We start from the raw sequence: 71,229 nt of genomic DNA, 5'->3' as shown, positions 1-71,229 counted from the left end.
GGCCGACCACAACCGCCTGTCACCGTGTTTTATCCTGCGGCCGTTCCCGTGGTGCAACGTCGGGACGGGCCCCAGAGTTACATTAGCCCACGTGCGAGGCTGCCGGCTTGCGCCCTGGTTTTCGGCAGGTCCAGGTTGAAGCTGTGACTCCCGGAGCTGCTGAGCCGCCTCCCAGGTTAACGGGAACGGTGGTGCCACAGGCTTCTAAGGCTCAAGCCCTACTTTCCAAAGTGCCATTTAATATATATATGTATGTATTCTTTTTGTTGTTTTAGGGAACGCTGGTGGTGCTATTTGTCATCCACCATATCGGCACCCCCAGCCTTCCCTCGTGTTCAGCTGGAGTCAGGGTGGCGGAGAAGAAACGTTACCAGGCGCGGGTGGGTGTTTGGTTCCCTCTTGGACTTCGGAGCGGGGCATCGCGGAGCTGCAGAGCCGGGCTCGAGGGGACTCTCCCACCACCCAGCGTGTCGTCCCCTCCCCAAACGCCTGTCGGGGCGGTGCGAGCGGGCAGCACGTGCACGTGCAGCACGCATCTCCTACAACATCGCGGTCACCACAAACGCTGGAACTTACCGACCCGTAGAGCTCGCCTCGCTCGTTCATGCCGAGGTAGAGGCCGGAGTCCACCCCGCGGATGCTCACCAGCCCCACGGCCAGGCTGATGAACTCCAGAATCCCTGCAAGGAGAAAGGGATGCGGTCGCAGGGGGTCACGGCGCTGGCTGGCCGCCCCCCTGCAGTCCCCCAGCCGGGTGGGGGCTTCCCCTTGTCCCGGAGGAACTGGCTTTCCTAAGGGGAAGGGGACTGATAGGCTTTGTTGTTCTGCGGTTTTATTACCACCACCAAAGAGAACAGAAATTTGTGCCTGGCCCCCCCCTAAACATTTTAGGAGGTCCCGTTAGGACGCCAGGTTGTATTCTTCACCCAAAGACAAGTGATGTTTTGTCCCCACTTGGCCTCAATACGATGAGACAGTCCCACACATTTTGGGGCGATGAGCTCCATAAAGGTAAGCAAAACGCGCCGGCACAGCGTTCGTGGGGGCCGCCTCGCCCCCGGCACACCGGCGGGGCACCAGCCGCCCCTAAATGCACCCAAGCACCGGGGGGAAAATCCAGCTTCAAACAAAGGCAGGTAGAAATGCGCCCGCGCGGCCCCGCGCGTGCGAGGAAACGCTCCTTCCCCAGCGCCCCGCGCGGCCGCCGCGGGCTCCGGCAGCACGGCTTTGTACCGTGGCGTCCTCCTCGCCCGACCTCCGGCGGCACTCGGGGGCCGCGCGCCGCGGACAACTGCGCTGAAACAGCGGTACGGCGGCAACCTGAACCCACCGAGACCAGGAGACGGGGCGAAGGCCGAGAAGCCGCTGGTGGACGTCCATGCTGGCCTTAGCGGGCTGCAGCGGCCGGGCAGGCCCGCACCTCGGACAGCCGCTCTCCCCAGAGCCACTGCGGCCGGCTGAGGGGTGCTCTTCCCAATTGCAGCGGGGTGTTTTTGTGGTAAAACACCTTTATTTGATTTATTTCCCCAGGACTTGCCTCTTTTTTCGTGCTTTGGTTACCCACTCTGTCTGTTCTCCGAGTCTTTCTGGACGATGTTTGGCGAGATTTGACAAAGACCCCGGCTGGATCATCTAACACCAGAAGAGGGAGCAGCCCCCGGAGCGGCGCCCGCCTCGCCGCGATCCCCCCGCCTGCGCCTGCCTCCCCCTCGCAGCTACCGGCACGAGCCGGGGCGCGGGACCAGCGCCATGCGTCGCCTGAACGTCAGCGAACCCAAAGCTTCGGCTAAAAACCTCAACAGCTGCTTGGTAACAGGTGCCTAGAGCCTGAACGTCAAAGTCCACAGGAAAACTCTCTCTGGAGGTTTCGTTAGCTCCTCTAAGAGCCTCCGTTACAGATGTGTAGCAGACCTGCACCCGAGAAGAGCTGCATTTGCTCCCTTTATTAGTCTCCAGGACAAACGTGAGGCCTTTTCCCCCTTCGCTGACATGTAAGAGTAGCATCGTCGGGGTCACTTGTTTCATGCTGGTGTGAGATGGGCACGAGGCAGGAAAGGAGCGATTCCTCCTGGCAGTGATTTTCTCGGTGACTTTATCTCAGCATCACCTCAGCAGGATCCTTCTTGTTGGGGTGCTAGCGCCAGTCCAGCCCCCTCTCGATTTTGGGTCCCCTGCATTTCTTCGACACGGCAGACGCACCGAGAACAGCTACGCCTTTGAAAGCGCGTCCTTTCCCCCCGCGGCTGCTCCGCCGGAGCTGCTGGTTCGGCGAGCGCGTGTGGGCGCTTCCCTGGGGTGAGCACGAGCCGCCTTCCCAAAGGCCTGGAGGGCTTCGCCAAATCTCGAGTTGAGTCTTCTCTAGGAAAAACAAGCCGCATGCTGTCATTCTTGTAGAAATCTGTGTTTTTGTAAGCATAAAGTATCACATTCCAGACAGCAGGTGCGATTTAGGGAAGCTCCGGTCCTCGACCGACGACAGGGAATGGCTACTGTGACCGCGCAGGCCTTCTGGAGAAAGGCTCCGCTCCCCTCCTCGTTCCCCAGGGGCGCATCCCTGGGGAGGCGCCTTGCTGGGAGGCCCCCTCCCGCCGCCCTCGCCGCCAGGACCTCGCCGCTCTCTTCTGCGTCGCCGCGGCTTCCGTCGCTATTTTCCTCTCCGGAGGACTTGGGTGTCTCGCGCATCGTGCGACTTTTGGGATGGCCGTGCACGGGATGGTGCAGGTGCTGTCCATCTTCTCCTGAGCCCTTCCAGCTTTCGGAGGCAGGGATGGAAGGTCCCGTCCCAGCCCACGTCCCACGTGGGGCTTGACGTGTGCCTCTGCCGCCGTGTCGCGAGACCCGTCCATGGAGCGCGTTAGTTACCTGCTTACCAGGAAGCACTTTGCAGCGTGTGGGCTTGCTCACCCGAACCACCAGATCGGATTTCTAAACATTGCCCCGGGTGCCCCTAGCTTGGAACCGGTGCCCTGGAGGACCTCGTCCATCGCCGTATCCCTCACCGCAGCTTCGCGCCTCCCCAGAGCGGCGCAGCCTGCCTGGTCCTGTAACGCGTCACCCCTCCCTGCCTGCTGCATGCAAAATTTCAGAATGCATCGATACACGACATCCTAACACAAACCACACCAGCAACCCTGGAACTGAAACGCTCATGGCTACCGAATGCAGATGGTGGACGCTTTGTGCCAACACGTTATTACTCCGAGTCTCCGCCGAAGCTCGGTTTAGCCCAACTTCATCTGGGCGCGAGGACTCCAGCCTAAGCCTCTGGAGCTTTGTCCCGCAATTACAACAAATAACTATTTATTTTACGCTACCTCTGGGAAAACCCCGAAGCAGAAAACTATAACATTTTATATCTGCAGTCTGGTCTAGTTTACGTAGCTGGATGCTGACTGCTAAAACACTTAGGGAATGCTAATGTTTCGCTTTATTGAACGCACCGTGTGACTAAGTCTTAGCCGGGCAAAACTCATGAAAAGCCTTAGTCTGTTTAACGCCTATTTCCAACAATTTAGTCTGTTTAATGTGTATTTCCAAAGTTTGCTTGGAAATACGTTTATTTTACTTAATCTTTAAAAAAAGGAAAACCAGAACTGAGATAAGTGCTGCCCGTTGAAACTCTTTACTGGCATAGAGGTACATAAAAAGGACTGTTAGAAGCACTACGTGGCAGATGTTAAACTGCGAACCGTACGGGTGCAATGGGTTTGCTTTCGGTTTCCTCCGACACGGGACCCCACGGCGTATCGCAGCACGAAAGGGAGACGACGAGGGTCTTTCGGGAGGTAACCGAGGAACGCTTGCCCCAGGAGCCTACGAGTGCCTCGCTCCCACCGGAGGGTTACGGCTCTCTGGCCGATTGAGGCAGGGACACGCTGCACGCACACCTGGTGCGTACAGAAAGCACAGGACACAGAGGGGTTTTTCCCCCATTTTCCCAAACCCCTGCCTTAAAATAACAGTTCAGGAACTTCTGCGCTGCTGCTATCAGGAAGGACCGCGTGCAGACGACTAAAGGCAGGAGAGAATTCCTTCCAGCGAGGGGTTAAACCGCTTGAGAACTACACAAAGTCCTGAGCGCACTTCTCGCAGCCGGCTGACAGCAGAGCCGGGGTCCCCGGCAGGGACCTGAGCCCCCGTGGCACCTGCGCCAGGCGCCGGAGCAGCGGCAACGCGGCCGAGCCGCGCTCGCACTCGCTGCACGTCTTCGCCTGCGGCTTGGGATGCGTTTTGTGAAGCTTACACGGAGCCTCACTAGAGATGCCCGCTCTGGGGTGACACCCGTACAGGCTCTGGGGTCTTCCAGCCTCATCCCGGACGGCCAGGCAAATCCGCAGCGTCCCGCCCGGCGTCGCAGCCTCTCCTTCCTTGCTGCGGTGGCCCCCGCGGCCCCCCCGGCTCCCCCCGGCTCTGCGGCAGCCCCCGAGCCCCAGGCCGCGGCCCCGACACCGCCGCAGCCCCCGAGCGCTGCCTGCGCGGGCGACGCTCCTCCGGCGAAACGCGTGCGAGGAGGGGAGGGCGCGTTAGCTCGCGAAATCTGCAGGGGCCGAAGAAGAAGCAGCAGCAGCAGGAGGAAAAAGGCAGGAATTTCCTCTTCCGACTGGCTCTCCTGTGCCTCCTCGCTGCCGCCTCGCCGGCCCCGTCCCGGCCCCCCGGCCCGCCCCGGGGCTGCGGCGCCTCTCCGTGCACCTGCAGCCGGGCACGGCGGGAGCCGCCGGGCAAAGCGCCGCGGCGCCGGCAGCGAGCGCGGCCGCCCGGGAGCCGCGCGGGGCGGCCCGGGGGCACCTGCGGCGGCGGCGGCGGCCCGGGGGCCCCGGGGGCACCGGCGGGGCCTTACCGAAGCGGCTGTGGTCCTGGCGGGTGCCGTGCACCGTGCCGTTGGGGAAGATCTCCAGGTGGAAGCCGGTGCGGCAGTAGAGCTGCCGCCGCCGCAGGATGCCCTTGAGGTGAGCGAAGTCGGTGGGGGAGCCGCGCTGCAGGCGGCCCTCGATCTGCCCCAGCCGCTCCGTGAGGAAGCCGGGCGAGTCGGCGAGCGGCAGCGCGCCCAGGGCCGGCGCCACGCCGTGCAGCTCGGGCTCCAGCGCCCCCAGGAAGCCGCCCACCTCGGCCATGGGGCCGCCGCGCCCGCCGCGGCCCCTCACAGCGCCGGCCCCGGCCCCGGCCCCGGCCGCCCGGCCCCGGTCCCGGCCCCGGCCCCGGCCCCGGCGCCGCCCCCGCGCCGCGCCGCGCCCCGCATGGCTGGATGCGGCCCGCCGGGGCGCCGCGCCTTATATACGCGCGCACTCCCCTCGCCCTGACAGAGCGGGTATTTAAATGCAGGCCACACCTCGCTGGCATCCCCCTCGGCTGCTGCCTGTCTTTTTTTTTCTCTCTCCCCCCCCCCGCCCGCCCCTTCTTCTCTGATCCGTTTGGCTTCTTTTTTTTTTTTTTTTGAAGGGAAAAAAAAAGGCTGCACTCCCTCTTTTATTATGAAAAAAAAGGCAGGAAAAAGCTACACATTGCAGTGAGGCAGAACAGCTTTTGGCAGGTCGCTGCGAAGCTGCTGATGAAATCACGGAGCAGCCCCGCGCACGCAGCCCGCTCCGCTCCGCGCTGCTCCGCGCGGCCCCCCGCCCCGCCAACAGCCGCCGCGCAAAAATAACACGCACCGAGCCGCCTTGAGAAGCGCGGTTTTTCCTTTTTTTCCGGCTGAATACGTTAACAAACACACGCACAGCCCCAGCTGCCAGCGCTCTGCTTGAAAAGCGATCCCGCAGGTTTTACTGCGCGGCTTTACGAGCCGCCGGGGAGGGGACGGCGCGGAAGGAGTTTCCAAGCGCGCTGCGGGCCCCGCTCCCACCTTCTGCGCGCTGGGAGCAGGTGTTTCCGCGCCCCCTGCCCGGCGACACCGTACCGCGGCGGCAGCTGCGGGCGCGCTGCAGGCGGGCGGCGGCAGGCGGGGGCACCGCGCCGCGAAGGACGGAGAGCGAAAACCCGGAGAGCGCAGGGCCGGCGCGCAGCGGGCGGCGCCGGCGCTGCCCGGCAGGCGCCGCTGTTGCTCGCGCCGTGGCGGCCCGTGGCGCTGCCCCCCCCCCCCCCCCCCCGCTCTCCCCGCGCGGCCACCGGCGGCCGCCCCGCAGCGCGGTGCCCCCCCCCCACCACCGTGGGTCTCCCCCTCAGCGGGTCTCCCTCCCCCGCGGGTATCCCCCTCAGCGGGTCTCCCTCCCCGGTAGATGTCACCTCCGCAGGTCTCCCCCCCCCCGCAGTCTCCCCCCGCGGTGGTCTCTCTCCCCGCTGGATATCCCCTCGTGGTCTCCCCCTCAGCGGGTCCCCCCCCCAGCAGTCTCCCCCTCCGAGCACAGTCCCCCACAAGTGTGCAGCCGGGCCTGGTGCTCAAGGGCAGGGGGGTGGTGGTGATGGTGGTGGTGGTGGTGGTGGTGGTGGTGGTGGTGGTGGTGATGGTGATGGTGATGGTGGTGGTGGTGGTGATGGTGATGGTGGCGGTGGTGGTGTTCGTGGGTTTTCTTGCCAGCGCGGCGGCTGTGAAGGGGGAGTGTGTGGTGCAGGGCTTCACAGGTGAAGCGCAGCCCTGGGTTGAACACGCACGCCGCTCCCGAGGTGGTGAGGTCTCCAGGAGCGCGGGGGGGGCGGCTGTTGATCTCCTTGTGTGCGGCTGTACCACCGTCCGGAGGGTTCAGCCCCCTGCAGCAACGGCTGCGCCTTTATTTCCATGGCGTCAGTGTGAAGGTCTGCTGGGATGACCAAAGAGAATAAAGCGCGCCTGATGATGCTGACAGGCGACCAAAGAGCGGAGCTGCTGCAAAGGGCGCAGTCCTGTACGTGCTGTGGGGAGCAGGCCGCGTAACGGGAGCGGCCCCCGGTCCCGTCGCAGCCGCGAGGTCGCTCGCTGGGAGGGCAGCTCCTCCTCAGGTAACCGCGACTTCGGGCCCTGCGTCCACAGAGGCCAGCGTTTCGCCTTGCCTCTGCAGGCGTCTGGCGGTAGATCCCTGCGGTGCTAAAAGTGAGAGGCAAAAGCAGCTTCTTCACCACAGGACCGGCCAAACTCTGCCGAAGGCTTCTGCCGGCGGCCTTAACGGGCTCGGGATCACGGTGTCCTTAACCCACATCCATACGAGCACTTAGAGGAGCTCTTAGGAAACTGAAGGAGGTAACAGGGTTCAATTGCATTACGTCAAAATCCGAGATAAAGTAAAAGACACAAACCTCCGTGCTTAACTGATGTATGACAAAGGCAGAGAAACCCCCCGTCCCAGCTGACGCTCCTCGCTCCGCGCTCACGGTTATGGTCAGCTATTGAAGTGGCCGCGATGCATCGTCTCGGGAAGCGGTTCAGGCGAGTACAGCGTGTCCTGTTAAGGCACGACGGGGTGCAGAAAAGGTAGCTTTCTCTCTTTTTTTTTCCCTTAATTTCCTGGCTTATTTATGTTTTTACTAAGCTGAGGAAAAAGCAGAGAGAGTTGCTTCCTATATTGTTTGAAGAAAAAAAAGTATGCATTTTAAATACTATTAAAGCTAGAATAACTCCTTCGAAAGAAGAAACACATTCAGCTGCTTTCCTGAGCACTACCTATAATATAACTCTGTACTCATTAATTTCTTAAAAGAGGGGAGAAAATTGTACACAATTTGTGTCATTCCCATACACTGTAGGAGTATACGTTTAGCAAGGTAGTGAAAGTACTAATGGCATTTATTTGCAATGTAATTACTATTCATGGAGAGCAGCCACATTTGATATCTTGCCTACTGGCTATAAAATCAAAGGAAGAGCAGGACTGGGGTCAAAGCAATAAATTAATTAGAAAAGAGTAGGATGGACAAATGCAATGAGCACATCTAGATGCTGCATATCCTCTGCCTAGGGCAATTCCATTTGATAAAAAAAAGATCAAGACACAGTTAAAAAACAAATCTGAAGGAGCAATAGCCATAAATTAAAAATTAGACATGTGAAAAGTATCTGAGGATAAAGAAACAACAGAGCTTTGAATTTTAATAAATAATACTTTTGCTTCGCTAACACGTCCCATCCCAAGATCTCAAAACAATTTCTCTACACTAATGAATTAAGACTCATGACCAAGGTCACCAGGCACCTACATTTTCCCAGACAGTGTCTTTTTTTCCCTCAGAGGTGGTGTTCAAAGGCTGTTGATGTCTGTGTTCGTGTGGGTTTTTGGCTGCAGAGCAGCCCTGCTGGAGCAGTAGCTCTGACCAGGCTTCGTATAGCCAGAAAGCAGACAGGTCCGCCGTGCGTGTGCGGGGAGCCCTTCTGCCTTTTGTTGTGTGCGGCCGTCGGTGCCGCACATGCGTGCAGGGCCTGAGGTTTCCCGGAGGATAAATAGGGCAGCCCCCTTGCGAGGGGGTAAAGGAGCAAGTTTTCTTGGGAGGGGGGGCAGAGGACAGGTTATTGATTTTGGTTTTGATTGTTTTTACTTTAAGCTACTATTATTAAATATCTTTTGTAGCACTGCTTTCCAGGCCCTAGGCCCAGCCCTGTTCATGCCCGGTGCCGCGTCAACCCTGACCCAAGGAACCGTGCTCATCTCTCTAGTGGAAGGATTTCTCATGGAAGGTGGCATGAATGAAGGCAACAGGATTTGAGTCAGTATATAGAAGTATGTATGTATTTTGTATTAAGTTTAGAAGTGGTGGCAGAATGAAGGTTAGGCTCTGAGGATAAACCTCCACACTTGCCTGCCTGGATCTTTGGATCAGGTGCATAGATAAATGGCATGATTTTCGGAAGGGAAACCCACCCTCTCCAGTTACCATTTATTTCAGTGTCGGACATGGATCTACTGGCTTTAGTCCCGATATGGATTAACAGGTAGGAAGAAGAATCCTTCTGAGTCACGACATCCCTAGCAGGAGAGAATTCCCCTAATTAAGACATCTCATAGTTATTAAGGGAACAAGCTATGTACGAGCTTGTACAAATAGAGTTTTGTTGACCATCATGTACTCAGTTCTGCCTTGATTCTGCCCCCTTTGAAAATTACAGGTGCTTATTCCCCTGAAAAAGTAGGTTCTTGTCATGGCTTAGCGCAGGTTTGAGGCCTGACTCACATTATTCAGACTAATATATCTCCAAGTACCAATTGCTGAATCAGAAAGGGAGAAGGATTCTTTACTGCAGGAGAGTGGTGCATATTACAGTAGTCTCCGTTTATAACTTTTTTCTCAGTATTAATGTTAGAATTACAGGACTACTGAAGCGTTAGGCCTTCTGTGTTAGGACAGGTTGTTGTCTGTTCCGGGGGAACCTACCCGTGTAGTTGTACACCAGAGCACCTTCCCATGTGGCCACTGATTGCTGTACAGTTTTCTCACCACAGTGCTTATATTTTGTGTGTACCTTTTGCATTGTAGTTTATGCTGCAATTTCGTGTCAAGACAGCAGCATTTCATTCTAGCTGTTAAACCCGGGGGAGTGATAGAAGTTAGAAAAAGGTTAAAATCCTGGTTAAAATCTCTTCCTCTTCTGTGTTTTTTTTCTTTCTTTTTAAACCATGCTTTGGGAAACAATTAAGAAAACGGTGGTAAGTAATCTGTTACAGCAGGCTTCTCATCTGATTCGTAGGCTCATAGCTGCTAAAGAGTTGGGGATGCCGAGTTAGCAGCAAGTCACTTCTTCCTCTGCTTTCACTGCTGAAGAAGGAGAAGATAAGGAGTCCATTAGAGTTGCAATGTGCACTCAGGATGCTGGAGTCTGTAAGGAACAAAATCTTGAAGGACGGTTTCACTCTCTTGTGTTCAAGGCTAACCATGACTCCAAGTTACATCCTAGACCTAAACCGAGACTGGAAGCTTTAATCTGTGCTTTAAAGCACCTGTGCCATGTGGCCATATTCAACAAACTTGACCTACAGTTACTTTAGTACTGCTGCAGAGTTTCTTCAGCTAAGAAGCTCTCGCTCACCTGGATGTAAGTCCGTGTGTAGGTTACAGCTGAAATTTGGAGCTAGTTCTTTCCAGCTGGATTTGTCTCTAGTGCTGTAATGTAGTTAGGTAATAAAAAGGATGCTAACATCGTAACTCATCTGTAGAAAGGAAAGACTCAGACCATACCCCGAGGAAACGCAGAAGTCAGTTCTAGTCCTACTCAATAAAAAATGCTGTTCTTTATTACGTTATTCTTATAAGTGTGCGCCTTTTAATTATTTCAGTCTTTTATAGAATTATCCCGTATGTGTTTATATCTGTGTCAGTTAGCATTGGTCATTATATAAAAATGAATCAGAGCAAAGGTCCGTCTAGCTCCGTGTCCTGCTTCTGATAATGGCTGATAACTTGTGTATGGAAAGGGTATAGAAAACAGGACGAGTATAGAGTGATACTTCCTTTGATAAACCCTCCCAGCTTCCAGTGGTTTCTGGTTTAGGGGCCTTCCTGAGCTGGAGGCTGCAGCTGTATCATTGTTTTTGGTACTTCTTGACGGACCTTTTTCCATAAAATCATCTAATCGTTTTTTGAAACCCACTTGTATTTTTGGCTGCCACAACATCCCGTGGCAGTGAGTTCCACAACATCATGAGGTATTGTATGAAAATGAACTTCCTCTTGTTTGCTTTTAAACCTGCTTGCTGCCTGCCAGTTTGAGTTGGTGCCCTGTTTTTTGTGTTAAGACTACCACTTACCACTGAATAATCATTACTGTTTACCTTCTCCGTGCTGTAACGACTTGTCTAGGTCTTCATTGTTATTCTTGTTTTCCAGGACGAAAGGCCCTGGTTTGCTTATGTTTTCCCTGTGCTAAGGCTGTCCAGCATCTCTCACGCAGCTTGGTACAATGTTGTTCTTGCCCTTTCTGTAGCTTTATCTTTCCACAGTTACTGGAACCGTGCTCAGTATTGAAGAGATGGGCATACTGTGGATTTGCACAGAGGGATAATGACATTTTCTGCCTTATTCTCATTCCTCTCCTAAAAATTCCTGGTGGGATATTTTCTCCCGGCTGCTGAACCTGTGTTGATCTTCTCAGAGAACTATCCACATCTCTAAGATTTCCTTCCTGAGTGGTAATAGCTGATTTAAAGTACAGTGAGGATGGCTTTTCCCTCATACATTATTTTTCATCAACTTTGAATTAAATTTACCCTTTTAACACACGCTCTCAGAATAAATTTTAGATTAGTTTCTGGGAATGACACTGTAACACCAGCAACCTATCTACAGCATTTCCAGGTCATCTGTGGGATATAGAACAGCAGTGGTCACATCACAAACCCCATTTAGACTCCATTGGGATGCCCCCTACGTCACTTGTGTTGGACAGCTATTTCTCTTGGTTATTAACTTTTCAGGGATTATTATGTCACTTTTTCTGTCTTTCATTCTTCCTAGAGCAAAGCTCATTTATGAGCTGGGTTTCCTACGATAGTTAATAGCCTGGCAGTTTCCCACGTGGTACCTGTGGGGATTGTCAGTTAATCCTCATACCAGTTTGTTATTTTCACCTGTGCTGCTGCCTCCGATTCATTCTCCCTGCAAAAGGGCTCTAGTTTTCTGTATTAAACATAGATACAACGATTCATTGAGGTTTCCTGCTATCATCTGATCACCTGAGAGCATTTTTTTAAATACCTCAGTCAACTCTTGGTGCTGTGAACTGCTGAGGCTGAGGCACAGATTTACACATTGGAACAGAGTTCTGCGTTTTTGTGTGGTCAGGTTGCTCTGGGAATTTTGGCCCAGTAGTTGAACTTCTCTGTGTCTCTCTTTCTCTTCGAGGATAATGATACTTTTTCTCTCACTGGAGAACTAAAACTGAAATGTGTTAGTGTGTGAGGTGGAGTTAGAAAGTTTGAGCTGGAAGTTATTCTGGAAATGGATGGATGGATAGTATTATTACTGGACAACCTAAAATAAAGAACAGAGGAATGGAAAAGGGGGGGAAAAAAGAAAAGACTATTCCTAATTATGCTTAAAGATCACAGTTGTGGTGTTTGTGATGACCCTGAAGCTTTTCAGCTTAACTCTGCTAATGGTTCATGCAAGTAACATTACTCAAGTTCATTTGTATAGTACTGGGCTATATGTTTATGAGGGGACACACACTAAAAAGATGTTTAAAAATATAAATATCCTGATTTGCTAATTGTTCAGTAATTATTCTTTTCTGTATATAAATTCTCTATACCTTACTGTGTTTGTTGTTTCCTGTAATGAATTGGTTATTTAAAATAAAATATTATGCTCATGTTGTCAAAAAAGCAGCCAGGTGCTTTGCAAGCTTGAGTAGGTAAATGATAAATTATATGAGACTCCCAGGATCAAGCAATCAACTACCCCACAAATCATATTGACTCATGATTTTATCTCTGTGAAGAAAGGAATTAACTGGTTATATAAACCCATCTGAAGGCATTTTTTTGATGAGTTCTACAAGCAGCCAAAGGACAGGATGGAGATATTCAGTAGAGAGCCCAGTCTTGTTTGTATCTCATTGACTCCCACTGAAGTGTGCATTAACCTCCTTCAGGATGAGATATGTTTATTTTCAGGATGGTTACTTGAGCTTTTTCATAACATGAGTTTAGTTAAGATTTGTCATGAGAAATTAGGAGTTAATAGGATCCAGTTTCTGTAGCATTGATCTCAAATGAATGCAGTATATAGTAATTACAGTTCACGTAGATTGAGTGTTATGTGAGATCTCAAAATGTTTATTTTACAGCATCCTTTGCTATGTTTGGTATTGCATTGCTGTAGCCTTTCTGCAGATGGGAACATGTAGGAATGCAAAAAGTAGGTGATTTGTTCAAGGACGTGAGAATATGTCTTCAGTTAACTGACATCTTACTAGCACTTGTGTTTGTTAGCTTTGCCTTGGTCTGAGTAGTTATCCGGATTGTGCTGCTTATGAACTGCTAGCAATCCTCGAGGCCGTGTCCCGCAAGAAAGTTGTCCTAAGGATGTGTAGGGCCCTGAGCAACAAGCGTGAGCAATCTGTGGATGCGCGGCCGGCCAGAATGCTGTGACCACTGCAGCGCATGTCCAGCCAGAGCAGCCAGCTGGCTGCAAAGCCTTTCTCGGACTGGGGGTCCTGTAAGTCAGAGACAACTCCATCATGTGCCTTTTTGTGGTGTGCCTCCCTGGTGCTTCTGTCTCAGTTAATTGTGATAGCATTCATCTGTCCTAAGTGCAGGAGCGGGGAGAGGCACAAAGGCTTAGTCTGCGTCCTTTCTGACCAGTGGGTCCAGCAGCAGCCCACGTGAAAGCCTTGCTTTGGCGTTGAGACCTGGTGGTTCTGGCCCTGGGTGCTATAGCTTGGTTTGCAGCATCACCAGCCTCCGAGCTTTGCCTGTGGATGGGAAGCAGAATTCAGGAAAACACCAAGAGCCAGCGCTGACTGCAGTGAGGACAGAAACACAGAGCTGAGCACAGCCGAGACTAGACCTTGCAAGTCCAGATTCTCAGACTCTGCTTAATAGCACAGGGTATTTATGACCTTGATAGAATTAGGGAAGAAAGGAGAGGAGCATCTTCTCACACAGTAGCCTAGAAGTGTTGGGAAATCCTTTTGCTGAGGTTTTCTAAAAGTTTAGAAACTTATTATATATCTTCCTCAGCGATAAATGTGTCAGAATGTGAAAATTAAAATACCCTTCTCAGAAACTGGGAGGCATCAGTGTGTTAAATGCTATGACGCTCTTGCTGATAGTGGGGCTATTCTTTATTTTAGCCTCAGTCTGGTTCTTCCATTAGAGAAAAGATAATCAAAAGCAAAAATGAAAGTAAAAAATAACATTTCTACAGCTTTCTTTGCAAATAAACAGAACCCTTAAGTCCAGGCTGGATAAGAACACAGTGGCTACCAACTGGAGTAACTCAGCTTAGGCTTGATAGAAGGAAATGATAGGTCTCAAGTATATGCTACCTCACAGGAAGATTGTAATGAAATCCAGCCAGCTTCAAGGGAAAAACAAAGCCTATTGATTTTATTCCAAGGGAAGAAAGAGAAACAGAACAGATGCACGGAGTCTTCTGTCCACTTATTGCAGTCTGCAGTCACGACTCAGACACAGATAATGGCTCAGCCTTCTTTTCTTCTTGTGCTTCCTTCTGTAGAAATGCCCTGGCTTAGACACCAAAAAGATTCAATTTGGGGTAGTAGAGAGAAGGGGGAACAAGGACCTCACACAAGAACTGACCTAAACGCCGAGGAGGTTTGTATAATCTAATTTACAATAAAATGGTATTTACCATGTTATCAGACAAAGCTTAGCAGTGTTAAGTTAAACAGCATATAATGTGATTAGTGGGGGAGTCATGCCCATGATGTCATACATATTCTCTGAACTCTTGCAATGGGCAGATAATGTCTGAGGCATTTATTCTCTTGTGACACATTAAAAAAAAAAGCTCCGTAAAGGTTTGCGGGGGGATGTGTGCACGCTCGACAAGGTGCACGCACCCGCACCCCGAGCCGCAGCAGAGCAGCCAGCTCCGCAGCCAGCCTCTCCGCCCGGACCCGCGGTCGCGCCTGTTAGCGCAGTGCGGTGCGGTGGTTAAAACAGGCCTTCGGGAATCGCTGCGAAGCTGCGAGTTCTGTTCTCGACGCTGCCACAGGCTTGGGTTTTGACCGCTGAATCTTTCTTTGCCTCTGGTTACTCCATTTTTAACGGTGAGAATGAGGAGAGGTCGTCCGCCGCGTCTGCAGCATGCGCTGCGCGAGGAGCTGTGTGCTGATGGAAACCACTGGCATCTGCTCATTATGCAGAACAAATACAGCTAGACCACAAAGAGCTTTGCTGTAGATAAGAGCAAGCAACTTCACAGTTAGTAATGGCCCATTCATAGGAAATTAAATCTTTATCTTTCTGTCTCTCTGAGGCATGTAAAATGGTAGTAAGAATTTTGGCTAGACTAATTAATCTGGTAAGCAATCCAAATCACAGTTATAGGTTGACATCAAAGACAATCTAGCCCGTTTTTATTTTAAAACGTATCTTAGTTTAAAAGAGCTCTTGGTAAAGGTGTCTGAATCAGGCAAAGCTCCCCTTAAACTTTAAAATTATTGTTCTGTGTGTGAAAGGCCAGATTCTGGAGTAATTCCATTGGAGGGAAGTATTTTACTCCCCATTTCCACCGGAGACAATGAGCTCAGAATCCAGTCCACATTACTCGATGCATAGTGGGGTTTAATATAAGCACAAAGATCGCATAAACCTTCTTTCTGTCATGGTGTGAAGGCAGTATAAATTGTTTAACTCTAGTGTGGAGATGAACTAGATAGTATTCCTGTTTCAAGTGATGCATAGAATGAATATGGGCTACACTTAAATTCAGATGGGAGTTGCAGATGTGGAGAATGAGATGGGGCCCACAGACAGAGCTGAAAATGCTTGAAGAAAAGCGACGGGCAGGAAGGAACAAGTGCGATTGGAAACCATGGCTCGTGCAGTGTCAGCTCTGTGTTGCGTGTCAAAATCGACAGCACCGCTGGTGTGGTATGCATCTTTTATCACAACAAACAGTCCTTTGTCTTGGCTGCAACACTGGTGTATGTTTATGGCATTAGCATGGGTTTGGTGAGAAATGCGTACGTTGATTTTATTTGACTGCAGAGGGATGCCATCAGGAATAAATCTCTGCTGTTCAGAAAGGGGAAGCCAAACTTTTGTCTCTGTGGCTGATGAATCAGGAGCAAGGGCCAAGTGCAATATGCACCGAACGCAGTGGAGCACTGGCCAGTTTGATCAGACATGTGGGATGCACTAATAACAGCCGCGAACGAAAGCGAAGCCTGCAGGTAGTCACCTTCTAAATAATCAAGGCTGACAGTTTTACTACAGTAGCACAGTTTAACACTTTGTAGGTATGTGCTACGTCATAGGTGCTGCTTATATTAAATAGTCTTGGAGCATTACACAGCTTATTTAGAGGAGAATTTTTATTTCAGGCATTTTTACATTTGTTAATGTTTTTTTCCACTCGTTACAGTCATTACAAATGGAATATCTTATTGTTGCAGACAGTACTGCCAGTGGATGACTCTGAATGATGTACCAGAAAGACATTTTAAATGACCTACAGTAAACTCGCGAAGGACTGGGCATCCCAGACATATTCTCCAACGCAGAACATTTCCAGGAATGAGTGTTTCTGACACCCGTTATTAGAACCATGTACAAATAGTTATCTGATAGCTGGGCAAGCAGAGAAGCTGTGTGAGGACTGACTGCACTCAGTACCGTGAGTCCCGAGAGCTGGACCGTGTTGTGGACATGCTCCATCATCGTGGTGAGACATCCTGTCCTGTGCCTCAGTTTACCCATCTGCAAAAGGGTGGGGAGCGATGCTTGCATAGCATCTGGCCTAGTGTTTTGAGATGGCTAATGGCAGATGCTAATTAAGGACATAGACAGTCCTTAAAGTAAAAAAGCTTAACAAACTGGAGCCTGAATATCTCAATGAACAAAATGCCTTGCTCCCAGCTCTCACAGGAAGCAAGTTAATTGGTAGGCCAATAACTATAATGAGGCAGAACCTGGGGTTTTGCATGTGTATAGTGAGATCCTCCCCTTGGGGCCAAACTCCTGTTCCACATTATGAAAGCAGTAAAAGGTCCCCTCAGCAGGTGCTGCATAAAGGCAATGCAGCTTTGCCTTTGCAGTGCTGGAATTGCCGAGCTATTGCTTTCCTGAGTCTCCAAATGAATTCCCCAACCCAATGCGGAACAGCTGTGTGATAGATACAGCCTTGAGAAAGGGGGTGGCAAAAGAACACAGCAAATGGGGATTTAATCAAATAGCACAGAGCTGCAAAATAACATCAGCATGTTTTTACTCAGCTTTCCCTTGGGTAAGACAGACCCTTTAGTAAGGTGGTTTAGAGAAGGGAGAGGTAATGTGCGATCATATGCTATTTAGGGCCACATTGTTTAGTTGGAGGAAGTAAATAGCCCTGACTGGGTTCATTAATGCAATGAATAACAGTATCGTTTACCTAGAATGATGCCTGAGAACTTTACATCCTGAAAAAAAGAGTTTTCTTTTTTTTTTTTTAACTGCCTATGCAGTGCTACTGCCTCTGCAGGGTTAATAAAGGAATGCTTTACCAAAGCACCTAGATTTTAGCCATTCAAGCCAGGAAGTGAATTAGAAGCTGCAATGGTGTGGGACAGGTCTGAGAGGGTGGAAGCAATTTTCAAGTAGAATTTAATTAGGGCAGGGAAGCGTTTCTCTTCCTTCATGGGTGATTGTGGAAACGGTTGCTTTCTTCCTTATTGAAGCCTTCTGAGGCATAGTTGGCGCAAAAGATGCAACTCTCAAGTGTGACATAATTATAGGAAGGACCGCAAATGGTGAGAGCTATAATTTTATAGTTGCCCTTAAAACAGATGCTTTTAGCAATACTTTTATTCAGTACTTTTTGAAAGGGAAATTTATCAGATGTCAAGTCTATCTGTATGAGTTTCCTCAGTGTTTCTTCAGAGCTTTTTGGAGGTCCATCTACCTTGTCAAATACTGACTATGCCTGTTTGAGCTGAATGATTTCTTAGTTGTAAGTGTTATGTTTGAATATAAAACAGACAGGAAAAAAGATGAAATGAAGGAAAAGTTTGTGTTAAATACAATACAGCTAGCTAACTACCGTGGCAGGATAATCCCTTAGAAAAGTTGACACTGTTACAAAGCTATTTTTTTTTCTGCTTTCTATGTCATAAAATGTACTTGAAATCCTTTTGTGTGTGTGTGTGTGTACTTTACAAAGTGATCAGAAGCTAAACAGCAACATCTGTCAGAGAAGATAAATGACCCACCAGCAAATCATCTTAGTTAAAAGGAAGACAAAAATCTATGGAGTAGGGGAATGGGTTTTAAATTGGCTATTTCACTAAACTCTGCCTTAATGAAGGGCTAATCTTTGGGCTCCTGCAAAACAAATGAGAGCATCTAGTTAGACCGAACGGAAACCAGTCATTGAAAAGGCTTTTTCCTTATGAACCTAATTGAAAGCAAAATAATTCCTTTGGTGGCTGTCTTCGTTTAACAATATCTTTCCCTTTTCCTTATTTATATACAGTAAAATAAGGATGCTGTTAATTGCAAACATGTTTGCCTTTTTGCAGATTGACAACTGCGTACGCTTGGGTGAACCTGGCTGGAGCACTCGCAAATAAGGCGCAAAGATCTGCAGCACAAGTTCTTCAGAGCTTGTCTGAGAAGATCCTCATCTGGAAGGCAATCAGGTAACCTCCACATAAAAATCCTTTTCTGTGTATTGGGGCATATTGGGGCACTTGTGTGTGCAGAGTTAAGTGAAGTGTGGGCCACTGTGGAAATCAGCTAAATTTACACACACAAAAATCTGATCTTGGATTTTGAGGATATTTTATTCATTAAGTCAGCTTCTCTTCTTTTGACTCGTTCTTCTTTCCTTATAATAATGACAAAGGAAATTTCTTTTTCTGAAAACTTAAGGAATGGCAGAAAAAGCACTGGACACTTGATTGCTATAGAAGCAGGATTGTGCCTTTAAGGCAGAAGGAAGGAATGTGTCAGTCAGGGCCCTCTAAAACATGGACTTATCTTGATTATAGTATTAGCTTGGTAGTAGATGATGATCTCATCACTGTGGAAGATTACATGAAATATCAACTTGGCTGGCCTTAAAACAGCTCTATTCTCAGTTGCATTTTCAATTGCCGCAGCTGACATGGGGTTCTGTAATTAGGAGAGATGGCCATAAAGATGTTTTGCAAAATTTGGCCTATGTATGAGTTCAAGTAAACAAATTCAGGGATAGATTAAAAGCATGACTTGCTCTGATGTTTTCTCTTTGACTTTTTTTTATTTTAAGAATTTCAAGAGCAAGCAAAACTAACTCTCCAGGCCAAACTTGAACAGCCTTAAATTCAGAGTACTTACAATTTATATCAAAACCTGGGGAAGGAGATAACCTGTCTGATGAAAACTCACTGAGGCCAGTGTAGGCTATAACGTGATTTATTTTCTACCTGTAAGGAATGGTATGTTTAAAGAGACCGAGTGCATGAGACAGTTTTGAGCAGCAGATGTTCTGGGTGCTGTAATCATGGGGATGTGGAAACATTTGTTTTGGGAGCACATGATAAGCTGTGCTTGTGCCTTCAGCTGTATGTTTGCTCCTGAAGCCTAGAAGCCAGATGGTATCTTTCTTGAGCGAATGAACATTAGCTGTAATTTGTTCTTGGATATTTTGGGAGAATCTGGTTTGCTTTGAATTTATATCCTTCCAAGTACACTTCAGCACTGAAAATGGTGTTTCGAAAAGAACTACCTCAATTTTCTACTGTGAAATTAAGTCATAGACTAACTACACAAGACAGAAAGAGGTCCTATTGGTGCTGGAATTGTCAGTCTGGCAGACAAAAACTTACCTGGAAAGTAGTTATTAATGTTTTACATCATCATCATCTAAAACACTTCCTAAAATAAGGAAGAATAGAAAAAGTATTTCTCTGCTAACTCACATGGAGGCCTGGCATGTGCATTATGTATTTGTTTTCTCAAGCTTAAATTCAGAGATCACACCAATCCTGGCCCACAGGGGGGAATGATAAAAGATACTTGGGCAACAGTGGACAGAGTTTTCTCAGGCACTGACTCTAAGTGTGACCTCCTCAGAACCTGTCTTGTGTGGAGAAGGACATTTAGATTCCCTCAGCTCACATGGGGCGAGGGTAGAGGAAGTCCAGACGCATCCAGAAAGGTGTGGGTTCCTCTGCATCCCAGTTAATTTGAAGAAGGACCTCTCCACGTGCTGTCACACGTGTACTGGAGGAGGGCATAAGGGTCGCTGTCCCTAATACCCATCGTGCAATATTTGCCTATTCCCCTGTCACTTCTTCTTCCCTCAGACTCCACTACGTACTTATTACCCTAACCGTTTATCTCCCCCTTGCTCTAAACCTGGTTTCATTCCTCTTGATCCACTTTCCTACTCGGTGGCTTAATGTTCTCTCCTTCCGCCTGTGGTGTTTGCATGCATGAGCCTGCTCTCAAAAATAGTTTATGCTCCCACTGCATTTTCTGCTGTGCTCAGGAAAAAAAAAGCCCTTTGACAGAGGAAAATTCTAACAAGTGCTGTTGTTCCCTTCGACCCGTCTCCTTTCAGATTTCTGCCAAAGCTTGGACTCGCATCCTGACTGGGCATAGGGCAGGTTCAATAGCTACTGCACATCCCTTTGAACTACCCACCTCATGTGAACACTTTCAGGCTAGAAAGCCTCTCAGCTATTCACTCTGTGCATATACAGCGTAATCCATTTGGCTCCTGAACATTAGACTTTATGCCCAAACTCAGAGCCAAACTCTTTTTTTTTTTTAATGCTGTTTTCAGTTTGGCTTCTGCAGCGTGGTAGTAGGTGCCATGCGCTAAATGAAGTAAATGTCGAGTGATGGAGGCCATTTGGGCATGATTGGAGCCATGGTTTGATCCCTAGGTCTGTGCAAATAAAACTTCAGTAGACTCTGCCAAGCCTAAGGAAAAAACGTTTTATTTCTAGGGATATATCGCAGGAACTTACTGTTCAGATGACCCCGCATTTGGAACAGAGGCACTGCTCTGAATGGCAGCGTATTGTAGCAGATCTTAGGGCAGTTTGTGTAAACATACGGATTTTTCAAAAGCCTGGAAGAACTGATCTTTAAGCAGAAATGGGTTCTCAGCCTTACTATAGCAGAGGTCAGGTTCCATTGCATTTTTGTATTTCTCTCTGATTCTTTACCAGAAAACTCAGCAGAGGATCTGAATTTAGATGTTATCTGAAGACTGAATAGGGAAGACAGTGGACTTTCTCTGCTGTAAAGAGCAAAACTTAGGCTTAGAAGGAATGAGTCATGGGCTTTCTGTTTTATAGGCAATGAACTGACCTGAAAGATGGAGCTGTACTCTTTTCTAACTCACCCTTGTATAAGGTGCACAACAGGCAGGCTCTAGTTAATAGAATTAAAGTTATAAAGAAAAAAGTGTGTAATGAAACAAGGTAGGATGCAGTCCTGAATCTCTGTTTTTCCAGATAATCCTGGAAAGGAGTGGGAAAAAAGACAAACCACGAAGAAAAGAAAAAAATTAATGCCGAGCTTTCCAATAGCGTGCAGCGGGCGTTGGCTCAGAACCATGGTTCCTTTGACTTGTCTTTTAATGTTCTGAAATTTCCGTCTATGCTGTTCTCAGTAAAGATGCCTATGAGTATTGGGAGCCTGAAGCTAAGAGAAGTTCTCTCTGCTGCAAACTGCGGTGGCTATCGTGAGGCACAATGACAGGTGTGAGATTGTGATGAAGCACTTAACTCCCCTGCAGCTCTGCAAAGTCTGACAGCTTTTTGGGATGAAATAGAGTTGTGCATTAAGGACCTCAAATTCTTTCCAAGGAATCTCACAGATAGTTGAGAGTGAAGACATTGAGTCATTTCTTGGGAGAGGATTTTGTTTTTATATCCTCAATGCAGGGTGTTGCCATAATATTAATCATTATTATGGATAGAAACAAATATATTCAGGCTGCAGTTTTGACCCAATCTGTTTTTCTGATTTTCTGCATTGGTATTTGCTAGTGTGAATTGTATTTCATGTTTTTTTTTTCTTTTTCTCTCAGTAACAGTATTTATAATTATGCCAAGTGGGAACAACAGGAAACAGCATGACCCAACTGTACAAGCAAGCCAGTTTTCTGAATTTTTGAATTATAAAGGAAAGTGTTTTTTTCTAAATAATCTGGTGTTAATGTAACTTCAACAACTTAAAATATGAATGCTATCCCACACTGCAGATAGAACAGGCCTTCTACACAAAGAAGGCCATTTGTTCCCTCTACTCTACCTTCATCGTGGAATTGTGATCTCTGAGAGTTCAGTCTAGATGAAAACACATATACTGCCCCAGGTTATTTCTTTTAGAATTTGAATTTTCTTAAGCTTTAGAAATACAAGTTAGTCCTCAAGAGCTTGGGGGCCAAATTGTATTTGAATATGTGGTTAACATGCATTAAACTTCATTTTCCTCCCATGTTATCTCCTGTCAGATCTCTTCTGTGTTCTCTTTCCTGCCAGCCTGTCTCGTAGGCTGTTGTTCTCCCACTCCTATCTCAATGCCAATCCCTTTTTTCACTCTACTTTCCTAAGCTATCCCTTCTCTTGTTCAGAAACCTTCTTAAAGCTCACATCTTCAGCCACATTCAGAAGCAATAAGCTCCAGTAAGCTAAAATAACACATCCATTTCTCCCTCTGGTCTTTCTCATCTGTCTTATTCTCTGTCTTGGTTTTTACACTGCCAACGTTTTGGGTCTGGCATTATCTACGTGTTGTTTGCTGCACAGAACCTCACTGCTTTACATGTAGTAACCTCTAAGTATTGGCATGTTCTTAGTGATCAGTACTTTGTATTTATCAAGCAAGATGTGTTGAGGGATGCAGTGTTTAGGTCTGAATTGGATCTAGGATAATGTTTTAAGGCTCAGGACTGAAATGGAGGTGTGCTTGAGATTTGACAGAATTATGCTCACCAACAAGATTTTGGCCCTGAAATAGAAGGTCAATGTTTGGCCAGTCGCCCCACCACTTGGGATTAATGGAGTTATTCCAGGTTGTTATCAGCTTTACTGGACTTTTAGTCCTTTTACAGTGTCAAATATAGGAGGAAGAGGCTTTTTAATTCTAGTTTGGAAACAATTAGTTTTTGGGAAATTTGGGGAGAACATGAAAAGGAAGAATATACTTCCTACAATACATCTCTCCCAGCTCTGAAACTTCTGTCTGTATTGCCCTAGAATGATTTAGAGGCTTCAGTTTCTGGCTCTGAGCTCCAGATACTTCAGGTGCTTTTTACCTTCTCCCTCACCTTTAAGTAAAATGATACGACATTTTCCCATCATATCTCCACAGTTTGCCTGCTTTCTTCGACTGTTTCCTTCTAGCTAACTTGCCACCAAAATGAAGTTAGACCTACAAAGGAGACATTAAATCAGAAATGTCTCTACACTGATAGCAAATGTCTGCAATAAGGCTAATGAGCCACAAGACCTGATTTTTCACCTATCCTGGTGTTATGCTGATGTCATTTAATTGATTTCAATGGATTACTCTGGTCAACGTGGTGTCAGGCTCAGAGGTATAGTAAGTACTTGCATATTGCTTAACATCAAAGCATTACCTCTCAGTACAGACACCCTCCCTCATCCCTGGCAGAGAGAAAGTGCAACTTCCTCGTAATCTCTCCTGCTCCCTAAACCTAACAGTGTAAAAGGATTTTGATCAGACACTGTCAAATATGAGACCCGTCTCCAAAAAAAAAAAAAAAAAAAAAAAAAAAGTGAGTTGCTGAGGCCAGAAATATTCATCTAATTTTTTTTTTAATGATCCTGTAAGAGGTGGGGAAGGGTGTTTTCCCCCCCCCCCCCCCCTCCCACTGTGTGCTTGTGTTGCCAATTCTACCATGCATCCTAGGTGGACTGAACTGGAATTGCTTTGCAGCATCTCTGTCTGTTTGCGAAGAGTTGCTACTGCTATCTAAGCCCTGGGATAAGGAGCCGATCTCAGACCCTGTCTGTGCTGAACTGCTAAGAAGAGGAAGAGAAGAGGCAGAAGCCTCCGGCATTTATAGATTGGTAAGGATTATTGTGGGAGTGGGATCAGGGACCGAAGAGGACCTCAAATGTTGTTTTGGGACGAACAAAATGATGCGAGGAATACAGCATTGGTCGTGAAGATTTCAGAAATAGTCTGAATAGTGAAGCTCCTTGAAAACTGTGTCTACCTCCGTCCCTTAGTGCGTCAAGCCTGTGCGATGATCTGCAATGGCATCAGAGAATTAATTGTATGTAGCAAAAACTATAAGGATGGAGGCCTCACCTTTGCGGGAACTAAGTACAGAACGTCTTGCTAGAGAGTTAGCAGTAGAAGAGTCTTGTATGTGGACAAAGTATCAATAACTGCATAAAACTGCACACAGATTTGGAAGGTCTGGTCCTTTGCAGATAGAAAAGGCTTTGGTGGATGTAAGGGTTTGTCCTCATTGCTTCTTTCAGGAGTACAGGTACTACTTTTATTCTAAGGATGGCTTAGCACCCCTACTTGAGATGGTGACTGTTACTCATTTTGTGCTCTAAATACACCTGGACTTTAGCAGAAGTGTAGACAAAGTCATCTTCACATTGGAGAACTGTTAGTTTTTTAGGACCAAACTCCTGCAAGGTCTTTGCCTGTTTCTTGTAGTTCAAGCTTACATTGTAATTTTTTGTTTCTTAAAGTGGGGGGCGTGGGTGGGCTGAGTTTTGTGTAATTAAATCCTGAAGCATCTTGTTCTTCACTTTAGGGATAGAATTGTCCAGCAAATGTTATACTGGCCTAAGCGAATGTGCTTTTCTTGAGCTATTGAGACTGTCTTAATTTTTCATTAGCTTTTTCTTTTTCTAGTTTTCCTTTTTTTGGTCTCTGCTAATCAAATTAGAATTTAATACTTGCATCAAATTCTAAACTCTGATGTTCAAAGTGGATTTGTGATTGGACTGAAATAATTCATCCTGTCCATGCTGAAACCATCTAATCTACCTGCAGGTTGTATTCATGCCCTTTGTAGTGCAACATTTCTGTCACCCAAGCAAGAAAAATAGACCTTCACATGCTTGGCTGATCTGTGTAAGCCACCGTTTAGTGAATAGGCCCTTTGGTGTGTCATGTTTTTTTCTGCTTGTTTGATAAACTTGAGACCTAGTTACTTTGAAGATTGGGCATTATCTACCTGGTCTGGGAACAGTTCCATGAAAACTGAGATTGGATCTCTGGGCTGCTGACAAGCTAATTCTGGACATTATTGCGAGCCCCAAGGTCAGTGTGCCTTTCAACAGCAGAATAGAATTTCTCATGCATTCAGCTCTCCTCTTAAACAGGGCGCTCTCAGCCTGAGTTCCACTTTCTTAATGGTATGAGAGTTCAAGCTCATATACTGTAGAGAAGTTTAAAAAATATTGAGATAGGAAAGGAAGAAGACCTTACTTCAGACACTAGAGAGGTGATAAAGTGATAGTGGGGTTCTTTGCCCTGGTGAGCCTCCATCCATTCTCTTGGTTGGGAAAAAAACAAAAAAAAAACCCCAAATTCTTGCTGTGTTATAGTAACCTTGGAGAGAAAGAACTGGTGAGCAGATGTTTACTGGGAGACAAATAGAAGGGGTTTCTTGGGTGATTTTTGTTTTGTTATTTACAGGCACCACCACGCCAAGCCCGTTCGTTGGCCGCTTCAGCAGGGAGGCGGAGGAGTGGAAAGGCTGAGGGTGCTGAGCACCGTTCCTCCGGGGCAGCCCCACGGTGTTGTGGTGAGGCCAGAGGTGAGGCTGGCAGGACCGGGTCGATCTGTGGGTCCTGCAGCTCTCGCAGGGCTCTGGGGAGCATCCGCTCCTAGAACTCATGCCTGGCAATTGCGTGCTGTTAGGGGACAGTGCTGCTATCAGAAAGGACTATTGGGTGGCTTCTGCTGTCCTCTCAAAACATGTTTCTCTCTTTCGTTATTGGCAATTAGTCTTGATTAAGCATCTAGACATAGAGTAGAACCGTGGCGCATGTTGACTTAATATACAGAAATCTCATTTTGCAAACAGAAAACCTTGGAAAGATGGTATCTCAATACAAATAATAAATCATAAGTAATATATTCTAGCTTCCAGTGTCAAATGGTTAATTCTGTTACCTGTGGACTGTCGTCTCTTGCTGTGATTTACCGATTCTTTATTACTGAGTTTCTGCAAAGAAGCTGTTGGGCTTCCTATCGCTTTTGAATCCGTAACAAGGCAGTCTCCTCGCAGAGTGTCGGAAGAGCCAGGCGTGCACCTCCTACCCTATGAGATCAGTGTCTCTCCGCAGGTGTTGGGTGGTGCCAGAAGAGAGGGCCCACCTCTTTCTGGGGAAGTCAGCCAGGAGTCCTGTTGCTTTCACACTACAATCTCCTGTGTGTCTCTCACCAACAAATAACCTCAAGGGTTTGAATACATTCACAGCTCGTTGGAACTGAGCAGAACAATAAAAAGACCAGCAGTTAGAAGCGCTTCAGTTTTCAAGTGATAGGGTAACAAACATAAACACAGTAACACTTAATGCAGGAAATTTAAGGGTATAGAGTCTCCAGTGTGTTAATTTCCAGGCAATGCAAACAGAGGCATGTGAGGAGAAAGAGAGGCTGTGTCCTGCAAACCTGGAGATGCATGTTCCAGTACACTTGAATATGTGCAAACTGTTATCTCTCCGTGCTTTAGTTACTCCAGGAAATGGGGAAAAATTGTAGTCAGATGAAATGTCATGTCAATTAAGTTTCTTTCTCATGAAAGATCCTTCCTCTTCGTCCACGCCCCGCAGCGTGTGCCATGTTTTGCGTGCTGTTTCTGAACCCTCTGACTTGCTGACCTCCTTTGGGCAAGTAAAGGTGTGATGTAACTTCCCGTGAGTCCCATCTGATACAACTTCCCTTTGATCCTGTCCACGCTGGTTTATGATGGCTGGAGGGGCTGCTGCAGAGCTCCCAAAGGTCAGTTTCTTCTCGGACAGTACCAGGACCGCTGTAGACCCAGACTGTCTGGAAAACCAGAACTCTCTCTGGAGGGAGTCTTGCTGCCTGTTGGAAGGTAGTGAAGAATGGCAGCTGTATTTAGACTTTAATAAAGGTCTTTTGAACAGTATTAGGTGTTTCTGGGATGTCTGTAATGATACATAGTATTAAAGCAGAGGTTAATGTTATTCCTACTACTATCAAGCAAGGGAGAAGATGCTCTTATTTTTAGTGAAGAGGTTATGGCTTTGGTTACTGCAGGAGTGTCCAGCTCCCTGTGCTGTGGGCTGCTTTAGGAATGCAGAGAGCCTGAAGAGCTGGTGTTTAGCTTAGGCCTGTGTGTTCAGGCTGACCTGGCTGAGACTGAGATTATTAGATACTGAAATCTCACCTTCAGATCCTGCACAATTTGAGTGAAAGGTATCAGAAAACTTACAGGAGTAAATTTCTCTTTTGCAAACAGCCTGTCATCTTGGGATGACATTTGTTAAGACTGAGCGCTCTGGTTTGGCTAGGCTAGAACCAGATCTGGGCTTCTTCTGGATCTAGGTCTGGATAAATTAAAAAGCAGAGAAGCATGATACCTGGTTTGGGGGATTTAAATCTCGACTGTTCGTCCCCCAATTTTGAAGAGGTTCAGATCTAAGGGTCAGATTTCAGGAAATTTTCGTTTAGGGAGTGACTGTTTAAAAAGTTGCAGGAGCCCTAGAAACTGGAGTCCTTTGTTCGCAAGCCATACGCAGTGCAGCAAACAGCAATAGCAGCAATCCGTTTCCCTGTGAATTGCAAACAAGCTTAACCCTGAGCTGGAAAGACCGTTCTCTGGAGAGGTGAAAGGAAATTCAATATCTGAGCTAAGTGTGTTCTGACTTCCTTGGAAGAAGGACTGCCAAGTGTACAAAGTTAGGCTGATTATGTGATGAGGACCCATCGTCCACCGAGGCCTCCGTGAGCCAATGACGTTCACGGAGGACTGCAAAATAAGCAGCCCCCCAGGGTGGGGGGGGCACGGAGGTGGGCAGTAGGCCCTTATTATTGCTATCCTTGCTATACTTCAATGCCTTGGAGAGCTTCAAGGTGAAGCTTTTGATGTCTCTTTTACAATGATCTGTTTCTTTACATATTTTGAAATATCTGGTTCCAATGGTACTAAAAATTTGCTGTGACTGAGAACTTTTCCAACGCAAAGTACTTGTTAAAATATAACACGTGTCCAGACCAGACTAGACCAGACTTGAATAAAGATTGTACTACTCTCCAAATTTTATTGAAAGTTTGGCAATTTTCTTGAGCTTACAATGTAACTTTCCATTTAAGTCTAATTATAGACTTAAAAGTAAAAAGTCTTTCCTGTTTTAAGAAGAATAATACTGACCTTTACTGAGTCCAGTCCCTATTTTTAAAGTCTGATATTCAGGGATGTGTTGCTTTTTGGCTTTTTTTTTTCTTTTCTTTTCAACAAGTGATTCGAGAAGGGAACGTCATCTTTTCCAACCCGTTTTCTGAGCAATGCCACTTCTGTTTGTCAGCCCGAGCTTCATCGCAGCCTGATAGATGTTTCTGCTGCACTATTTATGTTACCTGTCTTGTGCGCTGCGTTTCTGTCTCCCTTGGTATGGATTTTGTCTTTTCATTCTTACAGGATGCTATTTGGCCCTGGCCTACATCTGTCTTCCCCGGCTGGAGGTGGATGTCGCATGACACTACCTCTTCTGGAGCTTTCTTTTCGGTTTGAGGGAATTTTGCCGCAGGTAGCGTTTGCTACGTAAGCAGGTAGCATTTTCTGATAAAGCGAGGGAACTCCCTCTGTCTTCTCTTGATACTAACATTGTCTTGACAGTTGGGTGTTTGGTGTTTGAGACTGGAAATGTTGCTCTTTATGTATTTCTGATAGTCTTAATGCAGCTCTCTGTGGTGTCAATCCCTTTAACTCAGTGAAAGCTCTGGGCCCTTAGCACTGCTGAGGTCTAGGTTACTAACCCAAAGCAGTGTTTGAAAACATGCATCAACTATTCTTTGCCTAAGTTTAACCATTATTCAGCTGGGTATAATACTATCTAACCGTGTCATCAGGCAGAAGAACCTGTGGTTACAGCCTGTCCTTAGTATTTGTCAGTCCTTTGTTGAAAGACCGCAAGATTAAATGTGACTACTGTGGGGGAAATGGTGTGCATTGCTGCTTTTATTCATTACTCTTTCACATATTTTTCTAATGACTGCTTTTTGCTCCAGAGCTGACTCACTTAATTTGTTCAAGGAGATTACTCTCACTCAATCTGTGCTTTGTGGCATACAGGTGCAGTCCTGAGAAGTGATAAATGCCTGTGCTGAGCAGCTCCGCTATCTTCGGCGTCTTGCAGGCCTGGGCCTACAGTTTATTGCTGATAATCCAGATACGTTGCCCATTGAACCCCTTCTTGTAGGAGATACTCTGTGAAAAACTGCTTTCTTTGATTCTGAGGATCTTCACAAAATTCTTTCTGTTCAAGTTTATTATTTTAGGGTTTTCCACTATGAGTGAGATTTATACTGTGCAACTGTGCCAAATCAGGGCAAGGACTCACAGCCTTTAGTACCGAATATTTTCTATGAGGGCTTAAACACCAGCTAAATTTGTTCAAAACCAGCTATTTAAATCTTTCTGTAGCAAATACCAGGCAGATTTTTTCAAGGAAGGCTTGTGTATATGCTTTATTTTTTATTCATGTTTTCTTTGTCTTTCTCTCCCTTAAATATGAAAAGCCAGAAATTTTGTTCACACCATAGAGTTTTCTTTTTTTATCCATATATTCCTAATAGCTTTGGGGAAATTAATCAGAAGCAAAATCCTTGCTCCTATGTATAAGAGTTAGTAATTAGACTTACTCCTTCTGACATAATACAGCTAGACAGGTACTTTTTCATTTGGTAACCTTAGATTCAGATCCTGAAGCCATTATACTGGTCAATAAACTGCTTTCTTGTAATGCCATAAGGTCTTGCCATTACTGAAAGAAAAAAAAAAAAAAAGAGGAGGAGGGAAGCAGGTGAGGAGGACAGAAAAAGTGTGATATTTTTAGTTTTCTTAATTCATAAATACTGGTGTAAGACTTATCCAACATGAGTTACTTAAAATATTAGATGTTCCTTCTTTATTGCTTTTATAGATGGTCTAATTTTAGTTTGGAAATCCTTTATCCGAAAGGTAGCTATGACTTGGAGCAATTGAAATAGTTTCAGTGCTCTGCGTAGAGCTAACTTCTACAGAGCAATATGCAGTCTGATTTTCAGAACAAAGAGCATCAGATCAGCATTCAAATCCTGGAGCAATCTGAGGTTTAGTCATCATTTCTCATATCATTTTTCATATGCATACGTGTTATTTCGTAAAAGGCTGAACTAACACCATTAGAGACTGGTGTCATCCCTTTATTCACGGGCTGTTTTTATGATTTATTTTTTGTATTATGGTGGTGCTCAGAGGCCACGTTCCCATGCTGGACACTGTGCAGACAGCAGTTGAAATCAATTCCTTCAGTGAGGACTTGTTCTTTGTTTGCTTCAGCTCTGTCTGAGGAGGAGGTGGCCTTGCTCCTGATGTCCCCATGAGGGATGCAGGTTTGTGTTGTCGCTGTTTTTAAAGCCATATGGTTTCCTTAAGTTCCTCACTTAGAGTTGACCTAAGTGAGAGGGTTAGCCCCCAAACACGTGGGGAGTGAAGCCGAGGGCGCATGAGTGAACATGGGAGGCACTTGTTTGGGGTGCATTAGTCCTAAAACCATGCTGAGAGGAACAGTGTTGTACAGTATGTTCCCTTGTGTCCTTCCCGTGATTGTGCTTGTGTCTGATTTTGATTTGAGCAGGTGAATGACTCGATAGACCATTAGTGAGTGCTTGACCTACAATGTTCCCTATTTCCCTTTCCAGCTCTGACACTCCCTATAATTTATGTGGCAATTACACTTCAGTTGTAACTCAATTCCTGGTTTTGTTCTTTTTACAGAAATTAGCACTGAAAGGCATCGTAGTGATGGAGGGCTTGGAGTAACCACCAAGCTATTTGTCTATTTAATAAACATTTTTCAAAGATATCATTTGAGTGGCTGGGAGGACACAATAGGGCTAGCTGTACTTCAGAAGTTTAGCGCTGTTTTTCAGGCTGTTTGAATTTTAGGCTGCAGCGTCAGCATTGAGTGACACCGCTAAAGGACTGTGAAATGGAGAGCTAGCCTGTTCCCCCTCCTTATTCCCCCTGCAAAATAAAAAGCAGAGGAGAAAAACAATGCTACTCTGACTTATTTATCTTTATCCAGTTCCTCTGTCAGTAAGGGGTGAAGCAAAAAATTCAGAACAAAGTAACTTAAAAAAATCAAAGGATTAAAACCCTATGTATGTGATCCTGATGAATTGGATGATTCAGAAGATGTTAACCAGAGCAACAGCTGTAATGGAAGGAGAGCCTGTAACAAACAGGTTTTCTGATTTATCGGGGTAATCAAGCATAGAAGTGGGCAGGCACTGGGTGGTACAGAATACCAACATTTTTTTTGTGCTGCCTGGGAGATATTTGAACCTCTAGGGAAGAAGTGCCTCCCCTTAATCCCCCCTGAAGATTGTGTGTTGTTTTTTTTTCTTTTTCCTTCTTCCTGAAAATGAAAGCAGGGCACCAACATTTCCCTGAATCTCATTTTAAATCTTCCTAAGTTTAAAATAGTTCCTGCTTGTTTATTACTGTTAGTAATGTAACTGCCCTCATAGGACTCGAACGCTACTTGTCAAAGAATCTATTCCCTGACATAAGGGAGGTAATAAGGGAGGGTGTAAATCTAGAGATGCTAGGCTGGTTAGAGAAATGCAACAAATGCCGTATGCTGTTTTCAATGTCATTTAGTTTGGTAGCACTAATAGTCCTAAGACTTTTCCAACCCCCCCTCCCCCCCCCCCCAAAAAAAACCCCTAAAATAACTTTTAAAAACCAACTCGACTGTTGTTTCCCTTACCTGCTGCAGCAGTGTCCAGTCTCCCTTTCGTATGTAAAATCAATGGGAACACAAGGCTGACAGAGTTCAACCTGACTTGACCATGTTCATGTTCTTAACTGATACCAATCTTCATTCAGTTTGGTGGGACAGAGCTTTCATCAAGTTTGGGCCTTTATAAGACAAATTATGCTTTAACGTGCTTTGCCAGTTTGCATGCAGGCAGTGTGCCTTGCGCTATGGGCTTTGTAATGATGCTCCTTGAAATCCCTCAGGGAGTGCGCTTGCTGAAAAATACCAGGTCTTTGTAGTTATCAGTCTGGGTATTTTCACATGCAGAGTTGCTTTCTTCTCAAGATCAAATCCCCAAGTCCTATCCACTCTTCATGGGGCACTGCAGTGCTTTTGAGCTTATAGATGTCTAGCTGCATCATTTATTTGTTGCTCTTTATTACTGCTGGGTATCTTGCAAGGTTCCCCCTGCAGCATGAAGAGCTCATTTCAGTTCCCTGTGGGGTGGTATGATGAGTCTGGCTCACACCTGTATGACACAGGACCTTGCAAACTGCCTCTGCACGACACCAGCCATAAGTAAGTGGCATATGTAAACTCTAACTGTGTGTGAGATTGGAAGGGAGAAAGCAATGATTTACCTTGCCCCAGAGTTTTGTTTTCATCTGTATCACTATTTTTTTTCCCTTAGTCTTACGATCTTTCTCAGTGGCACTTTTGACTGTTTATGTTTCTTAAGAAAATAATTTTCTTCTGCTTGTTGCAAGAAGTTCATGGGGCGCATGGTATTTGTTTGTTTTCCTGACATGGTTCCTGAGCCAGAGTGAGAAAATGTTGATATCTCTTGAGATGATCATCACTGAGAAATAGTCTGCCTATTGTGTGTCACTGCATTATCCCCAGATATTCTCCTTCCTTCCTTTCTTCCTTCCTTCCTGCCCCCTTAACCAGGATTTTAGTGGTTTTTATTTATATTTATTTATTTATTTTTAAATGTCTATAGTGTTGGGATAAATAATTTCTCTGCAAGCGTTTCAAGGAAATTGTTACTGGGTTGTGAGTTTGCTGAGTTGAATACTGTTCCTCTTCCCTGACTGGGTGCCAGCTCACAATCATTGCCCGTTCTTAGCTCTTGCCGCTTGCTTTTACTACTGTTGGGTTTGCTACTGCTACTGTTGTTAGATTAATATATGCCTTAGCAAAGCAGTGCTTAAGGGCCCAGTCACAGACCGAGACTCCATTCCATTAAGCACAATCCAGTATCTACCTCAAGGAGAAAGCTCTATAAAAATTGCATTGCAATAATATTGCAGAGCATCCAAACAACCCAAAAATTAAAAAGCAAATGAAGAGAACAGACTGCCTTTTGTGCCTTCAGGTGGAGCAAATCTGGGCTTCAGTACGTATTTTTCCTGTGTTCATGATTTCGCAGCTGAGTGAGTCCCATCAGAGCCACTTTGCCAGCTTTTTACCTGCCCCAAGATACTCCTTTCTCCCCTACAATTTTTCTGCTTCAAGTACCCCCAGGTCAAGCCCCTGAATCCACTGTTGTTCCCTGCTTGGATACAGCTGCTGGATCCCTCTTCACTCCCAGGCTGATGTTAGCACCAGCTCTTGCCATCTCACGGGCTGTTCTGCTCAACCGAGCCTGCGGATTTGTTCACCTCTCACTGCAGAAAGCAATTCCCCATCTTCTGGGGCACAGCTCTGGTAGCAATTCAGCAATTAGCTCTGGTAGCAATTTAAGAAAACCTGGACGCCAGCTGGGACTTCCAAGGAAGAAAAATAAGTTATGTCTGAGAGAAAACAGGTGCACCACAGCTCTGGGTTTGGTGAGCTCTAACAATACATCTGATGAAGCAGCAAAAATATTTTGGGTAACCTTAAGAGAAGCTGTCTCCTGCACTACATTATCATTAGTAATGGCACATTCCTGGTTTCAGCGAGTATATCATGGATGTTTATTTTAAGGAGAAAGGGCGCAGTTTATTTTGCGCAGAACATGTTTGGGAGTGTTTGTCATGATGTGTCAGTGACAATCTGAAAGCCCTGGTGTTGCCCTCTTTGCATATCACTGCTTGACTCCCTTGGCTCCCATCCGTTTGCATTCTTTGTATTGAACGTGTCTCCCCCAGTGAAATGTTGATAATATTTTTAACAAAACTAGACCTCTTATAATTGATATCTGTAAGAAGCAGAGCTCCGAAAGCATGTTTTAACCTGTGTATTTTGTAAACACAACATGAAAAATTCACAGAGAATTTCTGTTACGTCCTGAGGCAACTGTGAATCTTCTCCAAAGTGAAAGCTAGGGAGTTAGGTAGTGTATAAGGAAGAAGAAGGTGAACAAAGAGAAGCCCAGATGGGAATGCACTAGTAACTGAACTTGCAGTTAGTAGGTCTTGTGCACCCAGCAAAAACTCTTCCACTGTGGCTACAAGGCAGGCTCCCTGGTGGAGGCACCATGGATACTGCCAGAAGGTTTTACGCCTGTTTGGGTACTTGACCTCCCTGAACAGCAGAAGATATACTGACACGGCCTCTGTTGCCAGCACAGACATAGCAGTCCCAGGAGTGTACCGGTGTCAGCTCCCGGATGAGCGTTTTCCATGCCCTGAGCTGACCTTGGCTGTGCAAAACTTTGGCAAAGCTTTACAGCGTAGACATGGCCTAAGAATTTGCCAAATGTAGTTTTTAATGAGAGCGCCGAATGAGCGCAATGCACAGCCAGGTCGGTAGTGCCCCGCGGGGCTGCGGTCCTAGGAGTGTGCTGTGCTGCAGCAAAATAAGCCGGGGATCGTTTTCATCCCCCTCGCTGGCTCGACAGAGCCCGGCTTCTCTGGGGGCGCAGCAGGGAGAGGCTCTCGCCCAGGGAAGCTCCGAGACCTGCCTTTCCCTCTGGTTTTTCAGTGGTGCCTCTCTGCAGTGACCAGGCACCGTCCTTATCCGTGTGCCTCTGGCGCACGCAACGGCAGCGTCCTCAGTCCACGGCGGCCTGGAGGCAGGGATGCAAAACGCTGCTGTACCTGGCTGTGGAGGGTTGTGCGGTGTAGGCCCAGCGCAGAGCTAGGCACGGCCCGCGTCGCGTGCTGGGAAGGAGCTGTCTGGGCTGGGGAGGCTGCGGTGGCAGGGAGATGCGACACCGCCGAAGCGCTCGCTAGTGCAGAGGGACCACGTCCAGGCAAGTACTGCGGAGAGGAGGCTCAGCCGTGACCCTCCCCTCTTGTTACGGAGGCTTGGCGTAGGATATTTTATGTGGGAGTCCAGCACCGAGACGCTATAATTTGGGGGCACTGTGGAGCAAACCAGTAAGTGATTTCTGTTGTAAATATGGTAATTCTGAAAAGTGTATTTACTGGTTTGACCAGGTTTCATCTCAGGTGCTTGAGGTACAGGACTGGAAGTAGTTGCATATTACTGTATTCCCCTAAAATGTTGCGATGGCACCATTATAAGTATCAGCAAGTTCTGTACCTCTCTGGGTAAGTTAACATTCATGTCTGCACAAATGTGTGTGTCACATCATCCAAACACACAGTTCAAACGCGCTTACTGCCTCGTGATTCTCAACATTTCTGCCATAGGAAGCATAAAGAAAAGATTAACAAGTGGATTTCTAAAGGACTCTGAAGAGTTGTTCTGATTAAGATGAGTTTTTGGACAAGAGTGAGGCTTTTTGGGTTTTTTTTATTAATTTTTTTCAAATCCTTTTGTTATCTGCTAGAAAATCTGCTCACTGCTCTTGTGGCTGGTGGATGCGGAGCAGAAGGCACCGAGCTGTCCGCTGGAAGGAAGGCGCTGACCTCTGGGTACGGCGTTCCTGTGCTCAGCACCTGCTGGCAGGTACATCACCTTTTACGTGTCTTGGGAACTGACGCTTCATTGAATTTTTTCTCATTTCTAGATGTATTTTTTTCTCCTTTCACAGAGCTTTTTGTTCTTTTAGATTGATTTGATTATAGATCAGAACTATTGGAAACATATGGTTTGAGAGACCTCCTGGATGTGCGTCAGACCGCAGCCAGCAGGTTTGTCTGTCGCGTGCTGACGCAGGTTTAAACTGCAAGGGGAGCCTCACGGGAGGGCAGAGAGCTGCAGTTCCACAAACCGAGCTCTCAGGCCAAAATCTGAGAGCTTCAGAGAAATTAGTTCTTCTTCATCAAGGAGATAAGAAAATAAACATTATCATTCCTTGGCTCCAAAACATTTTTATTCAGCAGAGTGATTTCTGTTTAGAAAGACATTTAGAGCTCGCCTGCTTGGACAGTAGCTTGCCCTCTGACACTTATCTTTAGACTGTAAGCAATAATAAACTAATGCTGTTTGCTTTGCAAAACTTGGAAATGTGTTGAGAGATGATACTATGCTACAAACATAAATTTAAGCCAGAAGGAAGCCCTAGAGGATGGGAGCGCAGCACTGCAACAGGCTAAGGTATACATTAAGGAGGAAAAAAATTGAACTCTACATTAAGGAGGAAAAAAATTGAACTCAAGTGCTGCTTGTGTGGCTCCCCCTTCTCCCATTGCTGCTCTGTGAGCACAACCTAAAACAGATCCCCTGCTGATATGGAGGTCACACAGTTTATTTCTGTCGCGCTCACGCGGGCTGGTCAATAACAGGGCAGCATGAATCAGAAGCTTATTTTAACACTGAAAATGTACGGTGTTATTTTTGTTATGACAACATCCAAAGACCAGTCCAAATCAGGGCTTCATCTATTGCATGTTGAACCTATTACAAGTTGAACACGTTGTGGTGTTGATTCTCTGAAAAATTTTGACCCAAGAGGTACCGAAGGAATGCAATAAGCAGTAGGAGGGGAAGGGAGGACGAAGGAGCTGAAGTGTTGGGTGGTCCACACAATGCTAGAAAAGAGAACAAAAGGCTGTACTCTTAAAAACTGTCACTTATAACTATATAGGCAAGTAATTAAATGATAAGACTTGGAACAGAGGAAAAAAACTTCTTTGTTTAACTAAGCACTGAAGACATCTGAAAGATTTTGAACTGATGTGGGGCAGGAGTGGGAGGAGGCAGGACAGGCAGGTGAGCAGATTAGCAGCATTGCTGCAGCTTGCCTGTATAGTCTTTATTTCCTCAATTACATTTATTTGATGGGATACTGTTGATACAAGCGCGGTCTGGAAAATAAAATCAACTTATTTAAAAGGACCTGGCTATATAAGAAATATTTTATGCCCCCGCTGTTTTTTCAGGACTGGTGACCTACACATGAAAGCCTGACTGATGGTGGCTGCCAAATAAACTGGAGAAGAAATGAAGAAATGTTTCATGCTGAGGATATAAGACGGGGAGGAGAGTGAATGAAGCTAGATTGTGGCCTAGTGTAAAAATCCTCCTCTTTGTCACTTCTTCTGCTTATAAAGGCAATAGTGTTTTCTGCAGGATCTCAAATGAAAACTCGGAGATGAAAAGTCAGAAGGGCATTTAAGTGACCTTCTGAGCTTGGATGCTACTGCCGTCTCCTGAAGAAAAAACAGATGCTTAGTCAGAATCATAAAATTATAAGACTAATGATACTCTCCTTTAACCTGGGCGCTTCCACTGGAAGAGGAGCAGGACACTCGACATCTTCCTGTCTGTCCCTGGAAACTCTGCGGAGTTGGAGGCAGTATGGTGGAAACCTTGGTTAGGTACGTAGCATCCAGCAGCTTCACAGGTGAGCTTCCAGGAGCACTGCTTTTGCAATAAAAATAGCATTTGTATATGACTTTGTGATGGGACCCTACAGTGAACTGTTTGGGTTTTGTCTGTGAAATTTCTAGCCGGGTGGTCTTGCAAAGAACAAGCACGTGTCGGAGCACTAAGCATTTCAACCCTAGGAGAAGGAAAAAATATTTTAAGGGAAATCATATTTTGGGCCTAGCAAGTTTGACATTGACTAGTGCTGCCAGAGTTTTAGCTATTATTGAGTTAAGCAAACTTTTCCATCAACTTCCAGAATCATCTGGAACATTCCCTTTTACGTGAAATAAATGCTTGCAAGGTGCCAGGTGACTGACAATGTTTGCTGCGATGTGGACAGCGGAGGGTGTCTCAGGAGACTCTGCTTTGTTTTGCTACTGTAGTTTCCAGTAAAGATTTGGTCAAGACTTGAAACTGTCTCAAATGGTGCATTTTGCAGCTTTAAGTTAAAATTCAGACCTGCCAAAATCAAGATTGCTAGTGTTTCTGGCTGAAACAACCTAACTTTTTTCCATCGTGATTTGCACACCAAGTTATGGATGACCATTTTATCTCTCTGGCTTTAGAAAAGGCAAACACTATCACTTCCGAAGTGTGGGGAGAAAAATCTACTAAAATATTAGTGTGACTTTTCAAAGGCTTGCAGATTAATCTGATATTGTACAAATAAACACTAGAAGTGTAGGCCCTAGTGAAAGGATTTACATCCTAAAACAGACAAGCCACTGTTTAGGTTTTGAAGAAAGGGTAGATGTGGAGAAATTAATGATTTTGAGGAGGAATCTATAATGAGAGGGCATCTGGCAGACAAAGTGAAAGACTGTTGAAATAGAGAGAGCAGCAAAAACCCAGTGACAAAATAAATCAAGGAAGAAGCAAACTAAAGGAGGAAGAACTGGGAAGACCAGAGAAGGAAATAAAAGTGGAAAAGGCAACAAGGAACCTGGAAGGGATCTCGGAAAGGTTGGTAGCTGATACTGTGGAGTCACGAACAATTTCCTGCAGACGAAAGACACTGCTGCAGAGTCACTGAGCATGTGCTTTTCAAGGTGTGGGCTGCGGGTTGCCCCAGTGCAGCACCGGCTAATTTTGTTAGTACCGGGAGATACTTACATGGAGTTGGGTCTTCAGTGTTTTAAGCTATGCCCCCGACCCTTCTGGTTCGCACGGTTCTGCAGAAATTGCGGTGGCCCTCTGGGCAGGGTCAGCTACGGTGCCCGCAGCGTTTCAGCTCTCAACTTCTTGAGTCTGCTGAGTACCTGAGACACTTTGCAGTGGAACTGGTTTGATTTTAATGTTGCTTGTACTATACATGGAATATTACTTGGAAAAGCTTCTGGGTATAGGGACGTCCTATTCTCGTGGAGTAAGCTTGCATGTGGGGAGTAGTGGAGAATAAAAGTCACTGTCATTTTAAACGTGAACTGCAATAATGTTTGTTTATGTGACCAGGACCGTGACATCCCTGCTGCGCTCGCGTATGTGCGTGTGTGTGCATGCACACATCACACACACGTTTATATAGTTACAGAGAACCCTAATGGAAACAGCATAAAAGTCATAAATAATGGCTCTAGCTTGCTATAGAGTCGTCATCTGGTTAAGAAACTATAATTTATGTATGTCTCCATTGTGTGTATGTATGCACACATGCACACATGTATTTTTATATATATATATCTCATTATATATGTATAACCCATTATGTAGAATGGATTTTTCTCATAGTAGTTAACTTTTCCTTTCAGGTCTTTTAAATACTCTAGACTGTAAAGTGTAAATAATAATAGCCAGGAGTTTTGTTTTCTTCATAGGAAACTTTTATTATTCTTTTTTTCTCTTTCAAGATGTTTCATTTGTTTTGTATGTTAACAAAAAACACACGCATGGTCTTGCAGAGAGTGGAGCAGAGAAGACCCTGTTGATTTCTGGAAAAAAAAACAACAGCCCAAAACTCTGCATTGGTAAATGAATGGAAAAATTACTAGAAGAATTATCTTAGCTATGCCTTTTTGAAAATGTGAAAAATAGGCCAATATTTAGATTTTTAAAATCAAGTTAGTTAAATTAGTTAAGTCATTTAGTCACTCTTATCTTTTCCCAGCTGAAATCTAGTTAAACAGATTTAATTTTTTTTTAAAGAAAAGAAATGCATTTGCAGTGTAAAACCATCAGATGCATTTTAACATTGCTGCTTTCTAAGCAACGGAAATGCAAGTTTATGAAGAAAAATATGACTGATATTAGTAATTTCAAGTAGCCTTTCTTCTATGTATTATTCTTAGCTGAAGATGGTATTATTATTCATTCTTTTTCTAGTTATAACATGGCTTTGTGCTTTAACTGTGCAGAGTAGGAATTACCATGCATTAACTGAATTCCATGTATGTGGTGCAGCATTGGCACAGTAAACACATATATGCATATAAATTGTGGACCAAAACAAGAATATTTCTTCAGAATAATATTAAATATGACCACACTGACACTGCATGGAGATTATTTGTGCCCTGCTATTAACCACCTGTGAATAAAGGAGAAAAGAGCCAGCAAAAATCTGAATCACCCCGCTGAGTCCTTCAGGAGGACCTGCTGCGACATGCAGAGGAGCCGAGACCAGCGCTGATGGTCTTGTTCTTTGCACGTTAGTTAGAGTTTGGAGATTCCCCAAATGAAGCAGATCGCATCTGCGGGAAACTCTGAGATGAAGGATGTTAGATAGAAGGTACTCCTTATTACTTCTGTATTAGCTATTCAAGGAATTAGTCGCTATAAGGAAACTTCAAGCAGTGACATTGGACAGACAAGCATATTCACTTGAAAAATAGCCAAGACATGAGTTAGGAAAGGGCACATTCCTGAAATTATGTTGAAGTGCTGCAATGCCAGATAACCTCCTGGAACAGTCATGGACAGCAGCCAAAGGGACGTGAAAGTCGGATAAATTAAGGAAGCATCTCAAATGGATCCCTCACGAGAAGAGCCAGTCTAGTTTTGAGCGTCAGCAAGCGATGTAAAGCTCACGGGAGCAGTCACTGCATAACTTGTGCAGTGATACTGTAGTCTCCCAGGCTTGTGTCAGGGTGGAGAGGGGCTGTGTAGGAATCCTGCACTGGCAGGAGTAGGAAGAGATGCACCGATTGACCTCGTAGGTATTTCCCCTGCTCATCAAAAAGGCATAGGCATGGGCAAGTCATGGGGAGCGCTGCGCTGCTAAATTGCCTTCTGTCTAGTTATAGCGTCTTGCCTTCTATTTTTAAGTGCTTCATGGAAGTGCTAAGGGAAAGTAATAGAAAAGACAAAGAATGTAAATATTATGGTTCAGGGATATCGGCCCCAGTCCAAGTGCAAAAAACTGCCTTTCGGTGAAAGCCCTGAGGGGCTGCTAGCTCAAAGGATTTCAGAGATGTAGACAGGCAGCTATGTGGTTTACCTCTTCCCTGTCAGTCGGAGATTTCACTGTCACCTCCTGTTGATGGCAGACAAGTTAAAAATAAGGAAGAGCATCCCTCCTAAGCAGTTCAGAGAGGGCCGAAACACCAGCAAGGGAGGGCACAGCTGCAAGGTGACAGATGCTTCTTCAAATGACTGGAAGATTTTTCTTCTGAGAGTGGGAGTATCAATGTAGAAAAAGTTTTTGCTCATGTCTCTGACCTTCTGATGTAAAAGGCTATTTCAGTGCATGATAAAATGCTTAGGAAAAAACCCTACAGTTTGGGGGCTCTATTTTAGGAGGATTTTTTATTCTTCATAAATATAGTGATCTTAATGTTATGTTTCAAGATTAAAGGGCTACTCAGAGATATGTTAGGACTAAAATGTGCGGTAGATGTCACTTGTTATTTTGCTTTTTACAGACTCTTGTATGAGTGGGAATGTCTGTGAGTTGGAAAAATATTCAGAAGACCTCTGGAAGCTGCATATTTGGATTTAAACATGACCCTGCTGTGTTTAGTGTCAGGGCTGAAAAGTGACCCTGGTATGAACAGAAAGTGAAGCAGAAAACTACAGTTTGACTTCTCCAACTCGGCAATGGGTGAAACCAACCAAGACTCTCAATGGAAAAGGTGAATGCTTAAAAAGTTTTGGGCTTAATCTGAATTTTTATGTTAAGGACATAGGTCTAAAACTATACAGTTTGCTACAATAGCATCTCGTCTGTCTACATACTAGGAAGACACCTGAGTAGATTATATTCGATGAATACCTCACTAGAGAAACGCAAGCTCATAGATTTTGTTACTTTTCTAATTTATTTCTCTCACCTGGTTCTGCATAAGCTCTCTGTGTTGGCAATATTAAAATATTTTCTAATCTATGATTAGTGCATCGTAGTAAGAGGAAGGAAAAGAGTTGGCATGAATAGCGGGTATGTATTTTTCTTTTACGTCTCAGCCAGGCTTTTGTCAGAGTGGCGGAGCTGAGATGGGTTAATACTCAGGCTGCTGAAGTTGCAGTCTGGTTTTCTAGTTTAGAAGAGCTGGATGACAGAAACGGTAAGAATAATTGTAAATTTTGGGTGAAAAAAAAAGAAAATTGAAGAGAATCCTTGAGACTGTAAGGACAGGCCTAAAGTAGTCCTTAAAAAGGAAAAACAGCTTTCGCCATTATTATAGTCCCAGTTTGAGCATTTTGCTCCTATTTCAGTGAATGTTTTTCTCGCTGATGCACTGTTTAAACTCGCCTCATGATATTTACTTGCCATCTAGTTCCAGTCAAGGAAATGAAGAAGACTGAGGTATAATCAATGAGCTACCCTTGAGAAGATAAACACTGTTATACTTTGTACCAGCGGCTGGATAAAGCCAGCAAAAAGGATTAATTCTTTAGTTGCAGTTCCAGATTTTTGTGCAGGATTTTTGTTGTTGTTGAGAGGTTTTGAAATTGAACCTTACGAGAAACCAAAGCGGAGACTGTAATGCCTTCTAAGCGCTTTAGATACTGTAATTCCCTCCTCTGACCATTTCTCCTTCCAGCATGTACCTCTTTCTCCTTCTTCCCCTCCCTAAAAACAATAAACCAAAAATAACATTTAAAAAGTGGAAATTTGACAGTCTGACTGTGTCATAGCCCACAGTCACGTTGGTGTGATCTGCTAGGTGTCTTCATCCGCTGGCCCTCAGTCTTCGTTATGGTGCGACACACCCCTGTATGCAGTCGGCATCAGAAGCTTTAGATTGAGAGGAAATTTGCAGCTCCTCGAGCAGAATGACTTTGCCCCAGGGTTCCCCACGATGTGTGAAATAAGCATTTTGGTGGTGAGGATTGCTGTACTTCAGACAGTTTAGCTCCCTTCCTTCCTGGCTGACTGTGTTAAAAGGATAGTATGGGATCTGCGGCAAAAGGGAGTTTAGTCTTGTCAGAGCCCTTCTCATCTCTGGGAGACCTTCATGGGAAAAAAGTTGTGGGTGAGGGCAGAAGATAATGTGGGTTTGGGGCAAAAATTGGCCCTAACATATGTTTCTTGTTTTATTTTATTTTTTTTCCTGTAGAGCTTAATGGAGAGGAACATAGGAGACTTAGTAGGAAGTATGCACCAGAGTGCTCTGCTCCTTCACCACAGACTCTTAGAAGATTGTTTGCTTCTCTCATCCCTAAAAATAAAGGTGGTGATCTTTTATCTCGCTTCTTAGCTAACCTGTCACGAAAGGCCACCTCAACATTTGAGAAGTACTGAGCTTATTTTAAAAGCATGAAGTCTTGCAAAGGATTACATTGGAAGAAGGGCAACTGGGCTGGAGGGCAGGTGGGCTCTGAGGAGCGTTAACAGCTGGAAGGAGAAGACAGGGAAGGAGAAGGCTCCCCCACCTGCTAAAGGGCTGGGTCCCGAGGACTGGTCCTGTGCAAATGATCAGAGCTCCCGAGTACTGGCATTTACACTGTGCTTCAAGTGAGACCAAAGGGTGGAAATCTGGCTATCTGAGTTATTTTTGGATTTTTATTATGTTCAGGAATTAATTTGGATGACAACAATGGTGTTTTTAGTGCAACAAGTAGAATTAAAAAAAGCAGTCTGGCAGAAGATCTGAGAAGCAGAAGATGAAAATAAATAAAATGGAGCAGCAAAGAATGCAGAAAGAAAGAGAAAGTGTTCAAAGGCATATAAATGTGATGAGGGCTGGAGCCAAATTCGTGTACAAACAACAAAGGTACAAATCCCCTTTCCTCCTTTTCTCTTTCCCCCCAGCAACATGCGTATGCAGCCCCTGCCCCCTCCTGCCTTTCCTCTCCTGACAGAATTGCAGCAAGGAATTGAGGGAAAAGGAGGCAGATGTGATTACGTGGGAAGTTGCTTTGCCACTCATTTGCGAATGGGAACCACATCATCATATGCAGTTTCTGGGAGGGGGATTTATTCTTTCAGGGTTTTGAGAAAGACTTACGATTCCACATGGATTTACGCACAATAGCTTTCCTGTCTATATTCTTTATCTTTCCTTGAGAGCTCTCTGACTAAGTTATTTTCCTCCTGGGATGTATAAAGTATACTCTCACCTATGCTGGGATCAGAGAGTTGTGAATACAAAGGCCTCTGCTGAAGACCTTTTGCAAATATTGTCCATTCCTATCAAATTTCCGCTGGAGCTCATCTCTAGGGCCATAGGCAGGTTGGGTGATGTGCTAGGGCATGATAAACTCAAAATGCAATTGCTGTATGCTGAGAGACTGCTCATAAGAAGTTCACACCAAGGCCCTAAACTACCAAGCCATTTAAGCATATGTTTAATTGTAATGATTTTTAAGTCATCTCACTGAAGTCTATGGTACAACACAAGAGCTTACAGTTGAAATCATGCTGAAGTGCTTTGCTGGCTTAACGCCCAACCTGGCTTTCAGCATATTATAGGCAGCCTTTCCTGGGATGATGGTGAATTAGAATTGTGCTAAAGTGTTTCTAGCAAGATGAAAAATGACCTCCCATCTAAGGGTTTTATTGCTTTTTCCGCTTTCTATGAACTCAAAAATGAGGCCATTTCTGTGAAAAATGGCACTTGAGAATATGAAAAATCCAGAAGAAATGGGGACCCCTTTTCTAACAGAAGTTGAGTGCATGGTGAACAGTCCTTTCTGGGAAAAACTGGTATTATGTCTGCAAGTGGTGGTCCCGTGTAAAGCTTTGGGCCTGCAAAATGAACTAAATGCTGTGAACTAGGTTCTAGTTCTAATCTTGATCTAAATTAGATTTACCTTAGGGCTCAAATCCTGTACCGAGGTCTGTGTGCCTGGCCATCCATGACTGCCCAGGGCTGGTGTGAGAGGGCTTCGGAGATGCCTGTGGGTCTGAGTGCCCATTTGCTGATGGGGGTCTATGTTTACAATGAGGTCATATGTATATATTGTTCTTAGTGCCGGCTAACAGTTGTCTTATAATTTCTCAGGAAGGAAGAGCTTAGTGAGTCCCCCCAAAATCCTGCTCATGAAGAGAAGCGGGTCGGTGTTTCCAGAACAGAAGGTAAGTCATGGCCAACTGTTAAACAGGATCTGATAGTTACTGCTCTTCTCTGATCATTTCTGCAGACCCGTTTGTCCTTCTCTAGGCAAGGTACTTCTGAACAACCATATTCTTCCATAGTTTGTAGTTGCATAGGTTTTATTCCTTGAGTGGACATGCGCTTTCTTTGCAAGCATCTGCGAGTTTAAAATGGTCTTACTTTCAACACCTTTGCCAGTTGGATTTGATTGTTTCAAGTGGCAACCGAAGAGGGGGGAAAAAAAGGAGCATTACAGTGGTTGGAGCGGAGTCACTGAATATCCAAATATTCAGATTTTTTTTTTTTGTGCATTATTTGCTTGAACCGTTTTGGAATTTTTTTGATTTAATTAGTCATGGAAAAAAATACAAAGCAGCAAGAGCAAAAAAACAAAAAAAAAACAACACCCCCCCCCCCCCCCCGACTGCTTCGGAAATGGTATGACGTTTTTTCTTTACCTTCGACTGTATATCTTGCCTGTGCTTTGTTGCCAACAATTGCAAAAGTCTTGCCTGTGTCAGGAAGGGGGATGAGGGCACTGGAGAGATGTTGACTGTTTTATTTATGATTATCTTGGTAGCATTAAATAGCACACTGTACTGTCCATTCTGGTATCCGATGACTTTTGTGGCGTTGAGTCCAAGGGCAGAAACCTCAGCAAGGGCAAAGAGCGCTGGCTGCATTTTGCAAACATCTTTTGTCAGGCAACCTGTTCCCCGGGGTTCGGCGCCCCGCCAAGCCCTGGCTGCCGGCGCGGCCCTCGCTCCGGGCGCACCCTCCGTGCACATTCTGCGCATACCACAAGCGACTTTGCTTATATAACCCGCGCTGCGCTGCCTTCCTCTCCCCGCATAGGTGAACTGCAGGCTGCCCTTGCTTAAACAGCACCACCGTCCTCAGCCACCGGCCGGGCTCGCTTTACATGAGTCAATCTTAATTTCTGCTTCCATTTCTCTTGTTCCAATAGTTAAACACTGAGGTCTCAGTTTGGGAGAATTTCTCTACAGGGCAGAGCTAAGACAGTTGTCTAACTGCTGCAGAAGCTGAAGTGATTTTGTATGTTCCTGTGCTTTCCTGAATCTGAATCCTGAAGGCTGTTCACTCTGAAGAACTGCGTAGCAATCTCATTCGGCAGTATCGGTGATGGGAGGTAGGAGGTTGCAGGCTGGAGCTCAGCACTGGAGTGTGCTGCTGCTGCTTGCATTGAAATTCCTTGTGCTGGGCCAACCTGCGCACCGTCCCGAGCCACCTCCTCTCCCTCTGCGTGGCAGAAATGCTATCGCCTGTCTTGCAAATAACGGAGATCCTCACAAGAAGAAGAGGTGCTTCAGGTGCAAAGTGTACCTACACACATTTAAAATACTACAATTATAATAGATTTGTCCAGGACCTGAGGTCAGGTTTCAGTTTTTCTTGCCAGGTCCTGGTGACTTCATAATAGTGAGCTTTTTTGTATTTGAATTGCTCCATCAGTGGTGTCAATAATTAATCAATAATAACTAGTAATAAACTATCATACTAATAGTGATGCTGTCAGTGTCAATGACATCAGTAAGTACAAAATCTGCTCCTCAAAGGCTGGTTGCACAGATAAAGGGAGCGCAGGTTTTATAAGTCCGTGTTCTAAAATAAGGTTATTCTGTTTTACTGGTTTAGGATTTTTAATTTGCAAATTTGGTTTCCAAATATTTTAAATGTCACCTTTAACTATTATCAGATTCATCTGTAGAAATTTTTGCTGGTACACATAGGATGGTTTTCATTTTCGAAGCTGCAGAGCATTTCTGGCTCCTGCTGAAGCCGGTTGGAATTGTGGGCATGCAGGAACTTTAGGAATGAATTGTTAGTTGTTGTTATTAATTTATTTGGGAAACACAAACAGTATGACTCACTATTAACTCATGTCTTGAAAAATGCTGTGCTCTTTCTTGACAACAAGCTTAGTACTGGAAAGTGTGGCCTTCCAATGTTGTAGAATTTGAGCAATAGTATTGTAAATGGGGACTTATTTCACTAATTTGCAAAGATGTGAACAATTGGTAGTATGCAACAGAGACTAAACCACAAAAGTTCAAAATCATCTACTTTGTGACAAAACCTCCAGAATATGTCTGGGTGACATAGGACATGCATAAATATGATGTCACCAGCTTAAAAGCATGTCTTCCTGAGGTTTTTGCATTGGTTCCTGACCTGGCGTTTTAATTTGATGTCAACTATTTGATCGTTATATCCTGTTTCCTTCAAAATCTTTGGCTAATTTACGTTCTTTTGCTGTAATTTCCATTTTCAAATTTTTGATAAGTGTCAGCCAATGCCTTTTCAGACATTTCCTCTGTATATAATCCAGAGAGCTTCTTAATCATAAGTCATATGTGCAGCAATATGGTTTTATGATTATTCATGTCTTTCTAAAAGCCAAAGCCAAATCTTAATTTGAGAGCACAATAGTTGAGTCTTCGAAAAAAGAGAAAGAATAGTAAGTCATTTTGGACTCAACAGTTTCCTTAGCAGCCTTTCATAATAAGGGGCTCTGTAAAATACTTCTCACTCTCCGAGTCTGTCACCTGCGTGTTGTTGGATGTGCCCTTTTGCTCTTGTGACAGTCTTTGCTTAAGCAAGCTCTGTACTGGAATCACAGGGGACTGTTATAAAAAGCTAGCGATCTGCATAGGTGATCTTCTTGACTCCTCTTTGATGCCTTTCCCTTTCGGAAAGGCAGCTCTTCCTTTGGGAGAGACCTGCATGTGACAGAGTCCCCACAGTTTATGGTGTCTTCTTTGCAGGTGGCAACGTTCCCAGTACCTATCAGCGCTGAGTGCCGTAAGCGCCAAATTTCGCATCTATCTCCTTAGCGAGAATTATAAACAGGAATCAAAACCAGTTGCGTGAACGTGTTCTGTAAGTAAGCTGAAAAGAAATGCCTCCTGCCTGTATGTACTGTAACTCCTGTGTCTAGGTGCTTGCATTGATACGTTCTGTTTGCTGGTTATAAATCTGAATTGCTGTGTCTGAAGATGTTTACAACTAGATCATCCAGTATACAACTATTTAGAAAGAGAGAGAGAGAGAGATCATCTAGCACAGGAAATACTTTCTTGGAATGAAGAAAAAAACTGGAGAAATGGACTGAAAAGGCATTACATTTTGCACTGTTAAATGTTCTAAAAATAAACTGGAAACATAAAAGTATCAGATACATACTTTTTTTTCTTTTCCTCTCTTCTCCTTCTCCTCAGACATGTGTACTCATAAAATTTAATGGAGTGGAATTGCCTGAAAGAAGCGGACCATTTTTAATATACCTTTCTGTGGCTCCTTGGTACATATGTGAACAATTTTAACAAAAAAAAAATGTTGATTCGCAGTGATTCTTAGACGTCTTGTGGTTGATCATCTGTACAGGACAGATGGATTCGGTCACTGTAAGCCAAATAAATAAATTAGCACTATCTTTGAAATGTATAGCCGCACTTGGCATTTGCAGTTACCGTACACCCTCCCCTCAGTTCAGATGCCTTCACCTATACTGCTGAACTGGCCTAACTTTATATTCTGTTTGGCCTTGAGTTAGAACAGAGGACCACCTGCATGAAAGAGATGTGAAATGTTATGCGTGCCTTTGTAATGGGATAGAGTACCAGAGTACCAAGTCTGCAAATATTTTACTGAGCAGGTCATGTATTAAGTAAAGCACTGAAAGGTAAAATGATAAATGATGAGGTCATCGTTTTAGAGCTGGTGTCCAGGTGGTGAAAAGCCAGAGGGCTGAGATTTAGAAAAAAGTGACTTCCTGTAAGCTTCACTGACTTGGTGCGTTGCCTTCGTTGTACAGGATGAAGCTGTACTGTCTCGGCTAGCTTTATGGCCTGTTTGTGTATAAATCTGATTATAAAGCAAGAACCTTGTAAAGGAAGGATATAGATGTGCTTTTGACTGTCATGACTCATCTTGTCAAGTGGCTCATGGGTTGCAAATATACTCTCTGTATTATGCTATGATTTTACCTAGTCTGGTGTAAATGTTTGTGAAATGCTTTAATTAATTCTGTCCCTACAAGAGGAGTCATGGAGGCTATATTTAGATATTTTCACCTCTCTTTCTTCCCCCATTTTTTAACCCACAAGCTGAATATTGGCAAGTACCTGAGATCCCCAAACCAACCCAGCAGTTCCAAACTCGCTGGAAAGAAACTCAGCAGAAAACGGTCCCATCTCGTCCTGTCCTTCTGGGTTAGCTTTCTGCCAGGTGAGTGACTGCAGAGGAATCTAATAACTGCAAGAGGAGATGGAGTGAAGGGCACTGGATTGCATCAGGGTCGTCATGCAGCTTCAGCATTGCTTTTGTTGTGAGGTGTTGTTAGTGTAACTCAGAAGGAAATTTTGCTTGATTTGAAATTACCTCTCTCGTTTGCCACTGTTCCTTTAGTTCAGCGTGTGATCTAGGTGCCCGGGTGTGAGCACATGCGTTTAGACTGATGTGGGTAGCACAGAGGTATGGGTGGAGGGCCTATCAGCCAGTTTTCAAAGCTCTCGTTTTTTGTGAACTATGCAGCAAGCTGCTTTCTTCTTTCTTCTGCCCGCGGCAGTGGAACATCAGTCAAGTGTTTCCAGAGTGAGTCAGTTGTTTGCAGGCGGTCTGGAGAGCGGCGTGTGCTCACCGAAGGGCCAGCTCAGGGCCGGGCTGGCGCGACAGGGCATGGGCAAGCTGGGGGACCCAGCTGGTCCTTCCGAGGCAGCAGCCTAGGAGCAGGTAGCAAAGACAGTCTTACAAACTGGCATCATTTAAATAGATACTTTCAAGAAAATAATTCAGTCTGAGTAATATGCATATGCAATTACTGCCCGTAGGCTCCAGTCTCAAAGAATAAATTGCACAGATCTTGGAGAATGGGAGCTTCCTTATTTCTCGGGGACTTTGTTTCTGAGGGACAGAATTCGTCTCCTTGTATCAGCAATCAATGGCCTAACAGGATTCCTGTTTCAATAATGTCATTGCCTTGTTTCTGAAGTGGAAACATCATCACGGACTGAGATACAGTTACTGGCCTACTGCAATCTCACTGGCAGTGTGCATTAACTGGAAGCCACTGACTCGTTGCATAAAGGGTCTTCTGATGGAAATCAATTTTCTGGTACCCGCAGCTAGGGCACAGTGCTGTGGAGGAGGAGAGATGGTCTGTGTCCAGCGTGGCTGCTCACTTGCTTGGCCACGAGTCCTAAACTCTGTGTTTCTTCTTTCTGGCTTGAGAGAGGAGAAGGTGAGAAGGTGCATATCTTGCCGAGGTGTAGAGAGGAATTAACAGTTGGGTGGGAGAATCACACAGTTACACCTGTATATTTTTTTTCTCGCTCTCTGTTTGTACGCTTATGAAAACACTTGGAAAGTGCACGAGCGCTCGTGCCTCATCTCTGAGTGAGGCAGCACTGGACCACAAAGTAGGTAAATTTGAAATCGTCTGGAGGCTTTTCATAGCCGTTTGTATCTCGTTTCTGCATTTAACGGTTCTTGCGAGTGCGTGCATCAAGGGTTTTTGAGGTTTGGCTGCTGCTGGCAGCGGTGGGAAGGAGCGACGCGGGCGCTGAGCCCCGAGGCGGCTCCGGTGCAGGAGCCCTGGGAAACAGCGGGGGCAAAGCCGGTGCGCGAGCGGGGGGGCCTGGCTGCACGTGTCTGCTACCGGATGCTTTAGGCAAAGCAAAAGCTACTGTTGAATAAAGACACCCAGACGAGGCAGAGAGCTCCCTGCTCGGGGGAGAGTCCCTTTGGCAGTAATGTTGTCCGAGAAAGACAAGCCGTCTTCGGGAACAGCATCTTTAGCTCTTTGCTGAGCAAGGCGGGTGAAGGCTAATCTGAAGGTATCGGTGGTGGACGTCAGGTGCAGATAGCCTGGGGCAATCTGCCTGGCCAGAACTGCCAGTGGTTTGTGTAAGAGGTGACACGCTCATTCAACGCAGTGAGGTGGGAGCTTGAAAAGAGCCCAAGTACTTTAGAAAGAAGAAACATGTACAAACATCCCTGAGAAGCAGGGAGCTTTGTGATTTTAAATCATATGTGAGCTTTGAAAATGATGCTGTTGTCTCTGAACTCCTCAGCTGAATCTCTCAGCTAATAAAACTGTTAAAGCAGAAGATTATACTTCATGCAGCTCCGGTCTAAGTGGTGAGGTCCTGGGTCCTCATGTAAGTACTCAGCTGTGTGGGCTTCGTTCTGGTGTCCACAGCGCCTGCATGAGCTCGGGGTTAGTTCTGTTGAGACCACGTGCCTGAAAGATCATGAAATCCATATAAAATTATCATACGTATGTTAGAAGCCCAGATTTAGCTAAAAAGAGAGGCTGGATAATAAGGTTTAGAGTTCCTTGTCTGTCACTTGCTTTTATAAAATATGCAAGTATGAAAGTGGGGGCTCCTTATAAATCCTGCCCAAGGCACTGCTTCCTTCTCATTAATATGGCTAAAATAGTGAAGCAACAGGATGCAGCAAGGTGAAGAAATGAAACCATAATAATTGGGTGCAATTTTTGATGAATTAAAAAATAAATGAAAACCTTATGTAAAAAAAAATATACAGCGAAATCAATCCTTTCTTTCTGTCTTTCTTTTTCTGTCTTTCTGTCTTTCTTGGAATCCACCCTGAACCAGATGTTGGGAGTCTGTAGTTTAGTGTTTTTGGATCAGTGCCCAGACTTTTACCTATCTTTTCAGCTATTTACACGGGTTTTATTTCTCCAGCTGTGCTTTCACTGATACTGTACAGTCACAGACCTGCTAAGTTGGGAGTCACTAATGGAGGGAGTTACTGAATTTTCAGTGAGATGAGCAGTGATACAAAACATCAAATGGGAATCATTTTGCATTTGCTCAAAGAGCAAGAGGATCAGGCTCAATGAAGGGTGTGAAGAAATCTGCTGTGGACAACAATAATGCAGAGGGAGGGGAGGGAATGGTGCAGGAATTTTCTTTCCAAGACTATCACAGAGAAGGAGCAGGCGGCTGCTGCTGCTGTGTATGGAAAAGGTGCATGGGAATGTCTTCCGTTTAGAACAGACTAAACTTCCATTGTGTTGCTTGGTTTTAAGTGCTTTTTGATTTTGATGGTTTCTACCCTTACTACCATTTATTTTCCCTTAAAAACTATTACATTTCTCCTTTTTATTTGTTTATTAATTATGGTTATGATTTAGGTCGTTGGATTTTTGATCCATAAAAATGCAATATAGAGGGGGAAAAAAAGATTGCTGGCATAATTGCATATAGCCTCTTTTTGACTGTTGATTTTTAGGCTTTGGGCACAGCCAAGCTCTATCATTTATCTGTTATGTTACAGCATATGTCGACAGCAAAATCATAGCTCTACTTTTCAGTCCTTGGAAGACCACTAAATCTAGTTCATAGGGTTGTTCATACAGTTGCACTAAAGCTTTTATTTTGTGCTGGCATAACACTTTGCACGTTTCTAAATTATAGCCTTCCAGTTTGCCGTGGTGTCAGCTGTAAGGTTCAGGCTGGAGGGAGGAGAAAGTTTCTCAGCAGAAGGCTGGCAAGGGCTCCCCTGAGTGAAGGGGTATAATTTTTAAAGGTGTCATGTGGCAGCCTGCCTAAGAGACTGATGCTTCAAGTTTGGTCCTGACTCTGGATTTAAGCCAATACCCTAGAGGTTAAATATTCCATAGCCCGTTACCAATCCCTTGAGCTATCTAGTGTCTCCAGGTGCTAGTCTTCCACGCAGACTTCTTAGAAAAAGCAATTTCACTGGCAATAAGAGTCGGCTAGTTCAGTTCAACTGGAATTTTTTAATGAAGTCTCTAATACCAAGTGGGCTGAAGATCATCTAAGGGAAGGAGAGGCAAATGAAGAAGAAAGGCAAGGGAAAACAGGGATATTCTGGAAGGCTGTTTCGCAGTGCTGTGGCTAGGGACAGGTGGCGAAGGGGTGCGCCTCAGAACGGGTGTGATGAGTCTGGGTGTCTGGGCTAGCTGAGAACAACCATTGTGTTACCGAGCTTGCTATATAGCACTTGTTATTTCATAAACAGCATTAGCTGTGTGCCTAACCATTTGAAAACATCCCCCAAAGACATACTTTTTCAGGACAGATACAAAATGAATGCCTGAGCTGCTGTCACTGAGCACAGTTGACCACGGTGGCCCTATTCATACATAATGACCATGCTTGTCCCCAGCTGTGGAGACAATACCACACAAATATGCAAAACTGGATGCATATCTGGGTATTCACAAATATTAATACAGTCCTTTTAGGGCAGTATTTCTGAAGGCAAGCTAAGGATATCAAACGAGACAGGTAATAAAGGTGTTACTGAATTACATTTTAGTGTCTAGAGCTAGAAGGAGGTCAGCAATAGGTCTAGAACATGTGTGTTCTTGACCTATGAGACTCTCTCATTTGTGACCATAAGTCAGTTAATGTGTTTTATCTTTAGAACTAAATTTTGGTCCCAGATTTTCTTTTCCGCCACACCACTGTCTGCTAAAGATATCATGGCATGACCATTAAAATTAGTGATTACTTTTTAGCAGATTAATTTTGATGACTTTTATGATCCTCATCCTTACAACGTTGCCAAACTAATAATACTACTTGAAGGTAAATGCATTGCCTACTCCGTTGCTTAGCTCTCCATTCCAAATAGATCATCGGGAATTTGGAAGTCCTTTAAAGGACTGAAAAAGTGCACAGTTTGTGTGTGACATGCACACTTGCATTGGCAGTTGTATACACTTGAAAGAGACATGCCTGGGTATTCAGGCTTACACATCCTATGTACAGGAGGATAGGTTTGTGCAGATGTATGGCTACATCAGCCAAAAGCGACGATTCGGAGAGCATTCTTTACACATGTAATTCATGCAATTAACACTGTGGTGCACTCTGAGGGCCTCTTGAGGCCCTCCAATTTACCACTTGGGTAGCTGCTATGTTGCTAACATGGCTCCCGTTAAAGTCTGAAGGCTCTGGTTCTCTACTTACATTTTGATTGTGATTCAATCCTTATTTCTACAACTCGCATTTCACTATTTTCTTCTCTTCAGTTTTTTTCCCATCCCAGCAGCCATCTGGTACTTTCTTCTGTCAGCCAAGTTTCTGTTCTTTACCTGGAGCCTTTCAGACAGAGACTCTAGAGGAGAGTGGATTAACAGTTGTCACTGGAAAACGAGTTTATTTCCAACTGGAAAAGCTGTGAAATATAACTATTCGCCGATATGTTATACATTCTTCTTGGACGCTCTTATTTCTATTTGAAGGCAAATACCTGGGAGTAGTTTTCCTTAGAGCTAAAAATCTGAGAGAAGTCCCTCAGCATCTTTAAAACAAGTTGGCTGATTTACCTGCTCATATTATGCATGAGGTCACAACAAAACAAATGTGTTCTTTAGCAGATAGGTATTTGGGATTAACCAGAGATGAGCCTTGTGATGGGGGACTTTATTCTGGCTCAGATTTAGTCCAATTGAAAGAGATTTGTGGACATCCTACTATGCTTACTTTTCCTTTTCTCTTTCTTTTTTTAACAAGCTCAAAAGGTTTTATTTGCCCTGCATCATCTTTGTCCCTGTTATAATAAAAGGGGAAATGCATAAATCACATGTGAAGCAACCTATTCTCTGTTCTGCCCATGGTTTATTATAGGTGTCCAAAGAATAGAATTTGCTTGTGTACTTTTAATTATTTCAAGAACTGAAATGTCTAGGCTAGTAGTAAAAGTGTCATGAAATTACTGTAAGGTTGCATGAGTTTTGGCCGTAAATCTTATTCACCTTGACTAGATCTCATACTTTAATTCACTGGGGTATAAAATACCATTTACACTAATTCTTAGATCACTTAATCATAATTAAATGACTTCAGAGAGCAATAATTCCTAGAGACTCTTTCTTTGATGTGACACAAATAACAAACTGTGTTTGTAATGTGAAGGTGTTCTACTTCACTTTTACATTTGCCCTAGCCTTATGCAACATATAATGTTCTCTTTAGGTATAGACATATGCTCTTGTTACATGCACCATATGGGTCACAGATGTGGCTGACATGGTTACATGACATCTTTTTTAATTTCATTACACCATACCAGGGCTGTGCTTAGACCTTTTCATGATGGTCTGAAAGGATTTCTGCTCAAGATTTTCTTTTTTTTCCCACCTGAATAATGACCTGGGGAGGGGGAAGGGCAGCTTTTTTTTCTTTTTTCTTTTTCTTTTTTCTTTTTTCTTTTTTCTTTTTTTTTTTTTTTTTTTTTTTTTTTTGCTATCAGGTTATATTGTGCTAATAAAAACCCTTGTGAGAGTAATATTTTGTTGCTGCTGAATTCATTGTCACCTAAAGCACAGCTTCACTGCAGTGTACTAGTAGTTCCTTTCTTGATTTCTTTGTATACCTAATACTTGGGCTTGGCCTTGCTTTTCCTCTTCTGATTCAAGCCAAGGGGTACTTTTGGAAGCAGAAATGCCATCTCCAGATACTCTATGAACTTCAAGAGCTTGAAATCTAGTTTGAAATTTTGCAACTGCATTTTTTTTAAATACAAGTTAAGAAATACTTGTATCTTAAGAAGTACATTTCGAAGTAGGGGTTTGTTACTATTCCATCTTTTTACAGTGTATACAGATTTACTGATCTGAAATGCTAATACTACATGTCAGCACACGCCAGCTCACTTTGCCCCCAAGTTCTGAACCAGAATGACAATATATTACTCTCATAGCATCTTCCACCCAAGCACAATAACCTGTGAATGCTAGTACCATGGTAACTAGTGTGGACCAAACTCAGGATTTCCACGTAAAGAATCCAGACCTCCAGCCATGAATGAGATATTTGGATATTATCTCAGTCAAAATATCTGTCTATCCGTCTCCCTATCTATCTAGCCACCCACAGGCTTAGTGGACTGTCAGTTTTGTTGTGTTGGATTGGAGGAACAGAGGTTATCTGAACAATAGTGCTGGTTAGGAAGTGAACAAATACTAACTTCCAGGGCAATACGTGTCTCATAGTTTATTAAAGGTCCTATTTCTTGTTGCTTCCAGTGGAAGCTGGATTAGTTCCAAGAGGAAACATGTAGTTTATCATATCAGAGTTGAACAGGATGCTATTTGTGTTCCTCCAGCAGCAGCCAAAATACCCAAGGAGAATGAATGCCCAAGCTAGGTTAGAGGTAAAGATGGGGAATTACTTGCTTATGCCTGGTAACACTTGTATTACCAGTACTGCTGGCAATTGCTCCAACACTATCCCTGTTCATCTAGTGAGACCAGTGCTTGGCAAGACCGATGGAATATCCTCCCATCACCGAAGCCATTTCTTTCTGTTGTGAGTACATTGAGTAGCCTAATGTAATTATATGGGGGACTGAGCTCACACAAAGCCAGAGAAGACAGGGCAGGAGGAGCTATGGATGGAGGAGCACCTGTCAGACTTAGAAATGACCTTTTCTGCACTTCGAAGTTCTTTTGTTTCTCTTGTGAAAATCCTAAAGGCTTGCAAGTTTGTGCTTCATGTGGGAAAAAAAAATTGCAATTGATCCAGGAGCTTTCATTAAACTTAAATATTTTATGCATGGAAAACTTTTCTTTCTTCTTTTCCAAAATGTGAAAGAACCTTGCTCTTGAGAAAATGTTCTCATGATATGTGCAGGTATGGCATTTCTTTTTCACAAAATGCCCAGATCTGAAACCAGTCACCGAAAGGAAGTGGGTTAACATGGAACTGCATCAAGAACTCTGACAACCACATAGTAAGTTTTGTTCCTTTCTCTGATATGGGGGATCAAGGCTGAGGGATGCTTGGGGGTTTCCAGTTCAAATTTATTCTTTATTCTGAAACTTCTTACTTCCTATAGGATGAGTGTGTGAGGAACACAATTAAAATAAGTCTTTCAGTTTCAACTAATGTCTGGTCTTTTCACTTAATTAAAATGTTGCTATTTCTAAATGTAAAATTTTCTCCATAATTTGCCAGTCAGGTCATTTAATGAAACAAATATAACAACTTCTTGTATCTGTTGCACCACGTATTATTAACAATATCACATCATCTGCTTTCTCTGGAGACATCAGAAACCCAGAATCAGAGCTCTAGATGAATAACTAGGAATTCTATAAGTATTTCCATTATTTACTTTCTTAATGGATGTATGTAAGCTACATTCAGATATTAAAAGTTTGTGGAAAATTATATAAATGTCTAATGTAAATATCTGTTAGTAGGCAAATGTCACAAGAACACATTTTTCTTTAGATAAATTTGCTGTGCATAATTCGGATGCTTTGCTGCTCTTACTGAAAGCCAACTCCGTTTTCTTAATGCACTTGGCAATCTTTTAAAAATGAGCTCATATCCACACAGTTATTAGTCTCACTTAGCTTCACATATGACTTTACAGGACATCTCTAGCTCAGTACCTCACTCTTACTTCCCATATGTACTCATTGCCCATCTATATGCAGCCACTGGGAAAAGCCGCAGTGGAGCTCAGGAGAACCCAGCTGCATGGGTGACGGTGCGCAATCGGTTCCCAAAGCAGAGGGGTGCCTTCCTGCCACTAATGCTGTCTTTGAGGTCAGGGCAATTCATTTTATTAAATTTGGAAAGTCTTCATTTCACCTTTGACTTCTTATTTGACTATACATTCATTTAAATTTGAAAAGGAGAAGTAGATTGCAATTCAAAGGAACTCATTTGTTCAAAATATTTTGGGAAGGACAGTTCAACTTATGGACATTTTTAAAAGGTTTTGGCTTTGTTTTAATGGGAAATTTGCCCAAATTAATTTGCTCCCATGGTTTCTGTTCTGCTGAAACAGCAAAACATTTTCTAACCCCTCCCCACCCACATCAGCTCTTCTTGATAAACCTTTTTCTGAAGCTCATTGATATTGATGCAAGTTAGACAATCATGAATGATATTCACACAGGGAGAAGCAATTTAGAAATGAGTTTGAACTGACATTCGCCAGTGTCAGAAGATATCATTAGGGTAATGGTACTAAATTTGCCTTTTTATTTTGCAGTCCAGAGAGACTGGGAACTTTGACTGGAACTGCCTAGACTTCTTGAAGATGGTTTGTCCATCAACCCATGTAATGTGTCCAAGGTCCTCCTTGATTCTGCACAGCTCTTCAGGAACTGGTTTAGATTACTACACTGCACCTTTTGTCAAGCTTCTTTTGTAGAAGATTATGCAAAAGCAAGTAGTCCTATTTCTGCAGAATAATCTTTATTAAGGGTCATGGCCTTTCTTCCTCCTTCTGAAACCTTAGAAGAGCCATAGGCTTTGTATCCCCTCCAGACATTAAGGGGTCCATTTCAAAGCAGTGAATGTGGGAGGTGTACACACAAATCTTTTTAACAAATAACAGGAATTATTTTTTGACTTGACCCTCTTGAGCATGACTTTGAAAACTTACCCAAGAACATCTATCTGAAAAGTCTTCAGTCACCACTCTCTGGGATAGAGAATTTATGGGCAAGCAGGGTTTGGGCTTTGCTTAACCTTATCTCTATGGCTGGAAGGAAAGCAAAAGGTAATTAATTGTCTCATGGTTATTTAGCTTCTTTGGGACAACTGCTGCCTAAGCTGACCATGGCAGGACACTGTTGTGCTGGAGCCTGCTTACATCTTTATTAGAAGCAATGCATGTAGTCTTGCTGCAATGCGAAGGACTCCTCTCATTTCCCAGCCCTGTTGCTAGCCCTTAACAGCTGGACACATCATGCTGTTAAACTGGCATTCATACTGTCTACTCCTTCTACACCAGCTTTTTACAACAATCTGGAATGCACTCGTTGAAGAGATTATTTCTCTGCATCCCATTAAGGTCCAGACAACTGAATTCCAGCTTTAAACCATGGACATTGTGAGTGGAGGAAAGAAGGAAAGGACAATTAAGGGAAGGAATGTAATCCTTAGAGTGATGGGTACATGAAAGATGTACAGATAGGGCTGTGATGGTAGTGTGCAGGAGATTATCAAGATGGGACACAGCTTGAAGTATAAGCCATGAAGATGAATGTTGAGTTTTGAAAGGGAAGACTGAAAAAGCGATCCCTAGGTCCATTCCTGGTTTTTCATGTCTTAGGAGTCACTGATACAAAGAACAGCCGCAACAGAACAACTTGAAATTGCCTTGGTGTATCTGCTCACTAGACATGCCTGAACCCAAATGGGTTGGGTGTAACCCTTCCCTCTGAGGGGTCCACAAAGTCCATGGCAGGTTTCTTGGTGATCTCTGAGGCTGTCAGAGTTAAACTTAGGCGTTTGGCAAGTCTCAGAGAGAGGAATTTTGTGAGCTTGGAATAATGCTGGCACAGATGAAACATGCTGGATGTGGGAGATGTTTCTTGCTTTCAGGACAGGCACTATAGAAAGGCATCAGAGACCTAGTCTGAGCACTTGCTAAGGTGCTTCCAGGCTATCTAAACCCCAGGAGGTTGTGAATTGGAGGGAACTGGTGCTGAGCTGGAAGCATGCTGAGGAAATAAAAAAGCAACTGGATGAATTAGGTGGGGTAAGTCACACAGTTATATAACTGGATATAGTTAGAGATAATTTTAGCAGGTGTCTTTTTGACTATGCAGAACAGACACCAGATCTCCAACATCATAGCGCAGTTCTTTAGTCTAAATATTGCTATCTACTCAGAACAAATCAGGGGAAAAGTTTGCTTATCCCTTAAGGAATGAAGCTTTCCTTCTTAAACTGAATAAACAATCACATCTACTCCTAGATGTAACTGTAGATATGCTATTTCCTTAATATTGTGTTGCTCCTGATACATGACCTCCAGAAAGTATATTCCATCTGGATGCATGATTCGTTCAGATGAATTACTAAACCAATCTTGGGATCTGTAGTAGAAAAGCAAGCAATTAACCTTTCCTAATAAGAGCCAGAAGCAAGCTTTGAGGAAGTTAAAATGAAGCAGGTAGCTGGTGTTCAGTGTCCAGAGCAAGTTTTAACACCAGCAGATGGTGCTAAAATGTCCATTAAAAAAAAAAATCTCAAATTTCCTTAAAATCATAAACTGTCAGGGAAAGATAAATTGAGATACTTCAGCTAATTGCTGTGGAAAGTTGAATCTAGGGTGATGTTAGTCATCTTTTTATTTAGATTAGCATAATGCTCATGAAGAAGTGTGTAGCCCTTATTTTCTAGTTTGCTTTCAAGATGGATCAGTTTTCCTCGAGTCAGGCCTTTACCTTGAATAAGGCAATTCAGCTATTTCAGAAATTTTCATTCATATTCACACTGAGGTTCAAAAACATTGTTGTAGAGTTTTACTGATAATTAAAGGAAAGATTTAAGTATTAGACTCATTTTCCCTCCGAATACATACTTGAAACAACTGGCAATTTTTTTTCTAAGGATAGTGCTTTATGGTTTTGTTAGTCCCTAAAAAGAAGCTACGTTATTTTTTAACGTGGAGGAACCCCTAATACCTCACAAAGAATAACTTAAAAATATATTGTAGAGGAGATGCATGGGTAACTCAGGAAGTTTGGTACAGGAACGCAGACGCTTTCGGTTCTAGTTCAGCTGGGTGCACTGATCCGAAGTTGGTAAGGTCTGAAGGCTGCCAGTCACCGAGAAGCGGGGAAGGAGGGTTTCATGGGACAGGCTCTGGGCAGTCCACGTCCGTAACAACTCATGGAAACCCTCTTCGCAGCCTCTGCAAAGGGGGTGCAGCTGGGTGAGCCACTAGAATGGATGTGGTCTTCTGCTTTTAGAGTAGATCTGCTGTGCCAGGCGTCTTTGCCTGTGTGCAGCAGTGAAGAGACAAGTGTGTGTGTGGGGGGGCTAGCCCGTGGGTAGGGTAAGTGATCTCAGAGCTAGCCAGAGTGAAAGATTTCCCTAAATACTCAGCAGTTTAGATAGTACCCATCTTTATTTGGATCACTGTTTGGGTCTAATTCCCCCCAGGTATGACTGTGTGAATTATGTGATAAGTGTTTGAGACATACGGATTTATAATAATGGTGTTTCAGGGCCAGAGCTGGGCACATTTCTGTAAGTGGTGTAAAGAAATTATTCTGAAATTTCTGACCCCTAGTGCTACAGCAGAGCCCCAAAGCAGCAGACACGCATTCAAAATGCGATATTCCAGTTTAAAAGCTACAGTCCTGGAAGATTTGGGGGTTAAGGACACTGCAGCAAATTTGGCTTAGGTTTAAAAGACCCTGACTCCGTAAACCGTGACTATTTCATGTCGCATCAGAGAATGAGGCAACACATCAATACTGCGAGTCTGGGGAAGCTGTGAACCCGATCCAAAATTAAACCATCCTTTCTAAGGATCTGAAAGTTATTCCCAGCAAAATAATCTAACAATTCTCTCTAGAAGAATAATTTTATCCATTGTATCCAAGGTGGTGAGCCATGTCCTCATGTCTCTTTCATTTTCTTGTGACAGTTTTGCCTAAATAAGGACTGAGAAATGTCTTCAGAATTTATCCCAGTCAAAATAGTTTAATAAAACTTCCAAATATTAACTAATTGTGAGACCACTTGGGACTGTGCACATATAGCTCCGCACTGCTCACTTCAAAAAATACTCCTCCACAAGAATCATCCAGGTGACTGAGTAATGCAAGGTGTAGGTATCCACAATGACTTATTATAATATCCTATTTAATTATTTTTTGGCAATGATGGTGTATAATTATTTACTGACCTATTCAATTGGTCACTGAAACACTGTGAAATTCAGATTCTAAGAGGCACTGTCATTTCGATAATTAGAGGCTCTGTCTTACGAGAATGTGTGCTTGTTAAGTTGTAATTTGGTTAAAAAAAATAATTAAAGACAGAGGTTATTTAGGAAGGAAGGCTTAAGACCAAGATTATATTCAAAGGAAATTAAAGACAGGAAGCCCCAGGGTATTACAGCCCCGCCATGCAGCTCCTATTAAAGAAAATGAAGTCTTACAAGCAGCACAAATAGTGATGTCTGGCACAAGGCTGCCCAACACTTTCTATTATAGGACCCTATTTTCTATTGCTTATAACTTTGCCACACTTAAACCATTTGGGCCAAAATTTTCCATGCTGTCTGCCTTGGGCAAATATTTTGGACAGTTTAATCTGAAATGCTTCAGCCATTTCTCCAAGTGGGGTTAGGAAGAAAAAAGACATTGTTTTGTCCATGCATACAGAGTATCTGTATAAGGGGGTGTGTGTGTGTGTGCGTGCATGTATGTGTATGTATAAAAAAGAACTCCAGCTGTTGTCTTTGCAAGAAAGGTCAGTGCTTTCATACTCTGTAGTGGGGACTTGAAATTTGGCCAAATTTTTTAAATTTGGAAAATGACAATTTCAACACACTCAGTGGGCAGTCTTTCGAATTTGCCGACTGTGTTTTTGGGAGATGCCACCTGCGTGGAAGCGGCCCACGTGCGGTCCGGTTGGCAGAGAGGCTGAGCAGGGGCTGCGGAGGACCTTGCGTGCAGTTGCCTCCCCTGGCTGCACCGTGGCTGCCGTCAGCCCGCACGGAGGATGGGAAGCCGGGAATGACTGGCTCGCCTGAGCTCTCCGCGTTCCCCTGGTTAGCGCTCCGGGAGCGGAGAGGAGGAGGAGGAGGAATCTGTCTCCCTGCTCTGCGAAAGGCCAAGAGCAGCAGGTGAGGGGAAGAGTGGCAGGGCAATAGGAGCAGGTGGGAGGGAAGGAAAGGAACCTGTGAAGGAAGGGAAAGAGAAACAGAGCAAAAGAAAACTAGTCGTGAAGGGCTGGAAATGGGGCTCTGGGGAGAGGCCAGAGAGACAGGGACAGAAGCGCTTACAGCCGCTAGACCTCTGTGCTTGAAACCTTTAGTGCCGAGTTTGTTTTTCTTTTCCATTAGGAAGTATCTAGAAACACCAAAGGCACGGTCTCTTTCTCCATCGCTTCCTGGTGGCCACAGACAACGCAGGCGAGAGCAGCCGGCTGCGGCCGAGCGGGGCATCTCCGGCAGGCCGACCGCCTGGCGCGGGGCAATTCTGCCTGCTAACGCTTCATCTTCAGCGTTAGCATTTCAAAGGATTTAGACAAGTGAATAAATACCACTCCACCCCCACAAACTATTAAAATAATGTTAACATTGTGAAGTCAAAGGTCTTATGAGGGTTAATTAGGAACCTAAACATTATTTTAATAGCTGGTGGGGTATAATTGTTCACTTACGGCTATTTGCCTTTCACACAGCTTTTGCCATGGGCCCCTTCTGCATTACATGCTGCCCTCTTCCTTCCCTTCTTGTTACTGCCCTCTTCAGCGAATTTCTTTGTATTTCTGTTGCTCTCCTTCCCTCATACGCTTGCCTTTATTCTGCAGAGTCCTTTTTCTTTTCTCTTTTTAGATCATTGCCCCCAAATCCCTGTCCTATGTTTGCACCTTCTTTTGCATTCTCTTTTCCTTTTGTTGCCGCGAACAGACACGTTATCCCCCTGCCAAAGGCTACAACCTCCTTTCCTTTTTGACTCGTCCTCCTCTTCTCTAGACCCACTCAGGCTGTCTGTGGGCGACTCTTCCTGCTGTTTCCAGCGTGGCATGTAGAGAACCTCCCCTTTGCATATGCACATGGACTCCTACATGCAAAGGCTTTTCTGTGCTCCCTTCGGCTTGCGTTTTACTAGCGCACTCTCCTCTCTGGCCTTTCTCGCTGCAACCTCGCCCTGGCCGAGTCCATTCAGCACTCTGCTATTTAGATCATTTTCCTGGCCCTCCATCCTAGCTGTGTCACAGGTTCCACTGGCTTGTCCTTATCTCTTCCAGTTTCGCCCTGTCCTACCGCTCAGATGGCATTGCATCATCGCTTACAGCGCTCTCTGCGTGCCAGCAATGCAAGCTTCTGCCACCTGATCGTCTACTCCTGCATCCGCTTTCATGCTTTCTCTCTTGTCCTTCGTGCGTGAAGCCTATGAAGCTAACAGTATCCTTATTTGAGACTTCTTTTAAGACTGGCTTGTATCAGGATGCTTGCTGAACATGCTGGGTGATTGGGAAGTGGCACAACAAACTGTATGAGCAGCTATGCTCAGATTACTGCAGACTGTACCACCCCAACTCACCTTTTTTTTTGCTTTATCCATCTGTTTCCTGAAATTAACCCAAATTCTAACGTATGACCTGTATTTTTTACTACATTTGTACAGCACCTTGCACAACAGCTCTTTCTCCAGTCCTCGACTGGCCTCAGGCAGCAGCATAATACAAATAATGTTAAAAATAATTGATCCAACTTTGAAAAAATCCACTAATTTAGACATTTGCATTCTGAAAACTGAGTCTTTTAAGCGCCAGTTTGTTTCATCACAGCAGGACTATTGAAGCAGTAGCACACGCTCATCTTTCCGTAATTAAAATATCCTACGTTATTGTTGAGCACTGAAATACTTTTTGCAGATTTTTTTCTTTAATCTTACATTGTGTGTTTTGTCTTTGCAACAATACTTTTTGCTATGGTAACAACTTTTTTATTGGAATCCAGAGCATTAACGTGTAATGCTGCATTGGCCCTATTACTCCTGAGAGAAATTAACTTTAGGAAGATTTTTCTGGCCAAACTTTTAAGGAGAAAACAAAGTATAAAAATCTGCATTAATTGGAGAGGAAAAAAAGATTTACTTTGAAGTGATATTTCCCATTATTATGTGCCATTGTCTTCTTAGTTACAGCCTCAGTTTTGAAGATATTACCCTTTTTTTTTTTAAATGAAGGGTGGGGAATGTTATTTTGCTCACACTATTTTGTTCTCATCATTCACATCAGAGAGTAAATGGTTTCTTTCTTGAGTCAAATGAGCAACAGCTGGATCTTCCTGTACCCCCTCCCATTCTTCCAGTTGAGGATCAACATCAGCTGTGACTCTGTGCAGAGGCACAGTGTGGGATCAAGACTGTAATTTAGCATCTCATTCAGTTGATATGAATATGTAATAATAATCAGGAGCTCCAGGGTCCATCAGCACATGTATGGGCCTGGAATTTCAGTTGTATTTGGATGTATAATAAGTCTAAACTCTCTGGTGCGTAATAAACCTGCAAGCCAAGAAAAGCCAGAGGCGAGAACTTTGTCTGGAGGTGCTGTAGGACTTCCCTGGAGGTCCTTCAAACAGTGAATCATCAACGTTGAAGTGTTTGCAGCTGAATTCCAAGCTCAGGCTCGACTGCAGAAAGGGAAAGAAGAAAGCTACATGCAAACTGGGCTATTGAATTGGCTATTCAGGGTGCCTAGCACTTGATAGACTTTTTTTAATACCAGGATAACAGTCAATAGCAAGTGCAACAGTGTCTAGCTGGTCCTAATTCTGCAGGATGCTGAGGAATTTTTAAGATAATCCAAGCGTTCTGTTTCTGCTAAAGTCAGTGGGGCAACCTGTCTGGGAACAGGTTGAGAAGATGACACTGTCAGCCTGGCATCAGGCTAACAAACTGTCCTTTCCAGAGAGAGGATCTTGCATTTTGTAAGTAGGCACAGTTTAAGTGCTCTCCGATAATCTGGAGCAAAAAGAGAGTTGTAGATATTGCTACTGTTAAAGCTTTTTGTTCTTTTTTGGCTACGTAGCTGTTGTGCCTTTGTAATTCCAGTAAGGTTTGGACTTTATTAAGGATGGAGGGGTTTATGAGTCAAATTCAGGGTATTCTTTTTCCTTATCTCTGAACTAGCACTCACCTGATCTTTTAGTGCCAGTTCTGCCTTTCAGGTATCACTGGTTTTCCCTACCTGTCAATACAAATAATGCAGAAAGAGCCTAAAACTGTTGTCTTTCACTCAGGCAAAACTCCACAGATGTCAGTGGGCTCAGCTCTCATTCACAAAAGTGCAGCTATGGTACAAAAAAAATGCTTCTTAAAAATATGCCTTGAGTTTTAGTTGGTTGTTAGAGGAGTATAAGCAGGTGTTGGCTCTTGTTAGCACTGTAAATGTAGATGGAAATGGGTTCTGCTGTGCTCCAAGTAAAAATGTGAGAAAGCTTTTCATATGTCTGATGGAGATTCAAAAGTTAGAAAATCTGTAAAGACCTTAGCAGTCCTTCAGGATGAAAGTGTCATATAAGCGTAATATATAGTTTTAATATAAAGAGCGAGGAAAAAGTAATTTCATTGTGATTAAAAAATACCTCTTGGCTCTTTTGAATTCCAAAAATTTTCCAAACTGAAGAACTGAAAGAGTAGCTGCGCAAGATCATCTGAGTCAAACAATGTTATTCTAAACTTACTCTCAACTTTCTTCTCAGTGGTTTTCTTTAAGTTGGTTGGACAGCTGTTTGCTGGACTGTATCGAAGACTGTGCAAGGAGCTAAAACTGAAAATATGTCCTATGTCTTCCTCTGCTCTTTGGAAACTTTCTAATGGCAGAAATATTTTACAGAAGTTTGAGGACTAACTTGGAATTGATTTTGACTTATTTCTGTATTTGAGGGTGAGGGACGTTTTAAAATTCTATTGATTTTTAAAAATTGTTGCAAAGCCAACAGGGAAAACGTCCAAAACTTGAGAAAAACATTCCAAATTGAACATGTTGCCTCTCCCAGCTCCCAGAGGTTTCATTTGGGACCTGCTAATCATTTTTACTTCTCTGTGGGTCAGAAATGGGGATTTTTGACATGCTCATGGTTTTTCAGCCTGCTTGTCGCATGGGGGCAGAAACACCTTTCAGTCACTGGTGTCAGCGTTGCTTTCTGAGCTTCCTCTTCAGGATTATTTTCTTACATCAGCAGGGTCCAGCTTGACCAGCTTTCCTTGCTGGCTTCTTTTTTTCTTCCTTTCCCCCCCAAAATTCAGAATTTCAGATTAATCATTTCATAATTCCTGTGCATATTCCTGAGCACTGTTTTGGTTTTGACTGAGACTTACGATTCCCCTGAGAAAGTGCAACCTCCCTTTCCTCCCTATAGCAGACTGGAGGGAACAGCATCTTAAATGTGGAGAAACTGGCAGGCAGGAAAGAGTATCCTGGATCATCATTTACTGTTGTTGCTGTACTTGTTTTGCCTCTGTCTTGAACGGAGGTGAGCAAATGTGAAGTGTGTGGTGTCTTCAACATGCCTTCATGCTCATGTAAGGGGCTAGTAGGATCCCACTCAGCCTAATACGTTGTGTAGCTGAAAAACTTCTCCTCAAAAAGCAGGCTGATGTTAGAAAGCAGGATGTGGATCCATGTTATGAACGTATTTGAAGTTTGAAAACAGATGTTCAGACACATCAGTTCTCAGATATCACAGTGCTGCAGTGTTACAGAAAGCCGAGGCCATTCAGAGGCACCAAGAAAACTGATTCATAATTGGGCCTGACAGGCCCTACTGAAGTTAATATAGATCGCACAGTGAGCAAAGGCAGTCCCTAATAGGGAGAAAATATCTCTTGGAAAGAAATAATCCACTTTGATAATGGATCGGCTCAGAACCATATACATGCCTTCCATCTAACCCTGGCTGAAGTGACGTGTTGCCGGGCCCACACTTCTTTCAGCTTGGGAGAAAAAGGAGATCTATCGTGGGGATGAAGTGAGGACACTGGTCACTAAAGATGTCCTCTGGAGTTACACGAAGATTTCAAGATAGCTCTATCTCATTCCCACTTCCCAGCCTTCGAAGTGAATCCCGTGATAGGATACTCCTCCTCACAGAAGGTGGTGACTGGAACTTCCCCTCTGCCAAGCACCATTTTTCAGTTGCCAGAACGAACTCTTGCAGCCTGGCCTTTCAGGGCACGGTCTGCCTTCAGCTAAGTGTCAACCCTCGCTCTTCAGAGGGACTAAAAATCGCTATTCTGTTTTGAGATCTGCTGTTTGACCGTAGAGCTGACTTTAGGTGAATGTGCAGCTGATCATCTTGGCCGGTCACCTCAGCTATGCCTAGGTCTTCTTTATTGCTTTATTGCCCAGAAAAAGATGGAAGAGGTGCTTAGCAAATAAATTTTGCATAATTGTATGAAGTAACTGTTCAGAAGTTTGTTGTATGTGGGCTGACTGAAGCAGTATTACTGAAGATACCCCTCTTCCAGGCACCCTGTGAAGTTAAAACAGGTGGGATGGGATTGTATCACCATTTGATGTGAATGCCAACCAGGGCTTAGAGGACAAGTGATCCTTCACAGATTCAGAGATAGTCTTTCTGCTGGAGCCCCTTTGATCTAGTGGTCATGGTGAGCGACAGCTTCCCCGAATAAGACTTATCTACGTGGGGGGAAGGGACTATTAAAGGAATAATCTTTCATATCCACTTGAAGAAAGGAATTTCACAAATGCAAAAAAAGTATGCGTAAATGAATGTGTGCTAATGGGAACTGTCATCAAGGGAATCTTGCGCAGGCAATTCCCGAACGGATGCAAGATATTGTGGATAACTAAGACTGCCCAGCCCTGGAAGTAAAATAAAGCACCCAGAATGGAAAACGTATGTTTGACAAAACAGGGTGAAAAAGCCTCAGCATCATGTGTGAGAGAATGGATATGCTTCTTTCTTTTGAGATATATGGGTAATCTTCAGGGCAGAAAACTTTGTATTCCTCTGAAATGATCTTCAGCTGCCATATTAAAATATGTCTAAGCAGACAATGCTACACCTTTAAGCGGATGCTAGAAATACCAGTTATTTCATATTTAAAGAAAGAGAGAGAGGAAGTTGGTGGTCCATTGAGATTTATACTAGTCTTTCACCTCTGATAGGCCTGGTTTCTGTTCCTTTATTTATTTTGATGCAAAGCCACATCAGATGATTGTCTGAATACTTCAGACACCTCTGCTAGGTATTTAAAAGGCACTAAAGCAGAAGACAGCAAAGGGCAGTTAATACATAGTGAAGAAATCAGGTGGTACAAGGATCTTTGGAAAGGTCCTAATGGATGTGAGTTCAATAGTCTCATTCTTCAGTTCTTACTCATATCAGTGCTAAAAAGAGTGCCCCTTTTAGATGAGGCCCCGGGCAGAAGCTTCAGCCGATGCTGCGGGCCGGCCGTGCCGTGTTGGCAGACCACCCGTGCTTCGAACGGCATGCGGGTACTCGAGGTCAGGAGTGGAATGTGTTTGCGGAAGGGTATGAGTGCTCAGGACTACATAGCATTACTTACCCAGCCCATCGCTGGGAGTTGCCAGATTAGTTAAAGTCTTTAGAGGTCTTTGAGGATGTGCTTCAGGCTCACGGGACCGTGGCTCATGAGCGCAGCTATCTGCCAGAAGGATGCATGGCACTAAGAAGTCAGTCCTGGGCCACTGAAGTCAGTGGGGCTGGACTTTGACGGATGCTGCATGAAACCTTAGGTCAAACCCAGCCTTGTGTAAGTGGCTCGCTTGCTCCCCTTCACAGTAAATAGACCCATCCTTAAGTAACAGCAGATTTCAAAGAGAAAAGTACAGTTTTAACAACACTGGCTAGACCTAGGAATTGAGAAAATTTTGCTGTTATAAACATGAGGCCTGGAGCGGGGTGTCTATAACAAGGGAAGGATCCTGCTCGTGCCTGTGAAAATAGGTATTTTGCAGTTTAAACTTATGGGTGTAGTAGCTCTGACTATTTATGCCATTAACAAAGAGGTGATACTTTTAAATTTAAAGAAACTTAACTACATTAATGTAAGATTGTCCATTTCTTACAGTTGTGGTATTTGCGTGCTGCAATTACCTGAGAAAATAGGGCCAATTACAAGTAGTTAGCAGCCCAGTTCATAAGTTTCCTGCTTTTGCATTTCTTCTCTATCCTAATTTTATTTAATTATAAGATTTTTTTTGAATTGTGCTGTGATTACCTACTCCTACATGTTATGTGGAGGGATGATGAGAGACATGTGATTATAAAATTTGGACTGCTGTGTGTCTGACATTTACGGCTTCCTCTCTCAGCACCAGCATGAATAAATAGTAAGTTTTCTCAAGCTGAAACATAACTGGAAGGTTACTGGTAAAAAAAACTAATTGCATTTCTGAATAACAAACAGAAAAAAAAGGACAGATAAAATTTTCATCACCTGCTCTGGTTTTTAAATTCCTCTGCTGAGTCTCTGTAGGGTTCAGAATTGGTCAGGTGGATTTTTTGCTTTTCCTTGAAATACCTAAATTTGGCTTCTGACAGAAATAAAGTATTAGAATAAATGGATTCTGTCCTTTCTCATTATGTCATTTTCTGTTTCCTCCAATGTAAAATCCATAGCAAAGATGTTTCAGACGCTTCCTGAAAAGTGCCTCGCAACCCGAGTTTTTCCATCTGCATTTGGAAAATCAGAATGCTTCATAGTTATAGTCAGCTTACTGAAGTCGCTCACTGTCTAGTAATCCATTTGGTACTGTTAGAGGCGTCATCTGAGAAAGGTGGAGAAAGAAGTTATAATTAAAGGTCACCTTTCTGCCTAAAAGTTGCTAACTGAAAGAGATAACTAAACAGACTTGGGTTTGGAAGAACCGCGTTATAATTCCTGCCTAGCTACCCACGTGCTCTTAGCTTACGTGGGACTGTACATCTCAAATACCCAGCAATAGGAGCCCTGGCTAGCTATCCCGTAACTCTGGTTTGCGGTATGACCTCTCCACTGGTTTCTCAAAACTAGAAATAGATTTGTAAGGGTCTGGTTAAAATAAAATAATCAACTAATAGCTAAAGTGATAGGCATTAAGATATTTCGGGTGGAGGTAGATTTTAGGGGCTTTAACTATACACCGCATCCTTTTCCGTTTTTAGCTGCTATAATGGTTTGAAATTAGAAAGGAACGAACAAACCCATAGCAAAAAAATTCGGCTGAACTGGGAAAAAATAAAAATAAAGTGGCTCATTTGAGACTCGTCAAAAATCATTCTTAGCATTGCTGCGGTCTGCTCTCTGTTTCTACCCTTGCGTGTACCTGCTTAGCTGGAGGACAGACGCGTTGCAGGGGCGAGCGTCGGCGGCCGGGCCGGGCCGGGCTGGGCCCCCGCGGCGTCTCGGCGCGGCCCAGCAGAGAGCCCTGCGCCGGCACTGGGGAGGTCCCGCTAGCGAAGCGCCTCGCCGAGGGCCGGGCCTTCCCCAGGGGCTGCGGCCGAGCGCAGCTGCGCGGCGAGCGTGCTCGCAGTAGGGCACCGGCGGGTTAAGAAAACACTGACTTATGTCTGAAAACGGTTCTAGGGTCAACTGCTACCAAGACGTGGAAAACTAGAGCTGGAGGAGAAGTGGCTGCATCTGAGGGAAAATTCTGCGATGTGATGCCAGAGGTTCTGTGAATTATTAGGTTTGCAGTATGTAAACAGTGTGTTTTAACTTAGTTTCTGTGCGTATGGCTCGCTCCTGGAAGAAGCCATGGCTCCCACTGGCGTCAGTGGACGCTACAAGTGCACGGAGCCTCTGTGGATGTGGCTTACAAGTGCTGGGCTCCAAGAATTGTGAATTTTGGGTTAACCCTTGAAAAGCCAAAGAGTACCTGAAAAAGTCCTTCTCCGGGATCTTCAAGGGTGTGTATGTACAGGCGGTTGCTTAGGTGTAATCACTGTCTGCATCGCTCCAGAGCAGTTTTCCTGTGCAGAGAAGCCCTTGCTCACGTGCCGCGCACGCACGTGCAGGGTTTGGTGCTGTATGGCCTTTGACTGCACGTGTAT

The 71,229-nt window shown here is 44.4% G+C and overlaps 1 protein-coding gene and 1 long non-coding RNA gene across 4 annotated transcripts in view; one reads left to right on the top strand and one right to left on the bottom strand.

Annotated features, from left to right (window-relative positions):
- The window catches only part of FGF16 (fibroblast growth factor 16), a 6,501-nt gene extending 1,355 nt beyond the window's left edge, over nt 1–5,146 (bottom strand). The window contains exons 1-2 of the mRNA XM_064518111.1: nt 4,838–5,146; nt 577–680 (exon numbers count right to left, since the gene is read on the bottom strand). Of these exons, the coding sequence (XP_064374181.1) occupies nt 577–680; nt 4,838–5,111 (378 nt within the window). The 5' untranslated portion in view covers nt 5,112–5,146. The remainder of the gene's footprint in view (nt 1–576; nt 681–4,837) is intronic.
- Nucleotides 5,147–14,082: 8,936 nt separating this feature from the next.
- Nucleotides 14,083–48,279, top strand: LOC135329535 (uncharacterized). 3 transcript variants are annotated; one of them, XR_010390997.1, is made up of 11 exons: nt 14,083–14,171; nt 15,980–16,248; nt 18,080–18,199; nt 22,875–23,100; nt 23,463–23,596; nt 35,220–35,338; nt 36,715–37,152; nt 41,062–41,271; nt 42,697–43,353; nt 44,584–44,657; nt 45,644–48,279. It is a non-coding gene; the product is annotated as an uncharacterized LOC135329535 (long non-coding RNA). The 3 variants fall into 3 exon arrangements; XR_010390998.1 differs by lacking the exon at nt 22,875–23,100 and having other exon boundaries at nt 23,436–23,596; XR_010390999.1 differs by lacking the exons at nt 22,875–23,100; nt 23,463–23,596.
- The last annotated feature ends 22,950 nt before the right edge of the window (nt 48,280–71,229 follow it).

Source organism: Dromaius novaehollandiae, chromosome 11, assembly GCF_036370855.1.
Source record: "Dromaius novaehollandiae isolate bDroNov1 chromosome 11, bDroNov1.hap1, whole genome shotgun sequence".
Taxonomy (NCBI): Eukaryota; Metazoa; Chordata; class Aves; order Casuariiformes; family Dromaiidae; genus Dromaius; species Dromaius novaehollandiae.
Note: the sequence above shows the minus strand (reverse complement) of the source record. Positions and strands in the feature narration are given on the sequence as shown.